This window comes from Brachycentrus maculatus, unplaced genomic scaffold, assembly GCF_059751285.1.
Source record: "Brachycentrus maculatus isolate JH-2025_06_01 unplaced genomic scaffold, ASM5975128v1 h1tg000410l, whole genome shotgun sequence".
Classification (NCBI taxonomy): Eukaryota; Metazoa; Arthropoda; class Insecta; order Trichoptera; family Brachycentridae; genus Brachycentrus; species Brachycentrus maculatus.
In genome coordinates, this window is record NW_028281159.1 from 1 (window position 1) to 59,366 (window position 59,366).

Here is a 59,366-nt window from a genome sequence, read left to right on the forward strand (position 1 = left end):
TGACACTTTTTGTCTTCATCTTCAATAAATATTATGCAAAATTCAAAACATTACTATTGCGAAGTATTAATGGTACAGTTTAACTAGCGCTAAGTACCTATTGTCGCAAATTAATTATCACTTAAAAGAACGTGCCCGTGAATACACGAAGTGTAGTTAAACCTTAATCAACCAAGGATTATTAATTTTCATATACAATATTTATGGTTCACTGAATGAACAATGGGACAATTTGTAATCAATCTTAGGAGATTTAATATTTCCGCATTGCGATTAACTTGCTTCCAATATTATATTTTTTTATAAACGTCCTTTATTTAATATAAAAAAAACAGTATTTACTATTGCCTTCATATCTGCGACTGTTTATTCTGACACTGGATTATTTCACCCTATGGATGATTTATCAATATTATATAATAGAGGTCTCCATTTGATGAAGATGATAGAAAAATGAAACATGAAAATATATATCATTTATTGATTGTATGAGAATTCTCAGGCATTGGACATATCTGGTAATTGAAGTAAGATATATATATATATATATATATATATATATATATATATATATATATATATATATATATATATATATATATATATATATATATATATGTATATACATATATATGTTTATATATATGTTGTAATTGGAGAAAACAATTCGTACATACAAATATTTAAAAAATCCTGACCTTTATTTTCTAAAAATGTTGTTTTTCTTGCTGAAATATCAAACACACAAATTGTGAATATTGAAGGCACGATGAAAGATCCTAGGAGAGTGTCATAACAGGATCTTAGGTTTTCACAAAATAGATTGAATACGAGTAGATTTCCTTTTCTTAGAAAATTCATTCAAAATAATATCGCTAGAAGCCCCTTTAAATGATTTATTCAATTCAAATATAATTTCATATATGAACCGCTATTTTCAAAAGTGGAATAAGTCCATTTATTATTTATGTATAGAGATATTTGAAGGAGAGTTTGAATGAATTTAAAAATATTAGCAAGTATTTCTTTTGATCCCCTACTGTGACGTCAAAATGTATATCTCTCTCTTTTTCCTTCTCTCTACGGTATATGAGTATGTTTATTCTATGTTACGAAATGTACTTAATAAACGTGATGCGTCCTTGAAATTTCATTTTCGGTTCTCGTATAATTATCGATTATCGAATCGTGACCTAAGAAATTTCATATTGTAAATAGATCACGCCATTTCCTCAAGAGGCAGGCAGAGAGGATGAAACGCCACTCTCTTCTGTAATGACATACACTCCTAGCTTCCTTCACGTCCATACATCTAGTCATACATACCCTCGTGTTACATAGACTTTTGACATCAACAAATTTCAGGTTCTGATTGATCTGGCCGTGACAAGTCTTTTTTGGCCATCCTCGTTCTGTTTTTCCGTTCACATTTTTCAAATATACTTAGCCACTATCTCGTTATCCAATTGCTTCACATATTCATATTTACTTAAAGAACTTTTCTTAATTTTTCCAATTATTCCTAGTTCAGCCTTACAATCTCCATTTCTAATTCTGTCAAACTTCGATTTTCATCCTTCCCAGTTAACTCATTATAATGCTGTTTTTCTCTTTTGTTAAAGATCTTCATGCTTAATATACAGAGGCAAATTGCTTTTATTTAAACGTAATACCTTATTTTTATCAAAAATACTAGTAACAATTTTTCTTTCATATCGAAAGTGGACTTAATCCACTTTCAAAAATAACGGCTGATGTATTGATGACACATGGGGATTGCTTGCCCCAAAGCAAATATTTTTGGTCGAAAATATTTTAGTTTCCAAAAGCGAAATTGGAAATGTCAATCCTCTGACCCCATCTTAGGAGTAAAGATGATCATATATATATATATATATATATATATATATATATATATATATATATATATATATATATATATATATATATATATATATATATATATATATATATATATATATATATGTATATATATATATATATATATATATATATATATATATATATATATATAAAAATATATATATATATATATATGTTTATAATATATATATATACAGTATCTACTCAATGAATTAGGGCCACGCAGAATTTCGCGCAATTTCTCAATTCAAACAGGAATAACTCAGAGAAAACCTTGAATAAAACAACATTGAATTTTATTTACACATGAACACTTTATTACGCTTAAATTATGCATATATTTTCATATAAATATAGTAAGTATTTAGTATTTCCACCTTTGGCAGAAATAACTGCCTCAATTCTTTTTGGCATACTGAAAATGCACTGTTTTATCATGCTGTTTATTTCTTCGTCTTCTGACCAAATTTTTTGAATATTTTTTTTAAACAGTCTATTGTCGGATTTGGAAATGAGTAAACCTTATTTTTTAACATGCTCCATACGTTTTCTATAGGATTAAGGTCCGGAGAATTTCCAGGCCAGGGGAGCAAAGGCAGATTTTTGTTAGACAAAAATTTTATTATTGATTTAGCCCGGTGGCAAGGTGCCCCATCCTGCATGAAGGTGTATGGACCTTCTGTTGGGTCGAGTGTATGGTAGAAGGGCAATAAAATTCGTTCGAGGACCTGCTTATAGGAATTTTGGTTCATTGTTCCTTCCACGAAAAACAACGGCCCAGGTAAATTGTTAATAATACATGACCATATCATTGTTGCAGGGGGGTGTTTGATAACTTTTACCACACAGGCCTCATTGTAACGTTCCATTGGTGTTCTCCTGACGAATCGACGGCTCTCTGTCACGGCTTCTAACCGGCACTCATCACTAAAGATGACCTGAAAAATGATGAAAATTTAAGTTTAATTCAAATATATAAGTTTATTTACTAAAATGATATGTTGAAAATTCAATTTAAATAAATACCTTTTTCCAATCATCTACCGAGTAATTTCGATGTAGCCTGGCCCATTTTAATCGATCCGCTTTCATTCGTGGTGTCAATTTTGGTACTTTTACAGGGCGCCTGCATTTCAGATTTACTTCGTAAAGACGTCGCCTCAGTGTTGATACCGATATATTTATACCCTCTTCCTCCAATTTTATTTTTAATGTTTTTGCTGATGCACTACGGTTTTCTAAGGCACTTTGAACGATTTTTCGATCAGTCCTCGGTGTTGTTTTTCTAATCCTACGACAGTTCTTTCGCCGATTGCTGGTGGCGGGTGGCTGATTTTTTATTGATTTTGAAATTCTGTCCACTGTTTGACGAGAAACGTTTTCTTTTTTTGAAATTTCTCTATTAGATAGTATTCCTAATTTCAGTAGCACTATAACACTAGACTTTTTTTCCTCAGAAATGTCTTTACTTTTTCCCATTTTGTCCTTTTCAAAAAAACACTTGTGTTTACAAAAAAAAAATATACTTTATGAACTAAAATTAAAAATTAAGTTTTTTTCACAAGACACGATAACTATATAACCTCTCTGAACAAAACAACAACCAGAACTTAAGAAACTTCACTAATAAATGAAATAGGACTATTTTTTGAACTTTCAACTATCTGTCTACCTGTGCTAATTAGGGACCTTTCTCAGAAAAAGGGTTTGAAATTTTATAAAGGCTTTAAAAATCCAGGTAAATTTTACATATTATTGAAGGTAATATACATGATATTAGATGACAATAGAAAACTTAAAGTATTTATGTAAAATAAATATAATAATCCAAAAGATTTCAGAGTATTCAAAAAAATAATGGGTGGCCCTAATTCATTGAGTAGATACTGTATATATATATATATATATATATATATATATATATATATATATATATATACATATATATATACAGTGGGTGGCCAAATTATTAGGGACACTTCGAATTTCCTGTAATTTTCATGATCAAATGAATTTAATGAGCAAATAATTAGGTTTTTTAATTATATTTTTTATTGATTGGGGTGCTTTATTAAGAATTTAGAAACAATGTAATCATACATTTAATAAAAGTAATTTATTTTTATCATAAAAAGCGATTATTCAAAAATTTCAGAAAAAACCTTAATATTTAGTAATAACACCCTATGCTGCGATTACAACTTCCAAACGTCGGGGCATGCTTTCTATGCAGATTTTTGTATTGTGCCGAAGATTAGGGTTACCATGCCATACTCTGATAAGAGTTTCTTTCAGTAACCCCTTGGTGGTGATGACTTTTTTAGCAATTTCCCGTTTCGTTAGCCTCCAAATGTTTTCAATGGGGTTCATATCCAGCAAATTGCCCGGGCAAGGCAAAACACATACTCAACAGACGTTTTTTTCAGCCAGGAATGCGGTAACACTCCTGGCTTTATGACACGGTACTTGTTCATCCATAAACACATACTCTTTATCACCAGGGAACCATTCCTTAGCTTCGGCTGGAACCGACTTTTCAGTACTCGCTGGTACTGGTCTTGCCTCATGGTCCCTCCATGATATGAAGGCGTCCCATACCCTTAAATGAGATCATGGACCACAACATTATGCTAACAGGGTGTTTTTAACCTTCTTCACCAGGCAGTCCGGGTGGAATTTTTCTCCTGGGCCCCGTCGGACGAATTAAGTTTTTCCCACCAAAATTTTAAATGTTGACTCGTCTTAGAAGCAGACCTATAAAGTATTACCATGATTGCAAAAATGTGTATTTTTGTTTTCTTCTTATTTTATTATACAAATATAAGTCATAAATTTTCGATTCCAGTCCGAAACAGTCATATTCCGGAGTGTTCTGGCTCATAAGAGTCGTTTTTTCTTCATGGCCTCAGTCAGGCGTAGTTTTTTGGTTGGACGTCGACCAATTAGATTTACTTCAACTAACCGTCTCCAAACTGTCATTTTGGAGGCGTTGATTCCTACATCGTTTATCAACGTAGTGGACAATCAACACACGTTTTACGATTTTGGAAATAGATGTCCCTGATTTTACAGTGACCACGCGGAGTGGTGATCGTTTTTCTGCCACTTTTTCATACGCGGGCTGCTTCTAGAGGTGGGTTTTTATAAATTTTTCTTTTTATCCGGTTGACTCCGGACTTTGAAATACCTGTGAGTGCTGCTATCTCTCTTTAGGAATATGTGGAATGAAGTAGTTAGGTTGGTACTTCCCTACATTTTCTTGGAGATATGTCTAAAGACTTGCCCATACTTAAATTTAGAATATTAAGGTTCAATTCAAACTAAATAGAATTTTAATTAAAAATTAATTGAAATTTACTTATTAAATTAGCAAAACTAATAAATTATTAAACAATACTTAATTTTTTATAGTCTTGGACTCAAAAAACATACAGAAAAATGGTGTAAAAAAATATTAACTGAGCTCACACCAACACCATTTTTCACTAATTAACACTAAAATGAGAAAAAAACTTACTTCTTTGATATTTTGCAGCATAGCTACGTCTTAAAAACAATAAATATGATACAAGCAACAAAAATAAAAAATATTTTTTAATTAGAACAAATTTATTTGATCATAAAAATTCATTTAAACTTGAAAATTACAAAAAAGGACAAGTGTCCCTAATAATTTGGCCACCCACTGTATATATATATATATATATATATATATATATATATATATATATATATATATATATATATATATATATATATATATATATATATATATATATATATATATATATATATATATATATATATATATATATATATATATTTATTTATATATATATATATATATATATATATATATATATATATATATATATATATATATATAGTAGGTAAAGAGGAATTATGTAAGTTTAGGTATTTACAGTATATGTCTTGTTAAGTGGTCACTTTACACACGTGCAACATTCACCATTCTACTCAAGATTGACAACCACACTTTTAAAAAATTTGGAACTCCTACGTATGGTATGTAATTAATGTCATGATACGTGCGAGATCACTGGAGCCATTTATGTTAGATTAAGAAAGCTTTTATTTAGCAGAGGCCCTTTTATAAAAATTAAAACCCCGACGAAACCCGGCTGCTGGTTAAATAAAATTCATGTCGAAAAAAATTATATTGTTGTTATTTTATTCTATAAAATACAGTTCCCTGAGAAATGTCAGTACAAAACCTAAATCCTTTATTCGGATGTTTCGGTGAATTCGGTAGGGGCTCGATGAATATTTATATATTTATTTTACTAAAAAAAGCGTATTTCAAATCAGGAATAATGTATTGAGTATTTGATTATATATGTTTGTACAATGTAAAGTAATATAATATAATAATAATACATTAATATATTTTTCCTACCTTACGCCTTTATAAATAGGACTGCAATTAGTCTAACATAATGTATATTCTTCTTCAATATCACAGGCGCAAAAGTACCTACATAAAAACAATGCCAACTAACGCACCATTGCGCCTCTTTCCGCAGGGGTAGGCAGAGTAAATAGAATGCCATATTAATATGGCATTGAAAACAATCTTTACCTCTTACTTCTTACTTGATCATGCCAAGTTTTGCTCAGTCTTATTTTGTTTCGGTATTTCTATTACCAACCACATTTTTTAACCATAAATTTGCTTTATTCTTCTTTCTTTACTCATTCGAGTCACATGCCCAAACCATCTCTTGATCTGGTCGTGCTAAGTCTTTTTCGGCCGTCCTCACTCTGTTTTCTCGTTCACAATGACCAAATAAACTTTCTCAGTCATTCTCTAGTTATCCATTCACTCCACATGTCCATACCACCTTTAAGAACTCTTCTTCTTTTCAACTATCCCTAGTTTAGCCTTACATTCCTTTCTTTTATATTTTTTCGTCTGTAAGTCTATCATACATCAATTTTCCACACATTCCACGGCGTTCACTCTGCTTTCGTCCTTGCTTTGCCAGTTCCATGTTTCGCTTCCATACATACTCTTATATCAGGGTTGGTACCAGCACTCCATTGTGAACCTTCAGTTTGGCTTCCATGGACCTATTTTTATTTGGAATCATTCTATTCAAAGCACCATTTATTATATTCAAAAAACGTTAACAAAAAACGTTATCTCAAAAATATGCAATATGTATTGCATATTTAAAAAAAAATATTGATGCAGTATTAAAAACTTTTCAACAGTCTATAAACTGGCAAAATACACCAAGTAATTTAAAATGTCATATTTATGTGGTTTTACAAGTAAAGACAACATTAAGTTTCATGGCCAGTATACTCACGATATCTTAATAGTATACGCACTTATGGAAATAATCCAGTGTTTGACAAAATAAATATTTAATTTAAAGGTCAAAGGTTAAAATGCGGTACGTACCCATTCTTCTTTCAGGGGTGTGTGGTTAAACATCTCCCGCGTAGCTTTTCCCTAAGGATCAAAATATTTAACCTTTCCCTTACGGTGCTAAAAACTTTCGCCTGCACCGGTGATATGTATTTTGTACACCATTTGAAAATATGGTTTGAAAACGGGAAAAATATGAATATTCCTAAATGTTGCTTTTATTGACCAAAGTTGAAGTTGAAATGTAACAAATTTGTAATGTTAGCTCTGGTAAGTATCTGAAAACGAGAAAATAATACATCGCAAGTAGCCGCAATAGCTAGCGTAGCGACACGACCGCCCACACTGATTTTTTTATGTATAGGTGATTTTATTCCTGATTTTTTTACAAATTATTTATTTCCGTCGCTGCAAATGAATGACTCTGTATTATAATACTTTCATATAATACGTAATTATATTACGATGGAACACAGAAATTCTGAGCTATTATATTTTATTTATTGTAACTGCAGACAGTTGGTAGAGTTCCATATTGAATTGTCGGGTAATATATACAAAATAAAACAAGGTTTGTTGGATTGAATTCTACATTTATTTGTGTACATGTAACACGTGTTTGTAGTGTCCTAAGAAGACGAAACGCGCCACGTATTAACATAAACATAAATAAATGTAGAATTCAATCCAACAAACCTTGTTTATTTTGGATATATTACCCAACAATATTTTATTTTATACTGATATTCTGACATTTTTAAAGTTGTAATAAATACATATCATCGGGAGGGAAAGGTTAAACACACACAGAATACCTTTGTTAGTCCAGTTCATCCATTCCCTTGACAGCATTGGGAGGTGATCCTGAACACAAATTCCCGAGAGAATCGGAATGTTGCTGCCTTCCCACTTGGACCATTTACAATTTTTTAGTGTACATATCTGGTTAGATTTTTGCTTTTCAGCGATCATTTCGCCTTTGAACATTCTGCTTTGAGAATAGCTCTGTTATTATTATTTTAATGCCGTTGGGTTGTAAATAATCTACCTTCCAATCACAGAACTTCTTAGGTATCGTACTACAAAGAAATAATTTCTTTGTTCAGTTCGTTCTCAAATACACCTTTTCTGTGAAATTTAATTCTGCAAATAAAAACAAAAAATTAATTCGATTCTTTGCTTAGAAAGTATCACATTTTAAGATTTCTCAGTTTGCCTACGTACGTACTTTTTAAAAACGTTTCCCCAACATTTAAACATATTTCAGTGCATCGTTATATGTAGAAGTTAACATTTTAAATCATTAAAAAAAATATTTCTCTACTTATTTATTTCAGTTATTTTTTATTATTCCATTAATTTTCTAGATATTTCTACTTCTACAATCTTTAAATTAATAATGCCGTTACCTCCAATAAACAGACTAAGATGTTGTACTTGGAGAGGGACTAACACTTATTATTTATTATTTGTGTTTGTTGGATTATTATTTATATATCGCTCACTCCTTTCAAGAACGTCATAAATCAAAAATCGTCAATTTTTAGTTGTGCATGTTTTCAGAATGCCCAGAAAACGTACTATATCCCAGCAAAAGAGACATATTTTTAACTTAATATTTACCCGCTACAGGGCAGAAAGTGTTGTTTTTGCATTTTGAAGAAAGGTTTTGTTTAATTATTATTTTTAATATACTAAACATTTTTCAAATGGAGAAATAACCTTCCGGTTTTACCTAAAAAGCTCTGTTGCATAGTAAAAAGTTCAGTAAGTGGCTTGATATTTATTTTTAATACATTGTATTATATTTTTAAACTTTAAAAACGTTCTCCTGAAAAATCAAGTATTTTGATTTATGACGTTCTTGAAAGGAGCGAGCGATATGTAATTATAAAATTTATTTTTTAGCATTTTAATGTCTTCAATTATTTTTATATCTGTGGGAAGGTTATTGAAATACTTGGTTCCCATATATAATATTTAAAGTTCTATTGGAATTGTTTGGTATTGCATTTTGGTATTGTAAAATCATGTTGGTATCTCGACGATGAACTTTTCTTTAAATTTCAGTATTTTTCACCCTTAAATAGTTGGAAAATTGCTGTTTTTTTCTTTTAAAATAGTATTTACTTTTGAGACTTGAAGTATTGAAAATATTGACTTGGGAATATTTAGAATAATAGATAACATAAAACTATGTTATTTTTTGTTCAAAAAATATTCCTATAAAATTGATAATGAAACAATTTGTTTATTTTGAAATATTTTAATTTGATTTCATACACATCTGTTACTAAAACAATTAGGTAACATTTAAGTAAAATTTTAATTACAATTATAAAAATAACACTTCACTAATATTCTAGTAGGTACTTAATATATAATACATATGTTTTTTTAAATGTAAACTATTATATCTACTCATATGCATGTACATAATACTAAAATTTTATTTATTTATTGAACTTCTTTTACAGAGTATATATACATTGGCGGGCTTGTTGCTTAGAAGTAATATCTTTCAACTAACCAAAAAGAGACTAGTAATACTGGTCCAATATTGAACCTTAGGGTGGTGACTGACCGGAGCCATTTCGTCGTAACGTAACACGTTACGATGTGACCATTCGTATAGTCAGTACAGCGAGCCGAGCGGTCCTTCCATAGTTTCGGATGCTCGCTGATGCTCGCCGCGAGCGATGTTACGACGTTACATTACGACGAAATGCTCCGGTCAGTCACCACCCTTAGGGAGCTTGTGCACTACCCGGAATTTTACCGTCCAGCAGTCCGGTTTTGAAAAATGAAAGCGATACGACAGTATAGCGTGATCGAATTTACGCGCAACGTGTTCACGCACCGATCAAGAGCACCGAAGAAAGATGGACGAAAGCACAAGCCAATCCAACCCAATCATAGTTTTAAAACGCTAACTGACGTGCCGGACGGTAAAATTCCGTTTAATTCCGTGTAGTGGACAAACGCCCTTATACAGTTAAAATAATGGGACATATAGTGAATGTAAAATACATTCAATTTGTTTTTTACAATGTACAAAATACATGGATTTTTTTTACAATGTATTGATGGATAACTGATCAAATAATTGAAATTTTTATTGAATTTTTTTTATTTTTATGAAACTGTAAATATTTGAAAACAATGCGAATGGTGATGGACCAGGTAAGGAGTTGATGGGGAGAGGTATATAAACCAAGGAAACGATAATATTTTAGGATTTTCTTTTTATAACTTGGTCATAATAATACATCTAGATAACGCCAGAATTAAACTAAGGCTATTTATTATATCATGCAACAATCTTGGTCAATTCCAATTGTCTACAAACAGGTTTGCTGCACGCGGCATATTATTTCTAATTAGTCCTAAATGAATATATTTTTACACACTGATTCGTAAATGATACATTTTTCAGTAAATATAATAGAATATATAACTTTACAATTTTATTCATACTTAAAATAAATATAAAAATATGTATAAAAAAAAGTTTTCCCCGACTGTTCTGGCCATTGAATTGTATTCTGCACTTTCATCAATAATTCTTCCCCCATTTCCTTTCCCATATGGCAGTAACGTCCTTCACCCTGAACTCCTTTACTTACATCATCCGTTTACCATCAAACGTATTTTACTTAAATATCTATAAATATCTGATTCATCTCACTTTCATATAATCACCGCCTCTATTTAAAGCGGTGCCCTATGCACCACTTGACCGCAGATTGAGGCCAGAAGAAAAGTAATACTTTACTCACTACATATACATGAATTAAAAAAATAACAAAAATATATATGTATAAAATTTACTTTTTTGCTTTAACGCCTTTATAAATATTTCTGCAATCGTTCTAACTTTAATGTATATTCTGCTTAAATATCACAGGCGCAAAGTTTGATCATGTACAAAAACACTGATAAAAAAGCCTTCAAATAGCGTAGTCAATACCCAATAAACAATATTAAAAAAGTTAAAAAAGCGTTTAAAATATTTACGAGTACATAAAAAGAAATTAAGGGAATATTAAATGATATTTTTAAAATAAAAATTAGGAGAAAACATAAATTTAGTTTGTACGGTTTCAATTTCAGGTAACATTTTTTTCGAAGTATTATGTTCTAAGTTTGTCCGTACTTAATTTGCGTTATTGTGATGCTTTTTATAGATGGAGAGAATCCTTAATAACTTTTTCCTAAAAGAAAAAAATATATATTATATTATTTTTCCTGTACTACGCCGCTAAAAGCTACTTGCTATTGGTAAAAATCCACAGATAAATACTTGATTATTGGTATCTTTAAATCTAAATGCGATCTGTCAGACGAATATGCGGCAAAACGATGTGTGAATATATAAGATTAATATAATATGATGTGATTTAAAATGATATAAGGAAATAATTCAAATAAAACCCTATGCGAATGCTAAACTTGCAGTACACAGTATAGTTCTGGTTCCAACCCTAATGTTTGGGGAAGTGAAGCATAGAGTTGGCAAAAGAAGGATGAAAGCAGACTCAATGCAATCGAAATGTGCTCTCTCAGGCCAATGTGCGGCAAAACGTTGTATGATAGATGTTCGAATGGTGATATAATACATTTTCGATTAAATTAAGAAAGGCGCGTTGAGATGGTTTGGGCATGTGATTCAAATGATCGAAGAAAAAATAGAAAAACAAATATATGAGGTATATGTAGTTGGTAATGGAAACAACGGAATACCAGGAAAACTTTGGTGTGATCAAGTATTTCAAGTACTTAAAAGGGGTAAGGTCAGGAATCGGAATAATCAGCGGGTATGTATGAGGAGATGCATGAATGTGGAAGAGGCAAAAAGATGCATGAATGTGGTTTTATTCTCTCTGTCTACCCGTGCTGGGAAGCAGCGTGATGGTAAGTGGTTAAGCTAGTTTTTTTTTACGCACGGTAGATGTTAATCTATTTAAGCTTTGTTATTTTTCCGGATTTTGTGACAGAATATACTAGTTTTCTTTGGTAATATAGTAATAGTCACGTAGAAACCGCAGACGCTAATAAATGATACATTGATAACAAAACGCAGCAAATACGAATCGCGTTGATGGGAAGGCATCCAGCTCGTATTGCACGTATCACAATCGCAAAATAAAATGGCGTCCAAATATATTTTTTTTATTTCCAAGCCGCAGTTCCTATGGATAATCTTTACATCGGCATTCTGGTAAAATTTTATTTATTTATTTTATTTTTATTTTATTTTATTTATTCGGGAATTGTACAGCTTACATATAAAAAAAAAAGATATAATAAACTATAGTTACATTAACAATAATAGAGATGTAACTATTGTTTATTAAATACTGTTTAAAAAATACTACCACAAATGCGCTACAATGTCTTGATTGTAATTTTCATTTTTTTTTTAATAATTAAACACTAGTAGAAAACCACTTAATGAGTTTACTACGAAAAATCTAAAAATTAGAATCAGAGAACATCGTCGTGTACTTACTATTAATTATTTTTCAGAATTTGCAAATCATATAATAGAAAATAACCACTCATTTGACTCACACACACTTAAATTATTACCTTCAGTTACAAAAAAGGTCAAGTCGTGAAAAACTTAGAAAATTTAGAAAAACATAAAAATTTAAATTTTGGTAAAACGTTAATCAATAATATGCTTTTTCAAAATATGTCACCATTATTATCTATGTTTCCTTTTACAAAAACTCTCGTTCCTTAACGCCCCCCCTACCCTCTATTTATTACCATTTCAACCGCTATATATATATATATATACCTAAATATTTTTTGCTCGTCCGTTTTACTTTTCACCTGTAGATGAAAACATCTGTTAGTTTTCGAAACTAGTCGTGTGTAATGAAATAAAACTCATTTTGTGATTATAGAGGTGTGCAATAATAATAAACAAAATCATCAATATGTCATTCCACATTGTTAATGCCGAATCAATAAATAGTATAATTTCTATTAGTTTGTGAGCTAACCTCATTTTAAATGTTATGTTTCACTGTACTTAAAAATGTACAAATTTGTATTAATGGATTTGTCTGGACTACCACATGAGGTTAAATATATTTTTATTAGAATTTAATTATTTTACTGCTGATTATTTTACCACCGACGTTACGCCACTGCTAACTGATGTTATGAGATACCCGCCACTGGTTTTTCTCGCGGCACCCACAGCGTCTGCTGCCCACGTATTTTAATAATAACCGAACGTGATTTTGACGTAAAGAAAATTGAAATTTCGATGACAGTATTTGATTTTTATAAAAGATAATATGATATTTTATTTTTCAAATATATACGTCACTAACATCAATTTATCGCGAATTAATACACGCTTATACTAAATTATTATTATCTACTGTTTTTATTATTGTTGTATTTTTAAAATATTTTATATATTTATATATTTACAGTTTACATATACAAGATTACTACTTCAATTATTTCCATGTCGAGGGCACATTTAACAAACACTTAATACAAGTAAAAAATGTGTATAAAGTAATTACGTCAGCGAATGCCAGGTCGTAAGCCTTGCGAATGCCCAGAAACCCATATTCTCTCAATATAAGAGATTTTTCGTTTCTGTTAAGATATATCGCTCACTCCTTTCAAGAACGTCATAAGTCAAAAATCGTCAATTTTCAGTTTTGCATGTTTTCGGAATGCCCAGAAAATGTACCATACCTCAGAAAAAGAGGAATATTTTTAACTTAATATTTACCAGCTACAGGGCAGAAAGTGATGTTTTTGCATTTTGAAGAAAAGGTTTTGTTTAATTATTATTTGAAATATACCAAATATTTTAAAAAAAGAGAAAAAACCTTCAGGTTTTACCTAAAAAGATATATTGAACAGTTGAAAGTTCAATAAGTGGCTTGATATTTATTTCGAATAAATTGTATTATATTTTAAAACTTTAAAAACGTTCTCCTGAAAAATCAATTTTTTTGATTTATGACGTTCTTGAAAGGAGTGAGCGATATGTTAAAATGATTGAATTTTAATTACTTGTCTAGCCAAACTTATCCACTCATAGCTAGCGTGGCCGAATAACACGACATATTTCGTTGCTAACTACGTCAATTATACATTTTAGATCTTTTTTATTTGCTTATTAATTCATTATATTTAGAATTTCTAAATATTAATTTGGAATTAATATATATATTTGAAATCTCCAAATATTAGTTTTCTAATTGTGGGTTGGTCTCCACTAAATATTTATTTGTAATATATATCTCAACAAAGATCAAGAAGAATATGGAAATCTGGATATTTACGATGCTTAAGACCTTCATGGGCTGGTTTAAGTGATTATTTTATACACGTGTAGCATTCACCATTCTGCCCATGTTTGACTACCATACTCAACAAACAAAACCCTTATCCGCACCCCAATGGTGCATAGGGCACTGCGTCATATAAACGCAATGTTATCTTGATCGTTTACACATGAAGGAAAGGTGATCAGCCCTCCGCTTCAGGTACCAGTCCAGGGTAATATTGAATAAATATGACAGTGAAAAAATCACTTATATTTATTTTACCCCCCTTGGGAATCGAACCCGGGACCTCCAGAACGGTAGCCGAGCGTGTTGACCATTACACTACGGAGGCGGACTACCATACTACTCAAATTAATAAATATTTTATTATATCAATGTAGCTTTTTTCCCAAAATCAACAGAGCACTGATTTTGATGATAGGTTTCAATATTTTCAACGTGTTGTTGAATCGTGTGGTATTACAAGGTTAAATATCAAGACCTAATGAGTATTCCTGTCAAATTTGACAGCTGTAGCTTCACCAATATGGCCGCTATTCACTTATGATGTTCGAACACACCCATTGAAAAACCCCTTTTTATTCAGGGTGGTACAAAACTAATCCTATCGGAAGATGTTATAATTTTTACAAGCGTCATCAATCATACTTGAAATTTTTTGAATTAGACAGCTGCGGTATTCAAACAGATTGATAAAACGGGCACAGCCATTTGACTCCACATAACAGAAAATTGTACAGCTCCAAATAAAGATTTCATCTCTCGAAATATTTTTTTTTAGTAAACACGTAATTCAAAAACAAAATTGAATGATTAATTTTGCGCCATCCTGAATTCATTTGTATACTGCAGATGACTAGTTCACAAATGTAAAATATGATTGACATATCGCTCACTCCTTTCAAGAACGTCATAAATCCAAATTTGTCAATTTTCAGTTATGCATGTTTTCGAAATGCCCAGAAAATGTGCTATATCCCAGCAAAAGTGGCATATTTTTAACTTAATATTTACCCGCTACAAGGCAGAAAGTGTTGTTTTTGCATTATGAAGAAAGGGTATTGTTTTATTATTTTTTTAAAAATACTAAATATTTTTCAAATGTAGAAAAAACCTTCAAGTTTTACCTTAAAAGATTTGTTACACAGTAAAAAGTTTAATAAGTGGCTTGATATTTATTTTTAATACATTGTATTTTATGTTTGAACTTTAAAAACGTTCTCCTGAAAAATCAATTTTTTTATTTATGGCGTTCTTGAAAGGAGTGAGCGATATAACGCCAATCAAAAAAAAATTCCGAAGGAATTCTTAATTTTGTGCCACCAAGTATAATAAATTTGACTTAATTTTACTTAGTACACTGTTATTTCTTTTAATAATTGATGGTGTATTATTTTTTTTTCTTATGTTTTATATATCATATGAACTTCAGAGACTTATAACTTCACTTCAAAGTATGGAATATACATTAGTAAATTAATAATAATATTTAAAAAAAAAAAAAAGAGTTCCAGACTCTAAAATTGTGAATTTAAAATCATTAAAATTTTAATACAAATATAAGATGTTGACGGGAAATAAGATATTAAATCGATACACATACGTTATTTTACAAAAATATGATTTAATTCTATCTAAAAATATTAAGAGCATGTTGCATAAGAAGATCATTTTTCTAATTAATATTTACATAACACATTGGAAAAGAAAATACACATTTACCATATTTGTACATATGTACGGAGTGTATAAGTTTAACCTGTATTTGGATCCAAACATTTTACCATCAAGGCATAGTACAGTTACACACATCACAGACTGATCATTGTAAAAGCTCTTCAATGTTGGCTTTTACACGTACGCGCGTAAAACCACAAGAAACATGGCAGGGAAGGTATGTTCAATTAATTGTACCTCTCGGCTGTGAGATAAATTGATAAATTGTACCCGCCTAGTGGCAATTTCCCTTACACGCGGCTTCAGACGCTAGCTCTGTCGCTCGTGGATTCACACGCGCGGTAAAGCGCGTACGTGTGAAGCTAACTAATTATAATTAAAACTACTTTTATCTTTGAACTTCAAAGCATCTTCTCTTTTGAAATGTTCAAATCTTTTAGGAAAAAAATGAAGTGAAATATTTAACTTAATGTCTAGACTTACGTTATATAAATTTTTACTATCTGAAATTGACTCTTATATAGGTAATAAATATATTTAACATTTAAACATTCAGGAGAAATGTCTGATTTGACACACTATTTATTAAATGATAATTAAGATAATTTTAATAAATAATTTTATTAATCGTTTTCATAAGAAAAATTCGCCCATCGAAATAAAGAATTTAGTAAGTAGGCGTCATTACGCATATGCATGGATTTAAAAAATTGTATTATAGCAATGCATAAATGCATGGTAAATGCATCAACAGGGTACGCAAACTTTGCGGTAACGGGTATGGCAAGTTTAACTATTCTGATTCCTGTTATCGAAAAAACTTATTATGTCACACTTGATGACGTTACGTTTTTTAAAGTTGAAAATAGATAGTTGAAACTACTATATTCTAAGAAGAATCGTACTGATTTTCTCATGATTTTATAAATAAATTTAATTTTTTTAATTTTTAAATTCCTAATCTTACGCCTGAAATTTTCAAAGTTATATTTATATAAATAATCCATTTTAGAATTTAGGATTGTTTCTCCCCATTGAACACTGAGATGTTTCACGTAATAAATCAATGCTTTTAGTCAAATTTGACTAAAATTGACAAAATTGACTTGCGCAGTGATTTAAAATAAATCAACAAAATGAATGCAAATAAACACAGCTTATTTGAATTTTCAATATACTTTTATATTTTTTTTAAAACACATGTAAAAAAATTAACCATATATATGTAAAATAAATGCATTGGATGAAAAAATGGGCTAAAAATAATAATTTTAAAAAAATCCTCCTTTTTAAACATTTAACTACACAAGTATAAAAAATATCACTTATGAACCCTCAAAATTCGATTCAATATGAAAAATTTAAAAAATTATCGAATTTTAAAAATATATATACTTATATAAAAAAATTATATATGAGGGTGAAAAAATGACAAAAAATGATCTTAAAACCATGATTGAAAGAAATTCCTGTTTTTTAAACATTTAATTACACAAATGTTTGTTTTAAATGAGCATTGGAATTTCAATTCAATGAGAAAAATTACTCTAAATTTATACAAATTGACTCGGCTTATAACAACAAAATCATATTTTCCAAAAAATGCATTTGTGAAAACGAAAATAGGTCGAAAAATAACGAGAACAAAATGCACGATTAAAATTAATCCCTTAAATTTGAACCTATCTTTAAGAAAAATTCTGTAGCTCAATTAAATTACAGAAAATCAAAGCCAAATATGCAAAGGGCTGTTCAACGTATGATGAACTGAAGAGCTGAAGAAGGTTTCGATTATAGACCACAATGGCAAAGGATGTGACATTTGTTGCTGCAGACCAATCCACGGGATTGAAACTAAGGAGAGAGAGAGAGAGGGAGATTGCAAATAAAAACGGCTTCTTTGAACATTTAGATAAATAAAAATAAATAGATGTCAAAAATTAACCAAAAAATGTATATATGAGGATCAAAATGTATGAAGATCAGAAGCCAAATCAAGTCAAATTCAATCATTTACAATTGTTCCACTTCTTGATCCCCGTTTTCTCTATTCACAGCCTTGGACTCTTCGAAGCACATCAACTTCGACTTTTCTCTTTCGTCTACCATCAGTCTTGTCCCAATGTTTCCTCTGTTGTATCGCGGAGCAGCTGATAGCTTCCTCGTATGTCCTGCGAGCATACTGTTCGAGGAAGGCTTCCTTCCTCCACTATACTTGATTTCCCTGATATCAGAATCAGGTTTAAACCTCAACTGAGAACTAGTCAAGGAATCCCTTCGTGTCGAAACTGGACTGTCATTTACGATGGAAGTATAATTGATATGAAGGTCCTTTTGGATTCTTCGAGATGATTCAGGGGTGTTCAAAGATATGTCGTCCCAGTAGTTCATTGCTGTGTTAGTTGTCCCAATATCTTTAGAAGAGTGCTTCCTCATTTCGGTAATCAGCATGTCACAGCTGTCGAAGTCTTCACCTAGATTTCCAAATGAACTATTTTCTGATTCTCCATCGTGGTACGTTATATTCTTCATAAGTTTTGATCTCTTTTTTTGTACGATTGGTTCTAATTCTGAACCAGTAGAGTCTGGAGTGATGTCGTCTTTTATTAAATGTGTGATGATATACTTGTTTGCTAGCTCAGATGCTTGATATGGGTTATCAGTAATTTTCTTGGCAGAACACACATGGAGTCTTTCTACTTCTTCCTTGACAGAATCAACCGAATGCTCGGTGGATTCGTCTTGAGTATTTCTTGTTAGGGTAACTTTCTTTTTCTTCTTGTCTACTTTCTTTTTCTTTTTAACGCCCGTTGTATCGAGATCATTATTTGTTTTATCATAGTCTTCGTCTTGGTAAATTGTAACTGCGACAACAGTATTATTGTTTGGATTAAGATACTGTAATTTAATATTATTGTCGTTATACTGGGATACTCCTTTGGATGGGGATAATAAAGTATTGTTGAGTGCTCGTTCGTGTACTGAGTCCTCCTTATTTCCAAATCCGAACAGTCGCTTAACGGAAAGTCGGAACTGAAAAAAAACGAAAAAAATAAAAAAATTAAAAACTTGCCACACATTTTAAAGCACAAATATGTAAATCTAAATATATATATATATATATATATATATATATATATATATATATATATATATATATATATATATATATATATATATATATATATATATATATATATATATATATATATATATATATATATATATATATATATATATATATATATATATATATATATATAATTCGCCTATCTTAGCGCATTGACGAGAACAATGGCAGCATTCGAGACGTCGTTTTTAAAACTAAATAAAATAAAACTTTCAATTAGCCCCTGTATACAGACAAATAATAAAATCCATACTGGCAATATAGTTTTTGTGTTATAATTTTTTAAAATTAGTATATTCCATTATTATTTATTATATTTTCTTACCGAATTTCGAAACTATGAAAGCATGATTACGTTGGTAAGCCAATTTGACATTTCCGTTTATAGAATTTCGAAATCGGACTGTTACGATTTTATTTCAACATCGATTAAAAAAATAGTCGTAAAATAAAATTCATCCGAGCTTAATAAAAGCTTTTGAAAACATACATTAATTGACTTTTCTGGCTGAGTTTTGATGAGTTTTGATACAATGGTATATAAAAAAAATACTATTTATATATTTACCTGTGTGTTCATTCCCACGTAGATAATGGGGTCGTAACAGATGGAACTTTTCGCCACTAAAGCTGGAACTACCCCTAGCCCAGGTGAGACCTTTAAAAATGAACAAATTATACGTAAATGATATTGAGCAATTTCTTGCATAAAAATGTAATATTTTTCTTTTATTAAAAATATTTTTTTATTTTGTAATATGTTAATCTTACACTCTCTTAATCATTCATCATTCACTTTTAAGTGGTATTACATAAAGCGAACAATGAATGATAAGGAGAGGATTACATACAAAAATGTAATATCGCCAAAAAACATCTCTCCAAAAATTAAATAATGATATTTTGACGATATTGATGAACAAACCAAAAAGTAGATAATATTGAACAATTTCATAGATACAAAAATAGGATGCATTTCAATAGATTTATATTATCCACTGACACTTCGTGATGGAATTGCATTTTTAATATATTATTAGATTAAAACCAATATTTTTAGCTTTTCCACTTTTTTTATTTGACCAGCGACCGGGTTCGTCGTTACCGACATCATCAGACTGGTCTGATGATGTCAGTAACGACGGTAACGACCAGTAACGGTAGTAACGATAACGTAGATAACGTAGATAACGTAGTAACGGTAGTAACGACGGTAACGACCAGTCTGATGATGTTGGTAACGACGAAACTCGGTCGCTGGTCAAACAAATAAAGTGGAAAAGCTAAAAATATTGGTTTTAATCTAATAATATAAAGGATGCATTTTGTTTATTAAAAGTATTGTAGTACGGTAATCTAATACTCTCTTCATAATTCATCGTTTATTTTTAAGTGGTATTACACAAAGTGAACGATGAATGACAAGGAGACTGTTACAAAAATAAAATACCATAAAAAACTCTCTCTAAAAATCAAATAACATTTTTATCAAAATGAATCCCAATAATAATGTTATTTCTTCTATCGGACACTGAATATTTTTACCCTTGTAATAATAATGGGCAGAATGGTGATCGTTACGCAAATGCATAAATTGATCGCTTAAGCCAGCCAAATGCCAGGTATGCCCTGGGATGCTCAGACCTCCATCTTCTTTCATAAAAAGGGAAGAATGATACATATTTCATGTCAAGTTTATAAACCTTTACAAACTTAATTCATCCCTTTAATTTCAACTGTGTTCATTATTTGACTTATTTGGTAACTTTTGTCTAAATTTCTGTATTAAAAATATATATTTACTATATCGTGCGGCGCGAATTGTTCGATGAGCGCCAGTATAGAGTAGGGTGTCCACGCTATCATGAAGGTCAGGATCATGATGAATACCATCATGGTCACCCTGGTCTCAGCCTTCGTAACTCTACCCATCCTTATGGCGTTCTGAAAATGTAAACATTCTGATCAGTTTTTTATCCAGTGTAAAATATCTAAATAAAAATTGAAACCGTTTTGATACGATATGATACGTGGGCCATAAAATTAATATGAAGACTGACGTCATAAAACAAAATGTACTTATTGCATGTTTGTTTTGCAACCCCTAGTGCATGTTGGTCCTCGGGTCATGTGATCAACATTTTGTGTTATTGTAAGTGTGAATATAGTGCTTTGGTAGTGACGTGTAGTATTGTTTGCATGCTGTTTTAGTTATTGTCCTGACGAAGAGACGGGTACGTCTCGAAACCGATAGACAAAAAATCTCGGTGAGTGGTATATACTAATATTACTAACATTTTCTAAAAAAAATCAAAGTAAAAAGGTAATTTATTTAGAACTCACATGCCTAGATCCCTTCAAAGTATTCAACTTCCCGGCATACACAATTTACCCAACGGTGTTTTCAATTTTGGCAACAGTCAATAAAATACTAGGTCAGAAATCGTGTTGCCCCACGTTTATGGTGTAGTGATTTCAAATTGACAATATTTATTGATAATGTGCATGGCACATGTTTAATAAATTGATATACAATATTTTAAAAAATTTAGAAAATTTTAAATAAATAAAAAAAACTCACTCTGTTGGCTACAACCTCTTCATTAATGTCTTACTACTCTATATTAAATATTTTTAAAAAATGTAGAATTATTCATATTTAAACTTGAATCTAAAAATTAAGACCCAATATACGATAAACTGTAATTTAATTTTCTATATAATAAGTATTTAAAAAATTACAAAATTAAATCTTCTTAAAACACTGTTTTGCAGCGAATAAAAGTTTTTTTCCAAACAAATATTTGGTTTTGAAAAGAAAAGAGTTACTGAAAAAAATAATAAAAAAAAATGTTAAAATGTTTTTTCAATATATGTAAGTATATCCGTAAAAAAATCCAATATATGTTATAAAAAAATGTGCCAACCAGGTGTCTGGATTGTCACGAAGCCGGTCGCTCCAAAGTTTCTGAATTGGATGTTTACGAGTTCAGCCTTAACATCGATTTATCTTATAAATTTAATTTTAAACTTCTGTATCTGTTAGATACCTACTTTAAGACAAAATACGTATCTCGTAGTATTGCGACTAACGCAGGGTTGATACAGCATAAAACCCTATTCTCTTTTCACTTAAACCCATATCTCTTCAATTATTCTGATGCGTTCCGATAAGGTAGCCATTTTGAACTCTTTCGAGCTCAAATTTAAATTTCTCTTCGCAATTTTCTGAATCGACGAGCAATAGTCATTTCTAGATAAAATCTCTCTAATTTCAAGCCAAAATATAGGTCGATTTAAGGGAGCTTTAATACATTTTTGATTTACCTTTTTCATCGTCCTGATGATGTTCATGTAACTGAATGTGATGATGATAACGGGAAAGATGAGGCCAAACGCAAACAGAAATATTATGTACGTGAGGGCGTTTAGTGATTGGTCCTCCCAGTTTATCGAGCAACTGAAAAAAAATACAATTAGTAAAATATTTACTTTTTAAATTTGAGTTTTACTTGGTAAATACTACTATTTCTTAAAATCTATTGTGACACGTGTTTCGATGCATTCCGCATCATTTTCGAACATCAAATAAACTGTTTTTTTTTAATGATGAGAAATGTTGTAGACACACTCAAAATGTTGTAAATAAATTATCTGGTCAAATTATAAGCTTAATAATAAAAATGAAAATGGTATTTTCTGGCGTTTCTCATGTGTGTGATTGAAATCCAGGATTTGGACCTCACATGCTAATATAAAAGTCTCTGCTTAGTAAAAAGCTTCTTTACAATTAGTTTTTTTTCATCTCACCAATAGATGTCTCTAGTGAAGTTCTAGTGATTCAAGAACAAGGTTTCTAAATTGGTTCATATATACAGAACTTCCAAGAATTTGAGAAGTGTGGTTGTCAATAATGGGTAAAATTGGTGAATGCTACACGCGTGTAAAGTGATCACATAAACCAGCCTATGACGGTCGTCAGCCCCGTAAATGCCCAGACTTCCATTTTCTTCTTCATCTTTAATGAGGTGTCAAAAAAATAAGTTATACTTAAATTAAAAATGGACAGATATTACCACAAACTGCCAAATAAATTAATGAAAATCATTTACATTTTGATTTCTCAACATAGATGAGGAAGAATATATTTCAGAAGAAATATTTGTATTAAAAAATAAGTGGATAAATCCAGTTTTGTAATCAAGAATTAGGATACCCAAATGTTGTGAATAAGATAATTGGTTAAAATTATAGGCCTCATGATAATTGAAAATAGTGTTTTTCGGCGTCTTCCAGATTGCAAAATAAATCGGAAAGAATCTTACATATATTTTAATTAGGATCTTTGGTAAAATAAAAAGCTTATTTAAATCAACCATGGATACTCACACATGAAATAACGGGTCAATATGTCATATGATATTTTACATGATATTTATGTTTGTATTTTCATCTGCTGATGAGAACAGACGATGAAATATATTCATTTAAATTTTAGTTCTGCCTTAAATGCGTCAAATCGGGGATAAACTTGCCAACGATCAACCCAGATATTTTTTTATAATTAAAATGTAACTTTATTTTAAAATCACTATAAATGTGTCACCTACTTTCAAAGTCCGCCAGATCCAATTTTTTAAGATTTAAAAATAAATACTCCATCGGAATGCCAATTGTGGGTTTTATTGTTTAAAATATTTATATACTTGAAAACCCTGCTAAAAAATACTTAAAAACAGCGTCGTTTTTCAAATTCCGCTATATTCATGGATCTTTCCTTCTGACCCATATCGGCCAATCAGAGAGTGGGGATAGGTAAAAAATTGAGTTGACGTAATTATCGGTTTGTGTATCGTATTTTTTTAATACTGAAAAAAAAACTATTTTTTTTTTTAAATTCACTATTTCATAATATTTTATCCAAAGATACACAAATCATTTTAACAAAAATGTTACCCGGAGAATTTTGCAATTTTTTGGAAAATCGACTTACATGGATCTGGCGGATTTTGAAAGTAGGCGATAAAAATATTTTATTTTAACTTAATTATAATGTCTACCAGTTTCGAAACTAACCACTTCTATATCAAGACTGCAATCTTGATAAAGAAGCGGTTAGCTTCGAAACCGGTAAACATTATAATTAAGTTAAAATAAAATATGTAAAGTGATTTTAAAACAAAATTACATTTAAATTATAAAATAAAAATAAAAATATAGATTATTATAGATGTTTTTAAAAGAAACTGCTACGATCACTCATAATATTGACTAGTCGAACTTAGGACCATACAAAATTACTCATGCAGTCAAAGTTCAAAACTCACTACATAGTTTGTTATACGTATGAAAGGTTTTCGTTTTGAGTTGATTCAAAATTGGCGGAATTACTGTAGACACTCGTATGAACCTTCCGTAATAATTGACATATGATATTTTGGGTAAGTGAGATATCAGAACGCTTCCGTAATTAATATGTTGTCAGACGCAAAGCAATCATGAATATTTTGATTTGTTTATTATATCCCTGTTATTAAAATATCTTCCAGGAAAAATAATTATTTATACGAACATGTGTAATATATCGATATGGAATAAATAGTTACGTAAATTAAATATCGTAAAAGGAAGAACGAGAGAATTGGATTTTTTCTGTCTCATTTATTATGTAAGCTACAGTTATGTCTATCATTTCCCTCTCTTCAATAATATATTTGTGAAGATCAAATAACAGATAAGAAATAAGTTGAATATAATATCCTGAAAACTTTTTCTTCACATTTTTTATCGTCAAAACTTTTTTCTTCCACTTTTAGTTTCTTAATGTAAACACGATTAGATTCGAGAACTACTGATGTTGTCATCAACATGTGAAAATACAAACAGTGTTTTTTGTGGTTCTCGAAACTAGTCGTATTAACATTAATCACGTTTGATGTATTCTTTTAGTATTTTAATGATTATATGATTCTAACATTTTTTGAGATCTCAACATAGATAAAGAAGAATTTGAAGGTCGGGTTATTTACACGGCTTACGACTTGTCATAGGCTGGTTTACGTGATCACTTGTCACGTCAGGAGTCTGATTAATCGGCATGTATGTATGAGCAGATGCGTGAGTGTTGAATAAGCGAAGATTGTTAGCAAAGACAGACTGGTACGGCGCTCTATTCTCTCTGCCTACCTAGTTTTTTTTTCCGAAAAAGACATTGAATAATATATCAATCAAACCCTTACCCGCACCCCAATGGTGCATAGGGCACTGCATCATATAAACGCAGTTTTATCTTGATCGTTAACACACGAAGGAAAGGTGATCAGCCCTCCACTTCAGGTACCAGTCCAGGGTTATATTGAATAAATATTTGAGTAAAAAAATTACCTTTACTTATTTGACCCCCTCCAGGGAATCGAACCCGGAACCTCCAGAACGGTAGCCGAGTGTACTGACCATTAATTACACTATGGAGGCGGACTGAATAATATGTAAACGAAATTTCATAAACTGTATTTTTTATGGAACTATCGAGATAGTGATAAAATTATTCTACCGCATGTAAATCTAGACCAATTGACAAAAAAATTCGGGAAAAATCACGTTTATTAAATCTGTAGGGTAATGGAAAAGGACCAAGGTGAGGTATTTCCAGATTTAATAAATTGACTTTTAGATTTATTTGTAAATTTAGGGACGAACTCTTCCATTTTCATGTTTTTTGTATGAACAAAAAAGTGCCATTCATTTAAGTTCTAGATTATCCGAGTACTTTTCCATATATCAAGGGTATAAAGGTAATTTATTTGTTATCAGTTTATGCGAATTCGATATCATAAAATTTTATCTCTCCGTTATTTTTTAAGGGTCTGTTTACAAACAAAATATAAATGAAATTGTAGTAGAACATTAAAAAAAAAACTGCAGAATAAGTGCTTTTACGATTTAACAACAGAAATATACGCAAAGCTTAAATTTTTAAAAGCTTTTATTCGGATAGTATAGTAAAGATGGAGAAAATAGATTTGAAAATCACTTTGTTATTATCTTTACGATTTGGCATTAATTCTGTGGAACAACACGATCATTTATATAAAAATAAAATACTTCTCAACTCCTACTTTCGAGATAACCAATGTAAACACGAATAGTGTCGTTTCGAGAATTACAGATATTCTCATCAAATTGTAAAAATACGTCAATTGATTCGGAATTTTTTGTGGTAACATCAATCCATTTAAAATTTGATTGGAAAATTTGACTTGGAAAACACCAATATTTCTAAAATCTATTGTTACACGTGTTTTGATTCATATCTAATTTGATTCAAATCAAACACCGCGTTTGAAAATAAATATGTAGTGATATTTTTTTATGATCCGAAATGCATCGAAATGCGTGTCACATTAGATTTTAAGAGAAAGCGGTATTTTAAAAAAAATATTTATTTGGCAGTCACCGAGTGAAAGGATGTTTCTGCCAGTGTCAAGTATTACTTTTATTTACAAACAAAATAATAACAGTACATAATAATAAAAATCAATACAAAATTTCATCGTATAAATGCGTTTAGCTTTATCATTAACCAATTCAAACTTAAATTAAAAATGTAAAAATATAAACTGACGAGCATTACATAATTTATAATAAGTTCTGATAGAGGTATAACTGGAGATGTCTGGTTAGAACAATAGTTTCGAAACTAGTCGTGTTTATATTAACAAACTCAATTGTGGTCTTGTACGAGTGTTTTATTTTTATATTCAATTAAAAAATACAACACAATCGTTAAGACTATACCGAGAATTAATTTTATAACAATTAATAAATAATATTTTTTTGACATTTCATCAAAGATGAAAAGGAATATGGAAGTCTGGGCATTTACGGGGCATTCACCAATTCTACCCATTATTGACAACCACTCAACTCAAATTCTTGGAAGTTCTATATATATGAACCAAATTTGAAACATTATTTTTGAATCACTCGAACTTCACTAGAGACATTTATTGGTGAGATGAAAAAAAACTTATTGTTATTGTAGATAATCCAGATTTAGTGAACAAGTATTTGAACATACTCAATATGTTGTAAATTAATAAATAAATTTAAACCAATAACTTTGTGAATAAAATATCTTCAAAACTCACCTTATGTTTGCTGCTTCGTTTACGAATTTTCCCCAGCCGAAGAGTGGTGGACTGGTCACCAGAAAGGAGTAAGACCAGATGAAGAAGATGGAGAAGGAAGCTCCTCTCATGTTGAGATGGTGAGAAGCGAATGGTCTGGAGACCATCATATAACGTTCGAAGGAAAGCACAGTTAGTGTAGTAATAGACGTAATCCCTGAAAAAAAATTAAGACGTGTTCATTCAGTGGTTATTTACATGAAAAAATAAAACACTTGTGTAAGACCACTTTCGAGTAAAGATTTATGCTTGTATTTTAACCAGATAATTTGTTAACAACATTTTAAGTGTTTGAAAAAGTTTCTGCTCTATAAAAAAGCGTCTTCGTCTCACCAATAGATGTCTTGGGTGATTCTAGTACAATGTTTTCAAATTGGATCAAATATATATAAATATATATATATATATATATATATATATATATATATATATATATATATATATATATATATATATATATATATATATATATATATATATATATATATATATATATATATATATATATATATATATATATTTATATGTATATATATATATATATATATATATATATATATATATATATATATATATATATATATACATACATATATATATATATATATATATATATATATATATATATATATATATATATATATATATATATATATATATATATATAAATAGAAAAAAAATCATTATTTTTCATGCCTTGTCACTCTGCAAGATTTATGTTAGTAAATATGTGTCAAATATATTTTTTTTATTTATTTTTGGTACCTGTAATATATATACAAATATACTTATAACACTCAATGTGATTGAAAATTTCCTAAGAAGACGAAACGCATCACGTATTAACATATCCATGAATAAATGTAGAATTCAATCCAACAAACCTTGTTTTATTAAGGATATATTACCCAAAAAAAAATTAGACTCTCAGCACTATGTCAATAAAATTATTTTTTATATACTTTCCTGTTAAGTTCACAAATGTTAAATATGATTGACGTACGATCCCATTTGCAAAACTGATAACATCTTCCGATGGGGTGATTAATTTTGCGCCACCCTGTACATCCTTCGCACACATCCGTTTCAATTCACGCACATATCATTAATACTGAAATGGTTTAAGTGTTCCTCGTTCAATCTACTTTATAGGAAGGAAACGATGATGAAACTACTTTCTACTGAATTTTATAACTGTAAATTACAATCTGCTGTTTGTCTTTCAACAACGGTAGAAAGTTTCCGAGCAAAATGTTTGGTTTTCTGTAACTTTTCTTTTGTGTGGAAAGTTTCTCAAAAGCAAACAATCTTTCACATCGTGTGAATTCATTTTATCATTAATTAATTAACGTAGAAACGTAGAAATTATAATTAGTTTCCCAGAAATATTGCTCGATAATGAACCTGAATTATATATATATATATATATATATATATATATATATATATATATATATATATATATATATATATATATATATATATATATATATATATATATATATATATATATATATATATATATATATATATATATATATATATATATATATATATATATATATATATATATATATATATATATATATATATATATATATATATATATATATATATATATATATATATATATATATATATATATATATATATAAATGAGTATATATTAATATACAAAGCAAACAAATCACCATTAACACATTTTATGGAAATGTACATAGATATGCAAAACCAACGAAACCTGACACAAACCTTTTTAAATGAAAAGAACTATGATTTTTATGCATAAACTGAAAAAAAAATTCATGCATTTTAAAGCCATACGTTGCCATAATTCTCTTTGTGCCAGCGTATTCTACAGCATGGGATTATTGGTTGGGGTAGTACGAGCAATGCGTTATTAAAAATATTTGTTATTGCCCAAAAATCAATTTAGAAAATAATATTTATAGTCCCGAGATAAATTCCTACAGAGCAATTATTTAACAAATAACTTATGACAGTCAAACAACTATAAGCTTAAACCATCCTTACTTGTGCGTTTAAGAATTTCTCTTACATGACACACACAGAAAGCACCTCTCAGCACAACATATAGATCTACAAGACACAAAAAAAGTAGTACATTAAACAAAACGGAACACATTCCTTTTCAGGTTAAAAGAACTTATATTATTAGATATTATTGATATTTTCAGCTTGATAACTTGACATTTGTATAAGTGACGCCGCACAGTGGGGTATATTAGCGATCTGGGCGGCCAAAAGTCACTTTTAAAAACATTGTCACAGGTGTATGAAAAATATAGCAATATGAAAAAGAACATTTTGTTGATGATACACAATAATTGTTAACCCCCCACGCTCATCTCCCGTATCTAATGGTCAGTCGCAAAGCTGTTGTTATTGTGCGTTCAAATGTTTCTCTTTCGCTGTTCGTTTAGTACGCATACATTTCAGTGATTATTAGTATTTTTTGTATGACACGTATACAATTTAATAATGGATTGTAATAGAGCAGGTAAGAGTGTCTATTTTACATAGATTTAAGTTGCAATAGCTAACATATTTACTTTAATAAAACTAATTTTAAAAAGTGCCTTGAAATGGATTTTTCCTTAATTTTTTTTTAAATTCAAGATATTTAGTTGTGCTTCCGAACATTTCTCGGCAAAAATTGAATGTAATTAATAGCTTAGCTCTCTTTCTTTATATAAATTGAAAATCTTTTTAAAGAAATCGCTCTTTTCAGATGAGTCAGCATAATAATGAAAACTGAACTACGTACTGTTTTTTGTCTTTAAATTGTTACATTTTTATTTTAGGACCAGTGGATGTTAGATTAATGACAAGAAAACAGTTATTTATTATCATGCAGCAACAAAATCCTAATAAAATCAATGAAAAATTAAAATGTTTAAAAAAGTACCTTTTAAAATTAGATAATTTGCCTGACGAGTATGCAAAGAAAATAAACCACGATTTTTCGCATTTCAAGTCTGAAACGAAATAAAGATGGACTAATGCACTCAGAAAGGAGGAAACTTTCTTGATAAAAAATGAAAATTGACTTGACGGAACTTTTACAATTCCTAGGGTAATGAATCGATCAGGACGACCATCAAAGATCATGAGCTAACATAAAAAAATACTTCAATTGATACGAATTTGATATATCGCCTGAAAGGTATATTAGAAACATTATCAAGCGGACATAAAATTGATACTTAAAAGTTTTCTGTGTATGCGAAGAGTACGGCAGATCTTTACATCAAACTATATCCTTGGAATCCAATGACTCCTACGATGCACAAAATTTTAATGCACGGATCGGAAGTTATCGAAAAAGTGTTGCTTCCAATTGGCCAACTATCAGAAGAAGCTGCTGATACACGGAACAAACATTTTCGCATTTACAGGCAAAATTTTGCTCGAAAATTTTCGCGAGAGGCGTCATAACAGGAATGAGATTGGTACCTCGTAAAAAAAGCAAACCTTTTTTAACAGAGACCATAGACATGTTGTTCCCAGCTGAACTCAATAGAAATAGCAATGAAAAATCGTCAGATGAGGAAGAAGGACTGTGTCCGGACGAGGAACCATGGCCATCTTTCTCGGACTAATATTTTTTTTAATGATTTTTTTGTACGATTTTCATTATTTTTTTTTACTGATTAGTCTTTTTAAATCCATATAGGACAATAAATTAGTCAAAAGGCATATTTGGAATCGATTTAGAACGAAAAATAATATTGGCCGCCCAGATCGCTAATATACCCCACTGTGCGCCGTTTGAGTACTTCTGCGATTGGGCGCGTTTTCGATTTTTTAAAATTTTGTATGGAACAATTTAATGTAAAGGAATTTGCTACAACGAAATTTTATTAAATTTTGCAGCTTTAGTTGAGCGATAACATTAAAAATGCTACAAAAGTGTTATACACATAAAATATACTTCATAATTCATAATTATCATAATTATTTTTACATCTTCAATGTATTTGTAGATCTGACTACATATTGTTATCCTATTCGTGATGTTAATTTTGGTAAAACATGGAGATATGTATGTTCTTTTCCAATATTTTTTCAATGCTGACGTGAATATACCAGGTTATAAAAACACAGCTCTATCCATTTTTAAATAAATAAAAAAATCATGTTTATTCATTAAAATTTATTATTCTTCTTAATAACCCTAAAATGTTTTATTTACATAGGAGGGTAGTATCGAATGTTATGCAAATCCCTAGTGGAGTGAACGTTTCCGCTATGAGAATTTTAAATATACAAATATTAATAGAATCAACATTCAACGCCGCTCCATGCGGAAGTTGTATTCAGCCGGATATAGGAAGGACTCTTTCATTCCAAACAACCAGTTTCGATTGTGACCGTTGAGTAAGCTATTGCAATGCCATATTTTAAATCTTTCCTCATACTTTCTTATAGGATATTTGTAAAATAACATCAGAAATATTTGTGTAGTATATATCCATAATACTTTAAATAGCTTTTATATTGTTTGATAAATATCCGTTATAAGTATAAAATACACTAACGACAAATAATTCAAAATATATTTTTTTAAATCTTTATTTTATATTATTTTGTCTTGTTTTTTATATAAAATTATACTTTAGTACATACATATATTATATATTGTAAACATATGTACATATGTTTAACGTAAGTAATTTTTTGTTTACCCTGCGATTGAGGTACTAAATAAGTAAATAGTACTAAAGAAATATTTTAATGAAAAATCACAATTTTTTTTTTAACTTTATATATGTATATATATATGTATATATATATATGTATATATATATATATATGTATATTTATATATATATATATATATATATATATATATATATATATATATATATATATATATATATATATATATATATATATATATATATATATATATATATATATATATATATATATATATATATATATATATATATATATATATATATATATATATATATATATATATATATATATATATATATATATATATATATATATATATATATATATATATATATATATATATATATATATATATATATATATATATATATATATATATATATATATATATATAAACGTAAGAAGAAAAATACGAAAGAATAAGTGTTATATTACTGGGCAATGTCAAAAAAGAACAAATCATAGGACAAGGATGTGCATACATATATCCTGTCATAAAAACTTGAGAGAGTGGTTCCACAGCTGTCTCAAATCCTCGTTAGAGATTTATGGCTGTAAATGAACGGCTGCAGACAGAATTAATTGGCATGAGAATTGCCAACCTACAGTTTTGGGAAAAAATGTTAACATTTTTGCCTATTTACTTCTTATCGTAGATAAATCTGGAAAACCAATATTTTTACGAAAGTAAGGGATTTTACAGTGCCTTAGGGCGCTTGTCCACTACACGGAATTCCGTGTAATTTTACCGTCCGGTACGTCAGTTAGCGTATTAAATGACGATTGGCTTGGATTGGGTTGTGCTTGTGTCCATCTTTCTTCGGATCTGAGCTCTTGATCGGTGCGTGAACACGTTGCGCGTAAATTCGATCACGCTAAACTGTCGTAGTCGTTTTCATTTTTCAAAACCAGACGGTGAAATCCCGTGTAGTGGACAAACGCCCTTATTCTTCTACGAACTGAGAATATCAAAATAACTTGGCAGTCAGTAACCGCTGCACAAAATACTACAAAGGTATACACTTCAAACAGTATCATTGGTTTAGGTTTTGCGAGGTCTATATTAGCCGAAGAAAATTTACATAAAATATTAGTACAAATTTAAACACATTGTTTGAATGAACGCCCTAAAATATTAAATGGAAATGAATCGACTGATGGAGGAACCTATCCAAATATTTGCGCCGGTTTTTCATCCTTTGAAGTAACGTGCGTAATTTACGCATTAACCCTGATTTTTTTCCGTGGGTTGCTATTGTTTGAACAAAATATGAACCTTTTGTTCAAATAGGGCTTTGAAACTTTTCAAAACCTCAAACAGGTTACAGTGAAGAAATTACGCGAAAAGACAGATAGAACATAAAATATATGTTTTTTATATATTTTACAATGATTAAAGAAAACACTTCGTTTTTACCACTTGAGTTTTATTATAGACAACATGTTTCAGAAGTTAAACTTCCATCATTCAGGTCTGTATAATAACTAAAATAAAAAATATAAAATTGTTCTATAAATAAGGAGAGGGGAAAGTAAGGGGAAGGGGTTAGTCAAGGGACGGAGTTTGAAAACAAAGGAAAAATGGAAAGCAAAGGTGAAGAATTTTGAAACAATATATTATTTAATAAATTATTATTAGAATTTAGGCTTTTTTGGATTTCTAAATTTTCAAGATAATTCATAATTTGGCCTTTATATGGAACAAGGTGTAATAATTTTAATTTATGAGAGTGAAATGAGTGATTAGTATCTATTATGTGATTTGCAAATTCCGAAAAATAATTACTAACGAGACGTTCTTTAATTGTAATCTTTAAATTTCTCGCAGTTTGGCACAATCACAATCTCCACACGAAATTTCATAAACTCCACATTTTTGTAATAAATCAATTTTAGATTTTGAGTTATCGAGGATTTTATGTAAATTATTATTGGTATAATATGCAGGTTGGATATGGGATATATATAACATGTCTTACCACAAAGTTAATGCCGAAACAATAAATGTATATATTTTTGTACTGGTCAGTTTACACCCTCAAAATAATTCAAATGCCAAATTATAGGGTATACAACCCATAGCTACCTAAAATTTAAAAAAATAAACATATGTTTACAACAGTTTGAGTGTGTCTAAATACTTGTTTACAAATCTGGGTTATCTAGGAGTTATTTTTACATTATTGACATCTCAACAAAGATAAAAAAAATATGGAAGTCTAAGTATTTACAGGGCCTATCATAGGCTTGTTAAGTGATCACTTTACACACGTGCAACATCCACCATTCTACCCATGATTGACAATAATACTACCCATATTTTTGGAACTCCTACATATATCATTAATCTCATGACACGACAAAGATGGCTCATGGATAGTGAATTCATTAGAGCCATCTTTGTCAGATTGAGAAAGCTCATTTTGCAAGAGTCATTTTTTTAGCACGTTCATGCTGGGAACAAAGTAAATGGTGCACTGAAATCAGTTCTAGCAAATAAAAACCGATCAGCGGAAGCTAAACTGGCAGTGCACAACGGAGTCCTGGTTCCAACTCTAATGTATGGAAGTGAAACATGGAGTTGGAAAACAAAGGATGAAAGTAGACTGAATGCAGTCGAAATGCGATCTCTCAGAAGAATGTGCGACAAAACGATGTATGATAGATGTGCGAATAGTGAAATAAGGAAGGAATGCAAAGCTGAGATAAGCATCATCGATAAAATTAAGAAAGGTGTGTTGAGATGGTTTGGACATGTAGAACGAATGAGTGAGGAAAGAACGGTAAAACAAATTTATGAGGCGAATGTTAGCGGGAAAAGAAGCAGAGGAAGAGCGAGAAAAACATGGCACGATCAGGTATGCCAAATACTCGAAAGTGGTCAGGTTAGGAGTCGTAACAATCGGCGGGTATTATGAGGAGATGCATGAACGTGGAAGAGGCGAAGAATGTTTGCAAGGACAGAGTGGTGTGGCGCTTTATTCTCTCTGCCTACCCCTGCGAGGAAGCGGCGTGATGGTTAGTTAGTTAGTTAGTTAGTTAATTTTTTTAGAGGTAGAATGGTTAACGTGTGAAAAGTGATCACTTTACCGGTCTTTGCCAGGTCATGAGCCCTGTAAATATCCAGACTTCTATTCCTTCTTGGTCTATGTTGAGATGTTAAAAAATGTAAAAATAACTCCTATGCGGGGAAACCCATGTTTGTGAACAAGTTCTTACAAGAATTAGGACACACTCAACATGTTGTGAAGATAAATGAAGATCTGAAGAAACTACTACATTATGCTTCTTAAGAGAACCAACAAAGAAATCAAGGTATCAAAAAATAATAATAAATGTTTTAAGGACGTGGAGAAAGGATGGTCTAGACCCACAGCATTGAAGACATCTAAGCAGAAGAAGAAGAAGAAGCTAGCCAAATATACCGCTGTTGCTTACTTAAATCTTACCTACAACATTTTGAGTGTGTCCAAATACTTGTTCACAAATCTGGATTATCTCCAAGTAAAGGAATTATTTTTCATATTATTTTTTTTGACATCTCAACAAAGATGAAGAAGAATAAGGAAGTCTGGGCATTTACGGGGCTTAGTAATAGGTCATCTCACCAATAGATGTCTTAAGTGAAATTCTAGTGATTCAAGAACAATCTTTCGAAATTGGATCATTTACTGCATGTTTAACCTCGACTCGTAACGCATGTCTGTGGTACTAATATTGTTAACATTTTTGTAAAAAAATAAATAAGTATTTATATAGAACTTAAGCTTTACTGTAAGCCCCGTAAATGCCCAGACTTCCATATTCTTCTTCATCTGTGTTGAGATGTCTATATATATATATATATATATATATATATATATATATATATATATATATATATATATATATATATATATATATATATATATATATATATATATATATATATATATATATATATATATATATATATATATATATATATATATATATATATATATATATATAACTCTTACCTAGTAACGTCATGAAGAAGCCATAGAGGACACACATAGTAGTCCCGAAGACCCAGCGATGTGACAGAGCCGATATGAGGGTGAACGGGTTCCCAAGAACGGACACAGAGAAGTCCGAACACACCAAGTTGAACAGAATCAGGTTGAGGGGAGTCCACAACTGTAAACACAGAAAAAAACTTTCATCGAAATGGTACAGGGTCTTTCAATACGAGCAGGGGTGGTGGGCTGCCAATTTTTCAACGAAGGGCTCACGAGTGTTTTGGGTAGGGGTGGGAGGAGAGGGAGGTGTATAATTTTGTTTTAACTATCCAAAATACATTTAAATAATACATATTAATATGACGACAAAATATCGATATGACTTTTTTATAGTAGATAATACTTTAGTTAAACAAATCAAATACGAGCACCTTCTAAACTCTTAAAGAGACTTTAAGAGAGTTTGACCTCTAAAAGAGTTTATTTAAAATTATCATTTTTTTTTCTTGTACGACTTTTTAACCTAAGCTCGTCAAATATTTAATATTAGTTGTAAACGTACTTACTTTCCTAAGATTTCAAGAAATATTTCAATAAATTTTCTCGAGAAATTTCAAAAGGTTAAGGTAAGGTTTCATTATACATTTAAACCAACCAATTTACTGATTTAATCAGAAAATATTGATTTCTCTTAATTTAACAAGGGGCTCGCGCGAGCTCCTCTGAGCCCCCTGCAGCCCACCGCTGAATACGAGCTTTCAAAGTTGATAGCGGCCATATTGTTGATGCTACATCTGTCAAATTGATTGTCATTTATTCAATCTTTTATGCAAATCATGATGGATGGATATAGCGTTCAACACGTGCAAATAACAAAATTATTGTACCAAAATAAGTGCAACGTTCAACATATTAAATTGGACTATACAAATTAAAAAACCATTATCAATTATTTATCAAAAATTATGTAATAGATTTAGAATATTAGAAACTAGATGGAACTCAAAATACTTTGGATTTTTTTACATTATAATTTGGGTGGAAATTATAAAAATATATACTAATTAAATGAAATGTAAATTAAATTCTGACTATAATCAGTACAATGCTGCTAGATGAAGAAGAAGAAGAGAACTTGTTTTATTTTAATTTATGCCCATCTGAGGTTCCTGAAAATTGTGTCTAGATTTTCACTCTTGAAAAATGTGAATCTTCAGCTTAAAGAGGTATTTTCCTCTAAATGATTTCAATAGACTTCTTTAGAGATATACGACTAGGTACTAATACAAATCCCACATACCTACAACAGACCTTCTTTACTGTTTTTCTTCTTATCAATTATTTAAATTCGTATTACTTATTCATAGAGTAAAAGCGCAACTATTTTAACCTGTACAGTACTGAATATGAAATTATATAAATGTTGAAAGGAAGAGACTTCGAGAGACCCCAAAATTTAAATCTAATTTCATATGAAAAATAACTGTTATAGAACACTTTTCAATTTAACATTGTAAACGTGCCACTGTAAACCTTGTATATATTTTTTTAATTAATGTCGTAAGGTAGGGGAGGCAACGAAGAAAATAATGAACCACGAGAAAAATAGAACCATCCACACTTCCTCATATTGCACAGCACGGTCAATCACAAGGTAAATGACACCCAGGTAAACTACCAAAAAGATAGATTGACAGCTTGGAATCCGACACCGCAGTAGGCTAATCCCTCTTAGAAATAGACAATATGGTCTACACCATGTAGAAGAAGAAGAAAAAAAATAAAGACAAAAATTATATTTATATAGGCCAAAATCAAAACCACATTCAAGCGATGATATCCCATTGAATAATTGTTTTTCTACACATATAATTATAATATGTGTATGCTATAAAATATATTACAAAAAAATAAATACAATTAAAACTATATTATATAGATTCTCCGATCCATAACCGGAAACACATTGCGAGACCGAGCAAGAAATACCAACATCCGGAGCATATGTAACACGGAGGATATCGTGAGGTAGGGACGATAACGAAGGCGATACTGGAAGGAACATATAAATAGAATGACAGAAGACAGACTTCCACGTATCGCCCTCCAAGGTAACCCTGAAGGACGCAGACCCCCAGGCAGACTTCCGAAAAGATGGAAAGGCAGCTGGGAGTCAACATCCCAAGAGCGACATACGGAGGCACAAACAGATCCCTAGGATCTTCAAAAAGAAGATGAAGAAGAAACTATATTGACTTTTCATACGTACAATTGTTACACTGGGAAGGGTAGGATTAAGAATTTAATATATTACACTTAAATCTTGAGCAATGTAAATAATATGAATTTTTTAAATGTTAAAGATAATGAATTAATAATATATTGTCAAGTGGGTTAGGGGGACTTGCGAACCCCGCTTGGGATAGTTTGTGTTAAGCCAACTCTTAAAAGCTTTCACCTTCATCCTCGAATCATCATTTAGGGTTTAAGCCCACCTTTAGATCTTTTTATCCCCCGTTAACTCGCATTTGAATATTTGACACGTTTTCGTCGAGGAGTGAGCAAAGAATTGTGCTTTTTTTGTACAAAATACTTTTTTGTGGAAACATGTTAAACTTTCAGGGAAGTATATTTCTGGCAAAATATAACTATATACTTATGACAATTAATAAAAATAATAATTTTTGATAATTCACAGTTTTTTTTATTGGACGCCTTACAAACCAAATTGGACGTTTTATTGTCTTTTATATAAAAAATATATTGAAATATACTCTCGATTCAAAATAGTATTGAGAATCTTATTTTTTGACATCTCATCAAAGATGAAGAGAATATGGAAGTCTGGGCATTTTCGGGGCTGACGACCGTCATAAGCTGGTTTAAGTGATCACTTTACACACGTAATACCATTATGCACTGCCAGTTTTACTTTCGCCAAAATGTTTTAATTTATTATAACTGATTTTAGCGCACCATTCGAACTGTTTCCAGCATTCACCCTCATTCCTAATTCCTAACTATACAAAATGTAGAGTACCAAATATTAAATTCATCTCCTCCTAATTGATAATATCCCTTTTTAATTAAAATTTTACTTTACCACTATTTCTTTAAATTTATTGTGACACGTGTTTTGATGCACTCCGCGTACTTTTTATACATCGTATAAACACAGTACGAAAATGATGCGGAATGCATCAATGCACGTGTCACAATAGATTTTAAGAAATAGTGGTATTTACCAAGGAAAACTTGATAGATAAAAATGGACAGACATAACTACAAAGTGACTGCCGAATCAATTAATGAAATGATAATATTTTTTTTTAAAGAAATGTTTGTATTTTTTTATTATTTACACAAATATTTCAATTTCATACTTTCTGTGAGCCTAAGCGGCTCATTATTAGAAACAGGTATCAAATTGTGGCAGTGTGGATTCGAACGGAAAAACTCTAACTTAAATGTCAGCGACACTAACCACGGGACCACAGCTCGACACTTGAACTATGAAAAAATAATAGAAAAACAATAGTTTGGGCATTTTTTACGACCCGCATGGGTCGAATTTTAAATTTATATCACAAATTAATTTTATGGTTTATATTTTTTATAGCAGGATAATTAAACTAGTCCATTTATTAACCCAAGGACCATATTCAGCGTTTTCACAAAGGATAGATATATTACGTGTGAAGACCGCGATAAACATCACATACGTACTAAAACCTTCAACAACAGGCTTACGGAATAAGGCTTAAACCTTAATTAAAGTATATGCATTATGTCGGCGTAAAAGGACATCAGAAATATATGATAATGAATATTAAAGTCATTTTACATGCATAAATTGTTTTGTTGGTAGCATCATTATAAGAAAAGATATATTTGATATTATGCCTCAACTCTTAAATAAGAGTTGATAACATAGATAAAAAAATAATTTAGAAGTCTGGGCATTTACAGAGCTTACGACCGTCATAGGCTAGTTAAAGTGATCACTTTACACACGTGTAACATTCCTATTATGTTTTAACTACATTAACTTCCATATTCTTATTCATCTATATATGTTGTCAAAAAATGTCAAAACATAACGTAAAAAATAACTCAATAGAATATCACACTCGTGGTTGTTTTTAACATTAGCATGTACGTAAAATACCACATTGCATGTCCTTACACACCAGTATGTACGTTAAATAAAACATACCTGCATACATACGTTAAATAAAACATCCTTAAACATCAGTATGAACATACAATAGTACAAAATTGCTTATCCTAAACATCAGTATGTACGTAAAATACCACATACCACCTTATGCTTAAACATCAGAATATACATGTAAGAAAACATACCTGATTTCCTACAACATAAGTACATATGTACGTAAAATAACACATATCTCCATGTGCCTAAACATCAAAATATATTCGTATACGTTAGAAAATAAACCTGCTTTCCTTAAAAATTAGTATGAGCGTAAAATACCACATACATAGTTGCTTGTCCTTAAAACATTAGTAAGTATGTAAAATACCACATACTTGGTTGTCCTTTAACATCAGTACGTACATAAAATATCACATACAAACCTCATTGTGCTTAAACATCTGAATAAATTCGTATACGTAAGAAAATATACCTGCTTTCCTTAACCTTTTCATAGCCGCAAATAAATTACGCCGCAGTGCTCAACAGGCCAAGTATTTTTTTGAAAAAAAAAAGTTGTCTAAAGATTTTTTTTTGTTGTTTTTATTGAATTATAATTTACTTACCAAATATTATATCCCGCATCGATTGTTAGAGTTTTATTCTTGAAGTTAAACCAGTTTCAAATTTTCAGGGTTGTCACACTAAGTCGCACACGCAAGTTTTTATTAAATTTAATATTAACACACAACTATTATTTATCAATGGAATATTTTAAAATAATAAGAAAAACACAAAAAAATTGAGCAAAATAAAAACCCCTGGCGTTCAAAACAATCGATTAAAATAATCAATATTTCAAGTGGTTTGAGTGGTAGCCCTAATGACATCTGTCAACTGTCAGCTGAAAGTGATACCGATAAATCACTTAAAAGTATTTAAAAACTTTATAAAATATTTTGTGACAACTTCAACTGATGGCAATGTATGTTCCGTTTTTGACAGATTGTCAATATGAGTTAAAACTGCGGAGTAATACGTCATCAAAAGTACTGACGAGATATCTCGTCTCTGGCCATACGGGCACTCCGCCATTTGCCGAGATATCTCGTCTCTGGCAACCATCGGGTTAATCATAAGTATGTACGTAAAATACCACATACCTGCTTGTCCTTAAACATCAGTATGATGACCATCAGATTGAGGAAAAAGCCGAAGAACCCTATTAGGAACAGGACAAACGCTGATGCTGCATATCCCCACGTGGGCATCAGCTCCACGTAGTCGTCATGCCGGAAGTACACGTGCACCGAGGAATGGTTCGAATGGTCCGCCATCGTCGTATCCGTACGGAGGCAGGTATCACGGGACGAATATCACGAACCAAAACGCACAGCGAGGCCTCATGCTGACGCTTAAAAGAAACATAAAAAATACCATCAATCAAGAGTTCACGTTGTCCTCAGAACATACTTAAGTGTAACACAATTTAACCTTAATTATTTATTTTTTTTTAATTTTTATGTATTTCTTTAGTTAGCTAATATTACATTTAATACAAACTATTTTTTATTATTTTTTGACATCTCATCAAAGGTGAATGAGAATATGGCAATCTTGGCATTTACGGGGCTGACGACCGTCATAGGCTGGTTTAAGTGATCACTTTACAGACGTGTAACATTCACCAATTCTATCCATCATTGACAACCACACTACTCAAATTCTTGGAAGTATTTGGACACACTGAAAATTATGTAACTATTTTTTTACACTTAATTTACATCATATACTTATAAAATATTTACATTTCTAACAGTAAACAAAACATTAATTTTCAAATTCTGTCAGACTCTTTTCATTCTTCACACATTCAGGCATCTCATCATATTATTTTGTAATATCTCATCAAAGATAAAGAAGAATATGGAAGTCTGGGCATTTACGGGGCTGACACCGTCATAGGCTGGTTTAAGTGATAACTTTACACACGTGTAACATTCACCAATTCTACCCATTATTGACAACCATTATTATGACGGTCGTCAGCCCCGTAAATGCCCAGACTTCCATATTCTTCTTCATCTTTGATGAGATGTTACAAAATAATATGAAAATAACTCCTGTAATTGGAGATAATCCAGATTTTGTGAACAAGTATTTGGACATACTCAAAATGTTGTATCTCATCATACATTGTCAAACCCTTATACGTTATACAATTTTGCGACTCTATTTTTTTTTCAAAAATGGCTTATTTTATCTTATTTTATCCTTATTTCTAGTACTGTGTTAAAGAATTTTTTTTAAACTGTTTTACCGTCAAAATATTTGGGTAATTTAGCGTTTAAAAAATTATAAATAAAGATAGGCATATTATTGATTAGTCTCTTTTTTATAGGTAACCAGTTGTGTTCTTATATCATTTTTTCTTAAGTACTATTATTATTGCCCTGTAGCGGGTAAATATTAAGTTAAAAATTTGCCGCTTTTGCTGGGATATAGCACATTTTCTGGGAATTCCGGAAACATGCACACCTAAAAATTGAAGATTGTTATATACCTATATAATATGACGTTGTTGAAAGGAGTGAGCGATACATGATTAACTATTTACAGACTTAGAGCTGCTTAGGGCTTTCTGGCGATGTATAGCTTCACGGGATGTGTACATATATGCTAAGATTGAAGTGCAAGCATGGGGAATCATGGTACAGTGACTTACTCGGAAATCAGCCGGATGTTTAGAACCCAAGGAAGTCAATTATACGGAGAGAATAGTTTGGAAGGTACATACAAATGAGACATGGGGGATTGAATTAAATAACCGACTTGTTTAAAATAAGTCGTTACTTAATTAGTTCATTTATTTTTTTAGATAACCTTAAGTTAAGTTTTACTTCCGCATCATTTTCAAACACCGTATAACAAAATGATGCGGAATGCATCGAAACACGTGTCACAGTAGATTTTAAGAAATAGTGATATTTACTAAAAAAAACTAAAATAAAAAATGGATAAATTTTACCACAAATGGATAGATTTACCACTGCCGAATCAATTAATGAAATTATTCGTAATATAGTGTTTGAATTCACTAGAATTTCACTACTGACATCCATGGTGAGATAAAAGAAGTTTTTTTACTGAGCAGAAACTTTTTCATTTGTCTTGTGAGGATTGTAATCACACACATGAAAATTTTAACAAAATCGATATAGGAGTTCCAAGAATTTGAGTTGTATGGTTTTCGATCATGGATAGAATTGGTGAATGTTTGTAACATAATTTGTGTAAAGTAATCACTTAAAACCAGCGTATGACGGTCGTAAGCCCCATAAATGCCAAGATTTTCATATTCTTCTTCATCTATGTTGAGATGTCGAAAAATAATATAAGATAATATTTGGTGCTTAAAATAATATGCTTTGTACCGTTAATCCCATGTAAGCTGAATTCATGGAAGGAATTCATGGTAGTATGTGTACATATTTAGTACATACATTCCATAAATGGTTACAATCAGGGGAGGGCTGCCATTTTTTTAACTAGGGGCTCGCGGGTGGTGGGGGGAGGTCTATCATTTCATTTTACTTTCCAAAATACATCTTCTTCTTCTTCTTTTTCTATATTCTAAGGATCTTTTTGTGCCTGCGCTTGTAGCTCTTGGGATGTTGACTCCCAGCTGTCTTTCCACCTTTTTGGAGATCTGCCTGGGGGTCTGCGTCCTTCAGGTATTCCTTGAAGGGCAATACGTGTAAGTCTGTTATCTGACATTATGTTTGCACGATCATTCCAGTGTCGTCCCCACCTCACGATATCCTCCGTCTTACACATGCTCCGGATGTCAGTATTTCATACTCGGTCTCGCAATGTGTTTCCGGCTATGGATCGGAGAGTCTTCATCTCGGAGGTTCGAAGTCGAGATTTTGTTCTGGAAGTATCTGCTCTTGCCTCAATCCCATAAGTGGCTATTGGTCGAACACATGTTTTGTATATTTTCATTTTACCCTCTATTCTCATGTGTTTGTTCCTCCACACCGAGTTTCTGAGGCATCCGAATATAACTGCAGCCGTATTGATTTATTTTTGGGTTCAACCAAAATACATAATGATTAAATATAATAAAAAATACTCGATATACACTCGTAGTGATTAATAAATTAATGTTATTATAATGTAAAATAATGTTTATAGAATCCAGGATGAAAACTGAAGTTCTCCTTAGTAAATTGTGGCACAATGTAATAAATATTAGAAACTTTACTAGAAACAGTGCCCAGTTACAGTTAAGGAGAAAAAAAATTGCACATGCGAAGAAAGACGGATTAACCACATATTCTTTGTTTGCCCAATAAATGACCAAATGCCAGCTTTTTTTAAAACTCTGGCCCCACTTATTCCCCTCCCTACAGATATCCATCTCATCCTAGCGAGCAGGAACCCAATTATCTACAGAGTCTTAGTTGTTTTTTTAAATTGAATGGAATAAATTTATAGTTTAATAATAATTCTTTCATATTTTATAATTAAGAGCAATATTAAATTAACTTGACATTAGCAAAAGCAATGTATTTCATGTGCAACGCCATTCTATTGTATATTAAAAAAAACAGAAAGACGGATAATCGCTCAAATAATCGCAAAAAATGTTGGGTTGAACATTAAAGTAGATATAGCAATATACTCGTAGTGTATTATCATACATCGGCGTTACAAGGGATTCTTATGATAGGGACTGACCGGAGCCATTTCTTCGTAACGTAACGTCGTAACATCGCTCGCGACGAGCATGTTATGTTACGACGTTACTGCATTGCTGTCTGACCGCTATCAGTGCTCGTTTAGAACACAACTGCTCGCTTGTGGCCTTGTGGTCAGTGTTGCCATATCGCTCACTCCTTTCAAGAACGTCATAAATCAAAAATCGTAAATTTTCAGTTGTGCATGTTTTCGAAATGCCCAGAAAATGTACTATATCCCAGCAAAAGAGGCATATTTTTAACTTAATATTTACCCGCTACAAGACAGAAAGCGTTGTTTTTGCATTTTGAAAAAAAAGGTATTGTTTAATTAATTTTTTAAATGTACTAAATATTTTTCAAATGGAGAAAAAACCTTCAGGTTTTACTGAAAAGATCTGTTTCACAGTAAAAAGTTCAGTAAGTGGCTTGATATTTATTTTTAAAACATTGTATTATATTTTTATCTGTAAAAACGTTTTCCTGAAAAATAAAGTATTTTGATTTATGACGTTCTTGAAAGGAGTGAGCGATATGTCGAACCAAAAAATCCGAAATACAGTCTAGAAATCTGTATTAAATTTGCATAGAATCAATAGTCCAAAAACTGTAAGAATCTTTGCATTCGTAGTTGAAATGTAAGACGACGAAGAGGTGATTCTTGGTTCTGTGATTTTAATAAATTACAGCTTACTCTAGATGAAGAAAAAAAAAGATTCCCCGCAGTTTGGGGATATTCTCACAGATTGGCAACCTTGGTACTGACCTTAAATTGCATCCGACTTCGGATGGAGCATTCGGAACGAGCGGCGAGCAGCTCGGCTCGCTGTACTGACTGCCTGAATGCTCGCATCGTAACATGTTACGTTACGACAAAATACTTCGGTCAGCGATTGAAGTAATTGTAACACTATACTGACAAAAACGGATAGACATCTTTTATTGCGCATCCCTAAATAAATATGTTTCTCGAGAAATCAGAAAATACTGATTTCTCTTACTTAAACAAGGGGCTCGCGCGAACCCCTTCGAGCCCCCTGCAGCCCACCCCTGGTTACAGTATACAACGCTATGGTGATTTAACATGTAGATTATATAATATTCCAGTGGTATTTGCTCCATCAACTTACATCTAGTTACGTCATTTAGACGAATACGATTAATCCTGTGACGTAATACTAGAAATCCAGCACCAATCTTATCCTTCAAGGGGTGAAAATCATTTCACATGGATAATAAAATCATATTATAATTAAAATGTAACTTTGTTTTAAAATCATTATCCACATTTTATTATAACTTAATCATAATGTCTACCGGTTTCGAAGCTAACCACTTATTTATCAACGCTGATTAATTATATGCTTAGTTATTAATCAGTCTTGATAAAGAAGCGGTAAGCTTCGAAACCGGTAGACATTATAATTATGTTATAATAACATATTTATGGTGATTTTAAAACAAAGTAACAATTTAATTATAAAATGAAAAATCACAAAGTTAGTGCTTCAAATATAAATTATAAAATCATAATATTTACAACATTTTGAGTGTGTATAAATACTTGGTTTAAGTGACCACTTGATAAAGTGTATCATTTATTTTTTTCAACATTTTTACTCTGTCCAAATACTTGTTCACAAATCGGTATTATCTCCAAGTTATTTTTCATATTATTTTTTGACATCTCAACATAGATGAAGAAGAATATGGAAGTATATCATAGGCTAGTTAAGTGATCACTTTACACACGTGTAATATTCACCATTTTATTCATGATTGGCTACCACACTACTCAAATTACTCATATAACTCCTAAGAGGAGTTATAATAGTATTTGGACACACTAAAAATGTTGAAAATGATGAATGCTACACGTTAATAAATTGATCACTTAAACCATCCTTTGACAGGTTGTAAGCCCTGTGAATACCCAGATTTCCATATTTTCCTTCATCTATGTTGATATGTCAATAGTCTGTAAGTAATTTAAACAGGTACTTATAAATAAACAAATATTATATTTTAAATAAAATATGGTAATAAACAGGTACACGTTCTTGGAGCTTCTCTATATTTCTAGAAGAGCGTCAACAAATTTAAATTGTCTGACGTGTTTTATCTAATTTCCCGAAGGAAGCCACGTGAAATGAAGATGACATTTTCAAACAGTTTGCACGAGTTATTTCTGAATATAACTGATTTATACAGGTTTATGTGGCATCAAGTTTCAAAATACGACAAATCCACTTTCATACGTTTAACATAATAAAAATATATAACTCCCAATAATTCGCAGGTGATTAATATTTTATGTAGTTACAAGAGTGTGAATAATGCTATGGTAGTAACGTGTAGCTTTGCCGGGTAATATATTTAAAATGAAACAAGGTTTGTTGGATTGAATTCTACATTTATTTTATGTATATGTTTATACGTTGTTTTAATATAATAACCTTGTTTCATTTTGGATATATTACCCCACAATTCAATATGGAATTCTACCAACTGTAAGCATTATCGATAAAATTATGAAAGGTGTGTTGAGATGGTTTGGACATGTGGAGCGTATGAGTGAAGAAAAAACGGTTAAACAAATTTATAGGGCGAATGTAGTTGGAAAAAGAAGCAGAGGTTGACCGAGGAAAACTTGGCATAATCAGGTGTGTCAAATACTTGAAAGCGGCCGGGTCAGGAGTCGTAATAATCGTCAAGTATGTATGAGGTGATATATAACTCCCATTAATTTGCTCCCATTAATAACTCCCATTAATTAAAAATATATAACTCCCATTAATTTGCAGGTGATCAACATTTTATGTAGTTACAAGTGTGTGAATAATGCTATGGTAGAAACGTGTAGTTTTACTGGGTAATATATGCAAAATAAAACAAGGTTTGTTGGATTGAATTTTACATTTATTTTATGTATATGTTTATACGTTGTTTTAATATAATAACCTTGTTTTATTTTGGATATATTACCCAAAAATTCAATATGGAATTCTACCAACTGTAAGCATTATCGATAAAATTAAGAAAGGTGTGTTCAGATGGTTTGGACAGGTGGAGCGTATGAGTGAAAAAAGAACGGTTAAACAAATTTATGGGGCGAATGTAGTTGGAAAAAGAAGCAGAGGTTGACCGAGGAAAACTTGGCATAATCAGGTGTGTCAAATACTTGAAAGCGGCCGGGTCAGGAGTCGTAATAATCGTCGGGTATGTATGAGGTGATATATAACTCCCATTAATTTGCTCCCATTAATTAAAAATATATAACTCCCATTAATTTGCAGGTGATCAACATTTTATGTAGTTACAAGTGTGTGAATAATGCTATGGTAGAAACGTGTAGTTTTACTGGGTAATATATGCAAAATAAAACAAGGTTTGTTGGATTGAATTTTACATTTATTTTATGTATATGTTTATACGTTGTTTTAATATAATAACCTTGTTTTATTTTGGATATATTACCCAACAATTCAATATGGAATTCTACCAACTGTCTGCAGTTACAATAAATAAATGTAGTTTTGTTTGAAAGCTGTTTTAGTGAATTTTCTCCAGTTATTTTTACAATTAATGAAATTGTAAAAATGACTGGAGAAACCCAGATTACTCAAAAATGTTGTGAACCGAAAATTAATAATTTAATTTGTCTTTTTTATTTAAATAAATCTCCTTAGAAATTCAATTTCAGTTTCTGTGAGAAAAATTATTTTCATGTATATAATCCGAGATTTGTTTGCCTTCGCTCTGAAAACCTTATTTTTCTTTAGTTTCATTCTATATAAGCCTTTTGAAGGTCGGTGTAGCGCTATCGCACCGTTAGCTCCTTCTTATGTACGGAAAATTCATAAAATCTCGAGAGAAAATTACGATGTAAATAAAATATTATTTTGGAAATATTACCAGTTACTCAGAATTCGGTTATATGAAAACTTTCTGTAAATGCTCGTATAAAAGCTACGGTGTGTTGTTTCAGGAATTTTACTAAAATATTATGAAAATAGTTTTAAGGAAATATAGATATTTCCTGACCATATTTATAATATTCATATATTGTAAAAAATAAATAAATTTTTTGCCTCTGCAAAATTATTTATCTTGTTTTGTTGGTGGTTATTTATCATATTCATCTTTTCTAAAATAATACACACAGAAAAAAATATCTTAAACTGTTTGACAATTTTTATTATACACTTAATCTCTTACCCACTCCTTTAATTTATTTTCGTCCACATTTTTTTCGCTCTATTACCTCCGCAGGCAACAAATAAAAAATTCTCGTAACTACATATGTTTTGAAGTGTTTTACTTCCGCATTTATTATTCACTCTTGTGACGACCATCAACCCTTCGTTGTGTGTGAAGAGGGTATAGTAGTTGTATACTAGAGAATTTTTATACTTTTTACTTGTTTGTTGCCCAACTATGATACACACCCACAACATTCGACATACCGGAAGTGACTTGATGTGGTTTTGTACCAAATTTGTATTATCCCTTTATATATATATATATATATATATATATATATATATATATATATATATATATATATATATATATATATATATATATATATATATATATATATATATATATATATATATATATATATATATATATATATATATATATATATATATATATATATATATATATATATATATATATATATATATATATATATATATATATATATATATATATATATATATATATATATATATATATATATATATATATATATATATATATATATATATATATATATATATATATATATATATATATATATATATATATATATATATATATATATATATATATATATGTATATACATATAATATATATATATATATATATATATATATATATGTATATATATATATATATATATATATATATATATACATATATATATATATTTATATATATATATATATATAATATATATATATATATATATATATATATATATATATATATATATATATATATATATATATATATATATATATATATATATATATATATATATATATATATATATATATATATATATATATATATATATATATATATATATATATATATATATATATATATATATATATATATATATATATATATATATATATATATATATATATATATATATATATATATATATATATGTGTACATGGTCTGTTCAAAAATTATTACAAATTTTCTGTTTTTTTTTTCAAAAAATATTTATTTATTTGTGAATATCTATTTCGTCCCCTTCAAAGTAATCTCCACCAGATATCATACACTGGTGCCAACGTTTATTCTTCAATCATCGAAGCATTTAAAAAAAAAATTATGATCTTGTTAAGCTTCACATATATATTTAAATTTTTTAAGTTTTTTATTTAAATTTTTTTAAAAACTATTATATCTTTTATTATATAACATTAAACCACGAGTGTAAGTCCCTTTCCAAGCACAAGAGCACAGACTCTTTTATGGAGAGGCACAGCGAATCGAAATATAAAAGTTCTACATATGTATAAATGATTCAAATGTTATTATGTTATAAATAAAAATGTAAATATATTAAATGAATAAAAAAAAAATAAAATAAAATATATATATATCGAAAATACAAAATTTGACATACTTTTTGGACAGACCTCGATAACCAGAAACACAAAGCGTGTAAACTGAAATCTGATTATATAGAAAATACAAGAACATTCTTTACTATAATATAATTATACGCCTGGCGCCCAGGATTGTTTTTGCATAATACATTATTTCTTCTTAAATTTCGCATTTGAAGTGAAAATTTTTTTAGGCACGGTAGTTCAAATTGACCTGGATATATGAAAAAGTGAAACACTTCTCCTTCACTGAATTCAACTGGCATTTAAAAGGAAAGAGTGGGAGAATCGTTTCGACTCTCTATATCACATTCACCATAGACAGTCTACGGTCTACGTCATTTAACGCGAGTGTTTTTGCCAATAATTTTTCCTTATTTTCTACTTTTTTCAAGGTTATTTTTACATTTAGACATCTCAACATAGATGAAGAACAATGTGGAAGTCTGGGTATTTATAAGGCTTATATACCCTCATACGCTGGTTAAATGATGTCTGTAACATTCACCACTTTACCCATGACAAACACACTACTCAAATTTTTGGAACTCATACATGTAACATAAAGCTCACGTCGCTTCATGTTTGTGTTTGCGGCAGCATCTATGATTGATTTGAGTAAGCTGGAAATTTAGCCGACCCTTTTTTTAAATGTATGGAAGATCTATAACGAATCATCTTACATATTGATCAGCTTGCCTTGATACAATAAACTTCATACAAGCTTATTCTAAACTTGTTCTTATTTATTGTTTACAAAGGAAAAACATCGCGTAAATTCAATATCAGAGTTAAAGATCATCCAAGGTTCCTTAAGACTTGACCTTAAGTTCTTGAAGACCATAATTTTAATAAATCAATGGGTATAGTAACTTTACACAACAATGAATGATAAGGAGAGTGTTTTATTCTAAGCTCTTAAAGAGACTTTAAGAGCTTACCGGGATACCGCGAAAATAGTTGACTTAAAGCTCACCTCTTTCCGTTTTATTTTGTATGACTTTTTTGGTATCATTTAAAAATTTCCTTTTTTTTCCTCAATGAAGGTGAATTGTTCATAAATAATGTCAATTGTATGCTTACTCAAAAAAGCGTTTTTATATATTAGTTTTTTTTTTTTAACATATTACATTCATAAGTCATATTATATAATATTCCCGATGAGTAATTTCTATTTCTCATGTTGGGACATGGGATTAAAGTCTACAAGACTGGAACACAATTCATAAATTTTAAAAAACGTTTTTAAAAAAATAACCAAAACTAATACATGGCAAAATATAAAAACAATAAACAGTTATAATAAATAGTCATAAGAAGCATATTTAAAAGAAATAAATGGGAAAAACATAAGGTAAGAAGCATATTTAAAATATAAACTAATATAGCTTTTGCAAGTATAGATTTATTTAATATATTGTTATCCTCCTTGAAATCTGTACTTTCTCAGCATTTCTTCTCCATGTCATAATGGATAAATTTAAACGTTGTGTTTCACTCTCTCTTACTGCTCGCCGATAGTATTTGAAGGAGACGTGTATTTACCAGTGCTTACTACTTGTTATTTTATTATGATTTGATGTTATAAGACTATTTGTTACAAGACTTTTTGTTTCTCTATTAGTGTATTGATTAGTGTATTTTTTTATATAAGATACTGTATATATGTATTATATGTATTATTTTAAAGGCTTCAGCCGTTCAATAAATAATCACTTTACACACGTGTAACATTCACCAATTCTACCCATTATTGACAACCACACTACTCAAATTCTTGGAAGTTCTATATATATGAACCAATTTAGAAACTTTGTTCTTGAATCACTAGAACTTCACTAGAGACATCTATTGGTGAGATGTAAATATACATATCCAGGATTCGGATCTCACATACTAATATAAGAGTTTCTGCTTAGTAAAAAAGCTTCTCTACATCTCACCAATAGATGTCTCTAGTGAAGTTCTAGTGATTCAAGAACAAAGATTCTAAATTGGTTCATATATATAGAACTTCCAAGAATTTGAGAAGTGTGGTTGTCAATAATGGGTAGAATTGGTGAATGTTACACGTGTGTAAAGTGATCACTTAAACCAGCCTATGACGGTCGTCAGCCCCGTAAATGCCTAGACTTCCATATTGTTCAATAAATAAATAAATACACTGAATATTTCATCAATTTGATGGGATGCCCTCTGAATTAAGGGTGTAAATAATGGGGAGTAGTAGTAGTAAGTCGTGTAACTACCCTCTTTTATAAATTATTCAGTTATTCGATTTATTCGCATGTTTATAGATAGCTACCCTGTATTTGGCCTCGGCTTGCTCTTAGATAAAGATTTTGTATTCTAACTCGAATAAATCTAGATGCATGACATTATAAACCGGGAATATCAGATCGAATATGAAGGCTAGTGGTGGGATTGTCACGCGAAACCCCTGTTATCTAGAACGCTAAGTGCATGTCAACAGGAATATGGAAATATGCAACAAAAAGGAAACATCTTTGCATATTCAAGGGACATTAATACTTCCATTCTTCTACCACTTAAATTTACTGTCGGTTATTAATATTTCTCTTGAATGTAACAGTGACATGTGTGTGTATATGACTCACAGCAACACCAAACCAATTTTTAACAGAGATTTTTTTTATTAATCACTTGAATATACCACATAATGAGTATTATTTATATATACGACTAATTTTTAAAAAATACAGATGTTTTCTCATTATTTTTATAAAAAGGAAACACTTGAATATACCACTTCATGAGTATTATTCATATATACGACTAGTTTCCAAAATTTACAAATGTTTTCATCTTCTGGTAAAAATTAAAATTTGGTGAAGATGAAAACATGTATGAGTTTTCGAAACTGACTAGTTTCGAAAAAAATACTCATTTTGTGGTATATTCAAGTGTTTAATTGATAAAAAAAATAATCAACTTGTCATTCCACAAAGTCAATGCCGAATCAATAAATAATAAAGAGAAATTCATCATTATACTACACGAGGACATAATCAAATACGTGTGGGGCCGATAATCTCAACTAAGTTTGAAGTAAGTTCCTTACAATATTTTCTATACCCAAATTAACCAGCTGCCTAACAGATTACATAAAATAGCTCCCATTCAGGGATCCAAAATGAATGAACTGAAAAAATACTTTATGGAAAGATATTTGTGTTAGTGATTAGTTATATTTTCTTTTTTTCCCCTTTAAACATGCTTCTTCCTTACATTCTTTTTATATATCTACTTATTTTACCTTTAGGAGACGATCAGGAAAAAATATTTAAAAATATATTTTTAAAAATTGCTACCAGCGCAAAAATGCTGGACATTTTCGACAAAGACACACTTGTTCTGTTTATTCTTCTGTTATTATTTTTAAAATATATTTTGTTAACACCTAAATTGCTCTGCATAATATACATAATACAATAATAAATTGAAATCATCCCCGTGTGAAATTTGCACAGACCTTAGAATAACAGTATATACGTAAACTAAACTAAAGTTTTTACATTAGTATGGAAGCAGTGGCCGTAGTATGTTGCCACTTGTAACAATAAACTAACCGCGCAATGTTTAATGTGATTACAACTAAGTATGTGTTATTGCAATTACCGAAACATAAACTGAACAATAGCTCGCCTTATGTGTACATATTGTAATAGTTACATTTACTATGGAATCACTATCTAGAAGCGCGATCGCGCTCTTCGGCAATAAAACAGTTTAATATCATACATTTTGACATCTCAATGACTCTCAATGAATCTAACCATCCTCATCTCGTCCTTTAATTTTTTTTTTCTTTTCTTGATACCTTGATGGTCGGTTCTCTTATGAAGGATAGTGCGCTACTTTATTCAGATCCTCATTTATCTTCACAACATTTTAAGTGTGTCGAAATACTTTCTCTACTTAGGAGTTATTTTTACTTTTTTTTTTTAAATATCTTAACTAAATAATATGGAAGTCTAGATATTCACACGGCTTATGGTCTGTCGTAGGCTGGTTACTTGATAACTTTATGCACGTGTAACATACACCACTCTGCGCATGACTTTTGTATTGTTTGATTTTTTTTCAATGGAATAACCCGCAAATCCATTACTTTTAGAGGCTTATCTGCTGGTAGGATAGTAAGGATATAGGGAGGTTAACCTTTGCCTTCCGGTGCTAAAATAAAAAACATCCTTACACAATAAAAAAATCGTGATTTTAAATCGCAAAATACGGACATTCATAGCTGATCCCCTTAATGAATTATAAATGACGTCAAAAATCAAAATAATTTATACGATATTCTCGTAAGATCGTTGATTTTATATTTTTGATTATTCTTCTAACCTAATTTTACAGTATTGCTGTAAAATAAGACTTTTCATTTTATATAAATCGTTTATGGGTTGTATCTATATCAATTAAAATTGAATTATGATGTGTTAACTCAACGCAACAGGTTTTTCACGTCAACTATGACGTTTTTGGGTATTTACAGAGCAGTCGTAGGCTGGTTTAGTGACCACTCTACACATGTGCAACATTCGCCAATTCTACCCATGGTTGTCAACCACACTACCCCATTTTTGGAACTTCTACAAATACATCATCAATCTCATGACGCTGTACGTATAAATACACAAGAGCCATCTATGTTGGATTTAGAAAGCGTTTATTGAGCAGAGACCATTTTAGGATTTCTGCAAGATTTGAACCCCGGATAATTATTACTTACTGAGAAACGCATGAAAACATGATTTTCAATTTTATGCAGCATTTTATTCACAACATTTTATTCATTTTATTTGGATTTCATTCTTCGAAAGTCATTACCACCTGACCGAGGTATATCCATCTCCCCCTCCCGGAAACTCTGCGACCTAGAGTACGCAGATGATGCTGTTTTAATTGATGACTCCGTCGAGGGTCTTCAATTGATCGTCGACAGGGTAAATAGGTACTCTACGCACATGGGAATTACAATAAATGTTGCAAAAACCCATGTGTTGTGCAACAGCTCATGCCTAGATGCCCAACAACCCTTGACGTTGAGTAACCAGCGCATCGAAAGGGTCGAGAGTTTCAAGTACTTGGGAGTGTACGCGACTGAAAATGGCAGCCTTCAAAAGGAACTGGGAGTGCGATTAGGACTCGCTGGGTCCGCATTCAACAGTATGAAGGCTGTCTGGAGATCGGATTTATACTCGGTGAAAACCAAATGCCGCCTATACAATGCCTGCATTGCTCCTGTTCTCTTATACGGCTGTGAAACATGGCACCTTACAAGGGCCCAAAGCAGCCGTGTACTAAGCTTTGAGAACAGGTGTTTGCGGAGAATCTTAGGCGTGCGGTGGTTTGACTTTGTGAGGAATGAAGAGATAAGGTGTAGGACGCAGCAAATCTTGGTCACAACTGTCGTCAAAAAAAGGCGATTCAGTTGGCTTGGCCACGTACTCCGCATGCCTCCTGAGAGCCTTAATCAAGCTTGCCTCTTTTACAAGGCATCAGGTTCGCGCCGCCCAGGACGACCATTGCTGACAATTCGTCGGCAGTTCTCGTCAGAACTTCGCGACGCGGATCTGACTTGGGAGGATGCAAGGGAGCTGGCAGCCGACAGAAAAGCCTGGAGACAGTTTGTGGACTCCATATGCTCCACCTAGGGAGCGGATATGGTTATTATTATTATTATTCACAACAATTTAGTGTGTCCAAACACTTATTCACAAATCTGGGTTTTCTCCACTTTGGATTTATTTTGTAGTAATATTGTTAATGGATAGGTCATTTCGAGAGAATTTCTTCGGTTCAACGAGCCATCCTCTCAATTGGATAACGGTGAGCGCTATCAATCAACGAAACACTGCCTTCTATACAAGACGTAAATTTGGGGAACATCACTTACTGATAAATTGCTAGAATGTGTATATTTTACATAATATCACACTATGCTATAGGTGTGGGCCCATATTGTGGGCCCTGTAGAGAGCTGAGGAGATAGTTCTGGCCATGGGGGAGTTGGGGACCCCTAGAAAGCAAACAGGGGCCATGAGGTGCTAAAAAAGAATTTAAAAAAATTGTAATTACACGATTTACATATGTACATATCTAATTCGTTACATACCTAATGATTTTTATCACTTTAAATTTAATAAATATTTACAACATTTTGAGTGTGTCCAAATACTTGTTCACAAAATCTGGATTATCTCCAATTACAGGATTCATTTTCATATTATTTTTTGACATCTCATCAAAGATGAAGAAGAATATGGAAGTCTGGGCATTTACGGGGTTGACGACCGTCATAGGTTGGTTTAAGTGATCACTTTACACACGTGTAACATTCACCAATTCTACCCATTATTGACAACCACACTACTCAAATTTTTAGAAGTTCTATATATATGAACTAATTTAGAAACCTTGTTCTTGAATCACTAGAACTTCACTAGAGACATCTATTGGTGATTATTTTTTGACATCTTTGATGAGACGTCAAAAAATAATATTTAATAAATATTGATTACTCAACAATATAAGCGTCCACGTATCTCATTTATGACACAATAAGTAAATATGTAGAAAAAATATTTGATTCTTCTCCGTCATGCTCCTCATCACTGAGGGTTGTGACCCTTGTGGAAGTAATGATTCTTCTCCAGTTATCCCTTGACTGCGCTGCACCTAGCGCTCCAACCACCGAGGTGCCTGCTGCTGTCTTTGCTTGATCGTTCCATCGTGTGGGGGGTCTTTCTCTCCGTTTCTTCTCCTCCAGGCTTTCAATCACAACCAGTCGTTCCAGGCTATCCTTATGGTTACGCGCAACGTGTCCAAAGAATTGAATAATTACTGAATAAGTCGTTTACAGACATTGGCCAGAGTCAAGCCATCCAAGCGCAACTCCTGACGAATGGACTCGTTGGTGCGTCTAGCTGTCCATGGAAGTCGGAACATGCGCCTCCTACAGCACATTTGGGATGTGTTATTTTTCTCCTTTCTGCTGCTTTTATGGTCCTTGTTTCAGCAGCTTAGAGAAAAATAGAATGTATCAAACTCCTGACAAGCTTTATATTGGTGTTATTACTCACACCCCGGTACACAATGGTAATTTTACAGGGGTGTCTTGTGTAATTTTGTGTCTGAAAGAGGGCCATGGGTCAAATAAGTTCAGGAACTTATGCTCCAATAAAAAATAAAACCCTTACCGCACCCCAATGGTGCATAGGGCACTGCTTCATATCAACGCAGTGTTATCTCGATCGTTTACACATGAAGGAAAGGTGATCAGCCCTCCACTTCAGGTACCAGTCCAGTGTAATATTGAATAAATATTACAGTGAAAAAATCGCTTATATTTATTTAACCCAGCTGGGAAACGAACTCGGGACCTCCAGAACGGTAGCCGAGCATGCTGACCATTACACTACGGTGGCGGACACTACTTATTAAATAAATATTAGAGTGAAAAAATCACTTATATTTATTAACCCCCCCTGGGAATCGAACCCGGGACCTCCAGAACGGTAGCCGAGCATGCTGACCATTACACTACGGAGGCGGACACTACTTATGCTCTATATCAAATTAATCCTCCGTCACAATGAAACAATATTTTTCACGGCTCAAATACCCATCCATTTTTTTTCTTTTTTCTTATTCATTGCCAGATATTTAGAAAACGAGGGTTAAAAAGATCATGTGATCCATGAGATTAAGCCTTCGTTTTATCCTGACATATTGGAAAATATGAAACGGACTATGTAGCCACGAGAAACATGCGGTAGAATGTTTCTTAGTACCGTAATAAATATTTGATCACTTAAAAAAACTTGTGTGTCTGCTTGATAAGGGTCCTTTTGTCCTGTACCATGAAATAAGTATTAGATCATAAAAAAAGACGAATTTTCTCTTTACTATTTACTTTTTATGTGACCAAATAAAATGTGTGGCTTGTAGTTTTGCTATTCCCAACTTTTACTTATTCGATACTTACGTCTAATGCTTTTGTACGAAGATTTTATTCTTTCAAATACCGATATTTTACTCCACAACGAAGCTTTTATTAAATTTCCGTTTGACAATAATTTTTGTTACGTTATTTTAATTATTTTAACTAATTAATTTTAGATACTCATTCCTTCCTTCTTTTTAGGATTGAGTTTTTTTATTTATTTATGCTTTGACGCATTAAAATTCAGAGGATTTGAAATACAATGATGTATAAAGATAATTTTTTAATTAAATATCTTGCAATATTTAATTATATATATTAGTTACATATATATTTTAGTTTTAAAGTGATATTTGTAGGTGAAAGTGCTTTTTATATTACAAAAAAAAAACTAAATACTCGTATTTTTTTACACTTTTGTTTTATTTGACCATTCACCGGATTTTAATAAAATCTGGTCACTCGTCAAATAAAATCGAGTTTTCATGAAACCCGGTCACTGGTCAAATAAAATTAAAATGAAAAAAACATGTAGCTGTTGTTT

The 59,366-nt window shown here is 30.8% G+C and overlaps 1 protein-coding gene across 1 annotated transcript; it reads right to left on the bottom strand.

The window, feature by feature from the left end:
- Positions 1-18,300: 18,300 nt before the first annotated feature.
- Positions 18,301-41,865, bottom strand: LOC148302784 (uncharacterized). Its single transcript, XM_088271021.1, has 7 exons — positions 41,634-41,865; positions 36,330-36,489; positions 27,568-27,763; positions 22,745-22,877; positions 21,221-21,361; positions 19,986-20,075; positions 18,301-19,320 (listed from the first exon to the last, which is right to left on the bottom strand). Exons 1-7 carry the CDS (start codon positions 41,805-41,807, stop codon positions 18,301-18,303), a joined length of 1,914 nt encoding a protein of 637 aa, XP_088127147.1. The 5' UTR covers positions 41,808-41,865.
- Positions 41,866-59,366: the final 17,501 nt, after the last annotated feature.

Coding starts and splice junctions, on each gene's coding strand:
- LOC148302784 (XM_088271021.1), bottom strand. CDS start 41,807: ATGGCGGACCATTCGAACCATTCCTCGGTGCACGTGTACTTCCGGCAT. Junction 27,764..36,329: donor CTTCTTCATGACGTTACTAG/GTAAGAGTTATA, acceptor ATTTTTTTTCAG/GGATTACGTCTATTACTACA. Junction 21,362..22,744: donor TCATCAGGACGATGAAAAAG/GTAAATCAAAAA, acceptor TTACATTTTCAG/AACGCCATAAGGATGGGTAG.